This window comes from Gobius niger, assembly GCF_951799975.1.
Source record: "Gobius niger genome assembly, chromosome: 1".
Taxonomy (NCBI): Eukaryota; Metazoa; Chordata; class Actinopteri; order Gobiiformes; family Gobiidae; genus Gobius; species Gobius niger.
Genome location: NC_136852.1, coordinates 22,830,355 through 22,894,104, shown reverse-complemented (window position 1 = coordinate 22,894,104; position 63,750 = coordinate 22,830,355). Strand labels below are relative to the sequence as shown.

The 63,750-nt window shown below is 41.5% G+C and overlaps 3 protein-coding genes across 4 annotated transcripts; 1 reads left to right on the top strand and 2 right to left on the bottom strand.

Annotated features, from left to right (window-relative positions):
• Window positions 1-23,437: 23,437 nt before the first annotated feature.
• Window positions 23,438-30,190, bottom strand: zbtb44 (zinc finger and BTB domain containing 44). 2 transcript variants are annotated; one of them, XM_079560534.1, is made up of 6 exons: window positions 29,898-30,190; window positions 26,814-27,903; window positions 26,276-26,360; window positions 25,836-25,987; window positions 25,015-25,315; window positions 23,438-24,011 (listed from the first exon to the last, which is right to left on the bottom strand). In XM_079560534.1, the coding sequence occupies exons 2-6, from the start codon at window positions 27,868-27,870 to the stop codon at window positions 23,567-23,569; spliced, it is 2,040 nt and encodes a 679-aa protein (XP_079416660.1). In that variant the 5' UTR covers window positions 27,871-27,903; window positions 29,898-30,190; the 3' UTR covers window positions 23,438-23,566. The 2 variants fall into 2 exon arrangements, with proteins under 2 accessions (XP_079416660.1, XP_079416661.1); XM_079560535.1 differs by having other exon boundaries at window positions 23,862-24,011; window positions 25,232-25,315.
• Window positions 30,191-30,973: 783 nt separating this feature from the next.
• On the bottom strand, window positions 30,974-41,314 carry LOC306980192 (A disintegrin and metalloproteinase with thrombospondin motifs 8-like). Its single transcript, XM_079579458.1, has 9 exons — window positions 40,342-41,314; window positions 39,088-39,327; window positions 35,525-35,657; window positions 35,280-35,447; window positions 34,095-34,387; window positions 33,246-33,432; window positions 33,006-33,181; window positions 32,757-32,932; window positions 30,974-32,673 (listed from the first exon to the last, which is right to left on the bottom strand). Exons 1-9 carry the CDS (start codon window positions 41,029-41,031, stop codon window positions 31,935-31,937), a joined length of 2,802 nt encoding a protein of 933 aa, XP_079435584.1. The 5' UTR covers window positions 41,032-41,314; the 3' UTR covers window positions 30,974-31,934.
• A 1,344-nt stretch (window positions 41,315-42,658) lies between these two features.
• LOC306977510 (A disintegrin and metalloproteinase with thrombospondin motifs 15-like) lies at window positions 42,659-52,016 on the top strand. The gene is made up of 8 exons (XM_079575851.1): window positions 42,659-43,702; window positions 44,343-44,475; window positions 45,751-45,918; window positions 48,071-48,354; window positions 48,809-48,986; window positions 49,090-49,265; window positions 50,168-50,343; window positions 50,435-52,016. Exons 1-8 carry the CDS (start codon window positions 42,833-42,835, stop codon window positions 51,207-51,209), a joined length of 2,760 nt encoding a protein of 919 aa, XP_079431977.1. The 5' UTR covers window positions 42,659-42,832; the 3' UTR covers window positions 51,210-52,016.
• Window positions 52,017-63,750: the final 11,734 nt, after the last annotated feature.

The following is a 63,750-nucleotide window of genomic DNA, read 5'->3' as shown; positions in this document are numbered from 1 at the left end:
CTTTTTACAAGCTGCCAACACAGTCAAACTATAAGTAAAGTACAGTAATAGGAGAAAGAGATCAATGGAAGAGGTGTTCAAAGGAGGAATGGCTGCTACATAATCATTCACAAAGTGTCCTTAAATAACATTGTATATATTTGCAATAATAAACTAAGCAAAATGGTAAACAACGGTTCTTGAGTTGTCAACTGTACTATGTAGTTGAAGTGTTTGAATACAGAGTACCAATGACAACTCAAGAACCTTTGACTTCAATGGACTGTTTAAATATTGCATTCAGTGTTTCTCCATAGATTTCTATGGGAAATTGTAACTTCCTCCTTCCTCCTTTCCTCAATCGCCATTTTTCTTCTAGTATTTTACTAATTTGTCGACAAGGATTTGTCGATTTCCTAATCGGATTTATTAATCTTTAAACTACAAAAATACAATAAAAACAAGGCAAAATGTGAATAATTAAAAAAGTTGTTCAAAGACCTAATTATCATGTATCTATTTATTTGAAAGTAGGATATTGTTATGCATTTATTGTTACTTATCAATATGTAATAATGTTGAGCAAGTTAGTTAAACATTTTAATATATTCTATATTAGGATTACAGCTCTAAAATGTAATATGTTTGTATTACATATTACTGTTTCAAATGTATCTGAGCTACACTACTTTGATTTACTTTTGAGATACTTTTAGCAAAATATAAACTCAATATAGAAATAATGCCACGGGCAAAAGTGCAGTAATGATTTCCTTTTCCTTCTCTTTCCCCCATTTTCTCGTGTTTTGTTTGGAAAACATTAACTGTAGATTGCAGATCTTATACCAGTGTCCAACTTGATATGTTGCTGCATTTTATTTGGGGGGAGTTTGGCATTTTTTTGTTCATACATTTAAATGCACTTGTAACTCGAGTTACTTTAAATGTAATGACTAATATAGTCCTGCAAGTAATATGTTATAGTCCTTAGTTTCTGAAAAAAGTAGTTCTAATACGTTACACCCTTGAAATCAAAGCCAAACCAAAATCATTATTTTTTTCCTCGTCGGGTACAAAACATGAATCTATAAACATAGTACTTGAACTAATGTCGGGGTCACTGAGAACAAGTAAAGTTATCCATCACAATAGCCTTGATACAATAGGTGAATATGGCAGGAGCACACCAGGCACAGCGTCATGAGATCAACTCCACTCCCTTTTTCAATTTAATTGTTCAAAAAGACAAAAGACTAAAAAGGAAAGAATGAAGAAAAAAAAAAACGGTATCACTTTATTTTACAGTACCTTGATACATTGTGTTAATTTGTGTTAGTACTTACACGAGACCCTTAGGGTTAGGGCTTAAGGTTAGGTTTAGGGTTAGAGTTATGTCTTATTACATTATGTACCTACACACTACAAATACATAATACTCCATTGTGTATCAAGGGTAGTGTAAAATAAAGTGTCACCAAAAAAACAACAACAAAAAACAAACAAACAATAAAGCATTTTCTTTTTAAAGCAATCAATGTTGCTTGTGAAGGATTTGAGCAAGACACTTGTCTCATCCAATTGTTATCACTAGAGGGCACCAAATCACACACGGACCAGTCGATTGCTTCCACTTTTGTTTACCTAATCTACTTTTTTACAACTATTATAAGCAAAACTCCTTTTTTGCATTTCAATCTGCACCTTTACAGGTTTTTGCAACTTCTTTAAAAACAAGTGTATATTTAGACACAAATTGAAGTTTATAAATGAAAATATTCATCAGTCTAATACTGATTCAAATGGCAAATGGCAGAGGTATTAGAGAAGATAAGATAGGACTTAGTCATAGTGCAGGTGGTTGATAAAGTGACGCTGATACAAAGGTGGTTTTGCATAGAAGTTATGGCACATGAATTACTTTACAGTGGTGTTGTACAGTCTGACAGCCACTGTAAAGTGACACGCAGCCTTCTTCCTTCTTGCACTGAGACTTAGTCTTCCACTCAACTCCTGTTGAAAAAGCACATTGTGTCTTGTGTGGTTGCATGATATGCTGTGGTGCAGTGGGTTGTTATCAATTAATGACAGGGAGATAACCTGGATGCAGTGCTGCTCCTCAACGGACATCTGCAGGGAAGAGGAAGGAAGCACCTGGTCGACTACCTACTACAGCAGGGGTCTCCAACCTTTTTTACCCGTGAGCTACTTTTGCATAACTAGACCCTCAGAGAGCTACTTATGCTTCGAACTATTTCACTTTTTAGTAGTTCACTCTGGAGAATTAGCCAAAATATAAACATTGATTTGAAATGTGTCCTTGTACTTTACTTTATATGCCAAATCGGTTAGTAGATTTTGCTCAAAATGTTCTTCACAAAAAATAAAATAAAACAGTGACTTTCAAGCACGTGTAGAAATGTAGAAAGCCTTGGGCGAGCTACCAAGAAACTAAGGTCTGGAGAGCTACTGGTTGGAGATCCCTGGAGATAATTTCAGAAAGCAAGATCTTACTCTTAGCTGTTGGATGGACTCTTAGGCTTGGGGTCTCTATGCTTGTGGTAAATAAATGTGAATATAGTAATTACATAGAGTGACCTCTAGTGGATCTCCTCTAACATTGCGCTATGTGCAGCTTGTTCACTAGATGGCAGTAAAACTCAAGCAAAACTCCTGAGACTCGCTCCTAGACGTTTAATCAAAAACAATGACGTCTGAATCAAACATATTTGTCTAAATCAACTAATGCCAGGATGTAGACAAGACAGGTGTGAGAGGGTCTGACGTACAGGCGACGTAAACAGGTGTCTTATGAAGTTTGTGACGAGAGCTGTCTCACACCACCTGATAACTCTGCAGAACGCCGAAGGCCTAGTAAATAAAAGGCATCCTGTCCATTGAACCATTTGAAAGAATAATGCACAACAGGGAAAAAAATACCTATTTACAGTAAGGACAAACTGTTCCCTCTAGTGGTCAGGAACAGCAATACAAGCACAAGGGAAAGTCCATCAGAGAATTGCCAAAAAGTGAAAAAAAGAAGAAAAAAAAAAAACTCCAGCAGTTCTGTACAGAGATGTGGCTCTTCAGTTCATTTTGACAATGATGTGGTTTAATTTAATATCAAGGAAAAAGCAACAATATATATTTCAACCATCAAAATTCAAAATATTTTGGTTACAATATCAGGGAAGTACAAACCCAGCAAAATAATTTCTCATTAATAGAAGAAAACATCATAAAACAGTGTTACAACATGTCACAAAGTTCATGTCCAGTTAAAAAAACATTATTTAAAAAAAAGCATTTTCCAGCTAATAGCCAGCGTCTAAAAGCACCTTGGGTATTCACATTTTATTGCTCTAATTCACCACTCTCAGGGGGAAATATTTTAACTTTTGGACTCCACTATTTATCAGCCTGACAGCTTTAGTGGCGGCTTTACTTTTCTGTTCGGAAAATGTTGTCCTGAGTCGAGGTTAGGTGAATTCAGGCTAAACACTTATCATTCTGGTAGAAATAGAGCCACAGCAGTAGCAGCATGGACGTCGCCGCCGTAAACCTCCAAAACCAGCTGAGTAGACTGGGCTCTGGGTATTCTTCCCACTCCAATCTGAAATCAAGACGTCACCAACGTACAGCTGCATCTCTTATCATAACTGTACAAGCCTCATGTCCTACATCAGTGTTCAGTGGATTACTTACTTAAATTAATCTAAATGAATGAAATGTTTCAAATATTTCATGTAATATCAGACATAGTGCATAGATTTTGTTTCACTATTGGATAACTGTCCCATGGTTGCTGTCCCATTGCCAAATTGTTCTTCTGTTCGATTGAATCATCAATATTTGGAACATAGGCTACTTCATAAATGTTACTTACTAAATGTGCATGTTAGGTGATTAATCGGTGTATTTTGTGTTTTCTGTCAAGAGTCAATAAATCAATCCCGAGGTTTTACTATTTTTTGTGTCTGCTCTTTTGCACACACAGGGCTTACTGCAGGAATAGGCCGTTCATTCACTGTTGGAAATTATAGCCCTCTGCTTCGTCACACTCCAGAGAAATGCTTTGAATTCTTTGGCGCGTCTGGAAGATATATTTTGCTGAGTGGGTAATATAAATGTTTATATAAGGAGCGCATGCACACAGCTTCAACACCACTTTGGCGTCAGGTGGAACAGTCACATGACCCGCTCCCCCGGAGAAGACTTTATTATTTCCACACTCAATCTCCAGGACGATCTATGAAAAGCTTCGCATCATCTTGCACCACTGGTCCAATCTGATCTCATTTTGAGAGGCGCTTTTGCCTTATATGGCAATGGAGGGGACACGGAGTCAGCAGTTCTCAGTTCAGGGTATAAGCGAAACTTACCATGATTCTGGGGATAAACGTCTTTTGTTTAGCGCAGCTTTGATTCATTCACATTTATATTTATATAATATCCACTGGGTTAATTAAGGTGTACTTTATTGTCAACAAATTTGTCCTATAAGTGTTTTGATTGTCCTACTCCTGAAGTTTAGATCTGGACAAGAGTACAGAGGCAATTTACCTGATTGGTCCCATACCTGTAAAGTCCAGATAGTGCAGTCCTGGTTTAGACCAGCTCTATACAAGACTTGGCTTAGGCCCATGCATAGACCTGCTTTAGTTCCAGATTAACCATCCTTGTTTAGCACCAATGCGCAGTGTTTAAACTGAAATCCAAAACTCTATTGGTCGCTTCACTTCCCAGCCATGGCTGCCCTGGGCATGACTGACAGAGATGTGGCTGCCATTTGTTTAGATTTCTGCAATTCTGGTTTTATTTGTTTCAATAAATCATCTCCAAATGGATTTAATCGCTGCTTTGAGGCTTTTAAATGGAGCAAACAGAAGGACATATATATTTCCCATCAAACTCAGGAATGATTATGACCTGAAGAGTTTTAAAAGGACAAGCTTCTGTGTTTAGTCCCTCTTTCATCAAGACTTAGATTCATTCCCTCCGCACACAGTAAACATGTACCTGGAAACGCCATTTTCTGAGATTCCCTGGCCTCGACCGATAAAGAGTATATTCTATACTCTATTGGTCCGCCACAAAGTGTGATTTAAATCTATGGGCATGGGGCGGTGACGAGATGAAGTCTCGCTGATCAATCAACGGGTGACATTTAGAGTAAAATGGAAATGTACTTAAGGGCAATCAGTGGAGGCGACTTCGGAGACAGCCAGAGGACTCCGGCATTAACGCTGTGACACATTACAGCCGCGCATTTGCCACATGGAACAAATCAAACGCTATTTTCAGCACTTTATAAACAAGGCCCTTCGCAATGTGCAGCACTGAAAGGACACACCGAGATGGAAATATGAGGTAAAGCAGATTGTCTCTATCAAACTGCTGGAGTCAAGGTGATGGCAAATAAAACAAAAACACTGATGAGGATATATTCATTACGCACCGCACAGGGGCGCGAGTTCTTCAGCACATCGCATACAAGATGACAGCTACAGAAACGGAATAATCAATTAGGCAAATCACATCGAATCACATCATTTAGAATGTGCAATATCCTTTACAAGCACAAGTATCCTGTTTCCTGTTGTGTTTCAACCCCGCTAACCTAATGGCCGCGCAAACAGGGTCAACAGACTCTCCCATACAAGATTTCTTTACAAAGGCGTTTGTGGTTTATGCTCAAGACTCTGTTGTCATCATCTGTAACTGTGGATGCACATACAGGACTGCAGTTAAGGTCAGACGTCTCTTTCCCTGCTCTCTCTGCTTCCACAAAACACTGAGCCCTTAAAGTCATCAAAATAATTACGGTGAAGAGTGAAGTGTTGCAAAAAAAAAAAAAAAAATCCTGATACAAATATGTTTCACTCATAGAACACCCAATATGTTGAGCACCAGTTTTGGGCCAGTGTTTTCAACAAAGGAGATCCAGATGTTTTTCCTGGGCACAGCTTGTGAGTAACTGTATTCCGGTAAAGTTACTTCATTTCAGAGTATTTAGAATCAGAGGCAGTAGTAGTGGGTCTTGCTCAGTTACTATTACTCAAGTACATATAGTATCTTTTTGAAGAAATTGTACTTTATCATACGGTACTTCTACTTGAGTGAAATTATAATAAAGTATCTGTACCTACTTGAATACAAATGATTGGTACTTTTCCCACTGTGAGTTAATGTATAAGCGGCAAATGCTATAAAATATCATCTTGTGCACCTTGTTCTTTAGAATTATTTTGTTTTTCTGTATTTTCATGCCATTATCTGGGAATTTTATTTGTAAATGTCACGATTTCCACAGGATTTTAGGTTTAATACGTTATTGAAAATAAATTTGACTTTTTTTCGCACTCAGCTAATCAGCTACTATCAGTACTCAAGCAACATTTCAAGTACTTTTTTAACTTTTACTTGAGTAAATATATGGGCCATTACTTTTTTTTAAGTGATAGATATTACATAGACATAAAGTAATGGACATATTAGAAATGAAGTGCATATTTAACTAACAGAACTTAATAAAAGGAGCATGATCATTTGTGATCATGTGTTGTCATTGACACCATGAAACCCCCCTTTTCTCTTATTCCTCCTTTTTTTTTATCTTGTACTTGAGTAAAATTATTTTAAAGCAACATTACCCTAACTTGAGTAAATATTGTGGCTACTCAAACCACCTCCTAAAATTAAAGCAATACATTGGAGTACTCCATCATTAAAGCAGTACTAAGTAACTCTTGCCCCAGTGGCCATAAGCGCAACTGCAGGTGTCGTAGCAAGTTGCGATCAAAACATTTTCCACTCAAACCTGGCTGTAAATACTGTTAAAGTGAAGCTAGCCCGCAGTTAGCTTTGCCCGTTAGCATGTTAGCTTCTTCTTCGTGATTCTATTAGTGTGTATTGGTGACTCCGGTCCAGTGGCAGTGAAGTTGCAACTGTGGTTTTCTGTCCAGAGACACCAGGGGGAAATGAGAGACCCCCAATCATCCCATTAACACTTGTATTACCCCCAGAGGGACTACGAAGAGGATTTATTAAGGTAAACAAGTTACTTAGTATAGCTTTAAATGTCAGTTTCACATTCATAACAAACTTCAGTATTTACTAACTAAATACAATTTCAGTGTATTCTCCCCAACAGTGCCTGAGCATGAATGGGCACGGCACCTGCTTAATGACCTAAACACTAGTTAACAGCACACTTTTTTCACAAGCACAATCTGTTCTGTTCTCTCACCCTATAAACATACAAGTCCTCAATTACTTCCCTAGCCACATGCCATTATCACTCTCACTCAGCCTAATTAGGGGATTAGGAAAAAACCAAGCAGAAGTTTACATTTGCCCCATGTCTGGATCACTCTGTGCCCTATCAGCGGTGTCTGAAGGTAAGACAATGTGCCAGCGGGCCCAGAGGTCAGGATGTGGTACAAGCCCACGTCACGCTGGAGTCAGACCCACGTCAAGAGTCCCGGGAATGTGAGTGAGGGCACAGTGTCTGAGAGGGCATAGGACCAGACAGTCTAAATATCTATAAGTACAGTCAGCTGTGTTTTCAAATACTGCTACGGTGAACATTAATGTGGATGGTGTCAGTATGATGATGACTTCAATGTTTAACTACCAGTGGCACTGAAAAATGAAACATTACAAATATGCTATGCTTTTGCTATACATTTGGACATTTCACTTTCAGGCTGAGGGCAGTGGCACAAGCAGCATTGGTGCAGAGGGCCACCCAAAGTTAAGTGTAATTTGGACCCTCCATTACAACCTCTTTATCCAGGGACTATTTCCATCATGCTGTGGAAAAGAGCTGGAGTTTTACTAATGAGCTGATCACAAGATCTCAGTTGGACTCACCAGAGCCTCACCAGCAGATTGCCCCGGGCCTCTGCAGGATTCTGACAACTTTAATCTGCCTTTATCACCTGGGACAGCATCTCCTCATATACCGCTGTCAAAGAGAAGAAGGCACATCTCAATTTGACTTTACAAAAGGAAAGGAAAAGAAAAAACACAAGCGATTTGTTTATAATAAAGAAATCACGATCTACAGAATGTCTTAAATAATAAGTAGCGATTTTAATGTGATTTTTTTGTTGAAATACGCGTATGCGTTTTTATTTGTCCCATCTGTGCATAGTTTTAGTTTTATAGTGGCATAGTTTTAATATTTAAGCGTTTCAAGCTTGCCACCTTCACAACTTAAGGTCAAATGAAGTTAAGCACACTACCGATATAATAATTGCTGGAACACTCAGATGCTATTAAAGCTAATAGTGATTTGTCAGCAGAACACTCGATGTGCAGTGTTGGTTTGATGCTGTACAGAGGGCCAGAAGACTGAATCAAATGCAGAAAGCAGTGACATATGAAGTGAGGCGTGCAGATTGAAAAAGAATCTGTCCAAAGTGAATTGATGTACAACGTGTGGTCTGTTCAGTGGACCCCAGCCACGGGCACTGAAGCCTGGGCTGGACAAGCTCATTTCCAGATGTCCTGGGACGTGACTTATGTAAGGTGAGGTGCGCTCGCAGCGGGACAGGTCCTGCTGCCGGCACTGCGACTGAAGTTCAAATGTTGATCCAGTCTCTTTTATCAGGATCATTAACCCTGTCCATTCATCTCTGAGCTCAAGCTCAGATAAGTGCAGCATTTATGTCTGTGTGCACACGTCTGTTTGCTTTCCAGGCTGACCTCATGAATGAAAACATATTGAGAGTCATAATGACAGTATTTCATAACTTTTTGGCAGAGAGAAGCTGAGCCTGACAACCTCAATTCATTTGTTGTGCAAACGCACAGAGAGGTGGGCCTGTCAATGGACGTCTCTCTCCAGAAACTGACAGAAAGGATTAAATCACTCCATTATGTACAATGTCTTCCCTCAAGCCACAGGAGCGTTTGGTTTACTCACCTGTGTGGACCTGCGCGCACTGCTAAACAGGTGCCTCTGTGGGCCCGGACTGCAGTGGGCAGGAGCTGTTTACTTAAACAACAGTAGCAGAAGGTGTGACTGTTTGACTTCTCACTGTACACATGACATCAGTCTGCTCGCTACTTTGGTGAAATGAGCCATGTGTGAAAGTAAACTTTGGAAAGTTCACGGACAAAAAGCAAAGAACAGCATCTTCTTTAAAGATTCTGTCCAGTCATGCTTCAGCACATCGAATGTCCAAATGTATTATATCATTCTTATCCTCTGTAATTGTGGTTTACTGTTGTTCTCACTGCATTTCACTATGACAACAGCATATGTATTCAGTCACACAACGTAGCTCTGCAAAATTAGTATTAGTGAAATAAAACCAAAACTGATGATGTTTGATTGTTTGGTCTCATCACAATCAGCGACCATAATCTAATTTGAGGCAAATTAATCTCCAGAGTGTAGGTAATGAAGCCTATTCTTACAACGTGTTCTCAGTGAAGAAATACAAGCTGATCGTGTATCACAATGACAGAATCTCTCCTTTATATTGGCCAAGATGAAGTCAAAATCCAATTGGGTGGGTTCCTGGGCAGGGCGTCCCTTTTTGTAACAACCTACTAAATGCCACAATGAAAAACCATAATGAAAATGCAAGGTATATTAATTAAACTTTCATTTTCATGCTGGATTAGCTCATTATTTACACCTTTTTGCATAGTCAGTTCTAGCTCAATATATCACTGTTCTCAAGTATTCTTTGTCAGTCTTAATATGTGAAGATTACATAAAATGTGCATTGCTTTTAATTGTTCTGTTTTCTGACTGTGCTTTCTTAATATATTCAACATACCTGAACGGGTGGCCACTGGTCAGCTTTATTCAAACAGCTCCTCTATCTCCTCACTGTCTTTTCTATGAGCGGGCTGTTTCTAATCCAAGGCCATTCCTGACGTCAGCTCTCCTGGAGGAGAACCTAAGTGCATTCCTGGGATGAGCCGGACCACTCTCCAACACGGATCACCCAGGACAACAAGCAGACCTCTCCGCCGGCGTCCCATGATATCCATCAACCACAGGCTGCCCCATTCTTCAACTCTGTAGCCAAATAAAGAAGATAAAAGATTTTATTTTTTTTGATCCAGCACAAATGTGTGAGTTTGTTGCAAAGACACAGTGACCCTTCAGTATGCCAGGTTTGGGGGAAAAAAATAGCTATGATAATAATGAGTCGCATCTGCTGAGACCTCGAAACCCATCAGCGGCCAATAAATTGTTTGGAGGGATCGTATAAAAGGCAATCTTGAACTACACTAGTACTAAAACCTAGGGACTAAATCCAAACTAAGCCTGGGCTAAAGATTCAACCAAAAGCTCTCACTAAAACAGCATTCAATAGACAGATTATACCTTTTCAATTTAAAAGGGCTGGATCATAGTATTATATACAGCTTAAAGGTGCTGGATGCAAGTTGGCCATTTTATACTCACTACTGCCACCTCTGGCCATATGTGTAACTGCACCTTCTATATTAAGCTCGTGCATGGCGGCAATTCGGACCTGAAGTAACAACTTTATGCGTGACAGTGCAGGATTTTAGAGGCAGTTGTGGTGAACAGGTCTGGGCTCATTCTACACATTAGGACATGGCTGGAAGATGTAGGGGGAGGAAAATACATAGTTTTAACATTTTTAAACTCCCTATAGTCCTTTTAAAGGCACACTGCCTAACATTTTGGATAATACTGTTGCCAGCAAATGAAATACAAAACATGCTCCTAATGACTGGCTATTAAATGCAAGGCAGTTTAAAGGAACAGTTCACCGTGTTTACATACTGAGATATGTTCTTACCTAAGCTTAGACGAGTTGATGCGTACCTGTCTGGTCTTGTTGTGCGTGACTGGGCGTGTGCTCAGTCATGCACAACAGCCAAAGATGTTGTTAGCATTTGGCCTCTCCCAGTGTATCCCTATAGCTCCAACAAGGGGTGAAGTTGGGAGCTACCCCACATGCACGCACAAAGACCAGACAGGTACGCATCAACTCGTCTAAGCTCAGGTAAGAACATATCACGGTATGGAAGAACTGTGTTGTTAGCATTTGGCCTCTTAAAGTATATTCCTATAGCTCCAGACGGGGTGAAGTTAGAAGCGGTCACTCAACATACATGGATGGAACAAACATTTCATAGGAAATAATATTTTAAAGTTATGGTATGGAAGATTTTGCTTTGTAAATATTTCATAAGTATGTCCCCAGATATGAGGTCACCTTGTTCAAATGAAATGTTTGTTGTACTGAATAATGAAGAGTGGCATGTACAGTCAAACTCTCACATTATTCAACTCAGCCAAGTTCAGTTGTCGTTGCAATGATAAACCACCAGGAGCGCATCCCACTGGCATTATCTTTAACAGTTAAAAAGGAAAAAAAGAGTGTCTTACATAGGTTTAATATGAAAACAATTCTTTATAGATGTGTTTGATCGCCAAATATCGTGCCTGGAACTCACTAATTTAAGTTTAACTAGTTTCTGTTTCTTGCGCCTTTCTCCCTCGACTCACAGCGAGTGGGCTGTGTTTACAGTTTTTACAGAGAAAATTAAATGCACCTCTCCCATTGTCACAGCCCAGCAAACCTCTTGAACCTCTTCCACATGGCTTTGGGGAGTGCTTAACTTTAATTGTGCTCATTATGAGACCAGTAAATAGGCCAGTAAATACCTCCTGAAGGCCCTTTTGACAACAGCCCATCAAATCGGAGAGTCTTGAACACAACAAAGTTGGCCAAGGTTAAATGATCATCTTAAAAACAGGCTTCATTTACCGCTGAAGCGAAGGAATCAGATTTGTTATAAAATGCGTGCAAGTATTGTTTGAGTATAAAAGGAAAAGATTAACCAAATAAACCAATCTGTTATCATTCTGTACCAAACAGACTCCAGGGGCTAAAAACAAAAACAAACATACATAAAGAATAAGAAAAGGGAAACATCCACTCCCTTATAGGTCTTTGCCAACCCAATATCATTAGTGCTGTTGCACACTTAAACTACCAAGTTCAGATAACAGCTTAAGAAACAAAGGAAAACTGCAGTTCTACATGGCCATCATCAAGTCCATCCTCACCTCCTCCATCACCGTGTGGTATCCCGGCGCTACAGACCGGGACAAGCATCGACTGCAGCGCATTGTGTGTGCTGCTGAGAAGGTGACTGGCTGGTGGCGCAGCGGTTAGCGCCTCCGCTTCACAGCTTCACAGCTTCACAGCTAGAAGGTCCAGGGTTTGATTCCCACCAGGACAGGGCCTTTCTGTGCGGAGTTTGCATGTTCTCCCCTTGCCTGCGTAGCTTCCCCTACCACTGAAAACATGTCATTGAAGGATGGGTTAAATGCGGAAGACAAATTTCCCTACAGGGAAAATAAAGTATACAAACAAACAAAACCTGTTCACCTCCAGGAACCGGAGGCATGTGGGTTGGATCACAGTTGACCCTTCTCACCCAGGACACAGACTATTCACCCCTCTCCCCTTAGGCAGGAGGCTACGGTCCACTCAGACCCGAACCTCCCGCCACAATAATAGTTTTGTCCCCTCCGCCATCAAACTCATGAACAAAAACAAGACCCAGTAACTCAGTTGCAGACTCATGGGTGCAATCTGCTCTATTGCGCTATGTGGTTTGACCACACTCATATTTGCTGCTAACAACTCAATGCACCTGTACATCTGTAAATACACTCACGCTGTTGTTCTATGTCAAATTGTTGTTGTCTTTAGTTTAAATGTAATCCTCTTATGCATGCCATTATAGTCTTATAGTTGAAATATTTCATAGCTTATTATTTATCTGCGTTGTGTGTTATATGTTTTAAGTACCATGGCAATTAAAAACAATTTTGATTCTGATGAAATAATGCAATCAATTAGAAAATCGAGATCAATCATTATTCTTTTTACCATATCATTCTGCATTGATGACTTAGATAAAATAGATTAGGATACATTTCATCAGATGTGACCATGGCTAAGCTCAATCAGTGGTTGCTGAGCATTACATGAATGTAAAACCATTATAGGAACATCCAAACCACAGGTTGGTGTTGCTGACACTGTGGTCGTAGTAAGACATCACAATGACTCCCAAAGAGAGCAGCTCATTTGCAGATTTGGGCCCCCAGTCACTCGCGCAGATTGGCTCCACTCACCGGGCGCTGACACCACGACTACTGGAAAATGTCACAGGTGTCACAGGCATTTTACTGTCACTGCTGTCAGGTCGGCGTTTCCACAACTTCCCACAAATGAAATGGAAATATGTCGCCATGAAAGAATGGAAAATATCCTGCTCCTGATGAATCACTAGTCTTTAAAAATCCCTTGAGTGTGCTCCCATGTATTGGTCCTATTTGCCTGATATAAATTTCAACTTTGTCTCGAAATAAAACCGTCACAATGTCTAACGAAGGAAAAAGTGAAGGCAGGCTTTTAACTGTCTGGGGCACGTGCCTAGTGTCACAAATCTGTCTGGAGAAAGAGGCCGTCCCGTTGGCAGGGCATCGCACTTGTAACCAGGTGGAATCACTCAACGCTCCAGCAGCATGTAAACACGTCGCACAAAATGAATGAAACAACCATGCCAAGAAGCGAGAAAAGAGGCCAACGGCAGGATAAGCTCCACCAGACAGCACCTTGAAGACGTCTGCTGAGATTATAGAGGGAGATTCAAGCCCTTCGTTTGACGTCAAAATCACCATCACAAAAAGATAGTCTCCTTAGCGACGGCAGGAAAACAATCGATTACAAATGTGATCTTGAGAAAGGGCCAAAGCAAGAGAGGTTCTTCATCCCAGTTTTTTTTTTTTTTGCTAGAGGAATAACACATTCCTGGAAGTCATTCGGAATAGCTGAGTGGTGAGTTGTCAGTTTCTGCCCCTTCGCCCCCTTCGAAGACACCGCCGAAGCGATCCCAGAAAAATGCAAACAGCTTATTTTTGGGGAGTTATAGTTCCTACTATTTGATACACCTTTATATGGAGAAAGGTGACCAGCAGTGATGGATTAACTTCCAGGTTTATCAATTGCTGGGAAAATGGGAGGCGTGATTAAGCAGTAGTAACTTATTAAAAACTACATTTTTTTCTGTAATATTGTGTTTTGTTTTTTTTATGTCTATGAACAAGACCTGCATCAGCTAATAATTCATAAAGATAATGTCGGGATATATAAAACTACCATAAAGTGCCGAAGTTTGTATTGCTTATTAGCCTCCAGCCTATTTCCACGACCTTATGCAACTCCTGTTTCCACTTCACACTCTCGCAAATGTGTTGTTTTTCAAAAGTATATATTTTTCCAGCTCTGGATCAAAACTTTATTGGGTTTAGTCCATTTATATTTGACATTTATCTTAACTTAATTTAGCTTTCTGAAACATGAGCACTAAAATTGTCCACTGCTGGCTCCAACAACAAAAATGGATTTCTTGGATCTCGGATATTGGAAAAAACATCCAAACAATAAATGAATTACATTCAGGTTTTGATCTGTGACCAAAAACATATGATTAGTTCTGAAATGGACAAAACTTGCAGCGTGTTCTGATTCATACTCTCCAAAACACAGACTTTTAAGAGACACTCAAGTCAGATATTGGGTAAACAATTTAAGAATGCACAAAGGTCCGTTCTTATAGAGTCCAACCTAAGAGTTCATTACCGAGAGAACAGTGGCCATGAGAGCTGAGAGACAATGAGCCAATAGTGACTGTATGAACTCAAATTAAATCAACTTTATATCAAAGAGGTTTGACATCACTAATGGCAGTACTGTAGTGAATAAATATGACTTCTGTTGTTTCCCCACAGGCCTCAGCAAATCATTATCCTGCAACAGCCAGATGCAAGTTTTTCTTCTACCCCCTCAGACACTGATCGGGGAGTCGCAAGAAGATTGTTTCAAAATACTATGATTTTCAAAAAAGCAAAAATCTTTACATGTATTACTATTTTGACAAGGCAACTTTATTTAAACCGTGCATTTCGTACACAAGGCAACTCAATGCGCCTTTAAAACAGTAGTAAATTTATCAAATAACAATATAAACAATTAAATCAAATATCATTAGACATGATTTTGTGCCCCAAAATGAGTACCATTTTGGATTAGTAATGCCAACATTACATTACATAATACAAATCTGCATTATGGGGTCACAACCTGCTCAAAGACATCTCTTTGAGCAGTAATGATAACCGCTGACAACACAAAAGTGTGACCAACAAAACACCAGGATGGATAAGTGAGCACATAAAGAATAGGATTGGTTCTATATCAGTACAAAGAAGGGAATCAACTGATACTGTATGTTGAGTTAGTGGAAAATCTCGGAATGACACAAACTGTAAAAAGCATTAGTGTGTGTGCTGTGACTTCATGCAGCCTGACGTGGAAATGAATGAAAAAAGAGGTCAGTTTAACTGCCTCCAGTAATTATGATGTGTTCTGTGTCTTCTTCAGGTAAGTGACGCACATGCACTTCATCTTAACGCATTAATGGGATCCACTGCAGAGAGGAACAGGCAATAAAATCACTTCTTGTAAATGTTTGTATGAAGTAAGTGAATTTGCAGATCTGAATACACTGTACCTGGTTTTACAATGCAGAGGAAGGCAGTTAACTATTGAGTTCATCACTTCTTCGAGATAGTTATTGTTTTTTTAATATTAAGTCCAGACAGCAGAGACATGACAAAAGCTTATTCAGTCTTCTACTATAGTGTTGTATCTTCTTCTTCTTCTTCTTCTTCTTCTTCTTCTTCTTCTTCTTCTTCTTCTTCTTCTTCTTCTTCTTCTTCTTCTTCTTCTTCTTCTTCAGCAAAGCCACCTCTTGCACAATACTCTAAATTCTTCCAGCAGACGCCGAAGTACCGTAATCTCTGAGAGAAGCTGACGCCAAGCGATGCTGAACACACTGTAATTTCACCAGCTGGACCAATACCTGACATTAGTGCCGTTATTCTGCTCAATGATGTCAGGCAGAGAACAGTGATGCTCCTGCATAGTGCTCAAGTGAACGAGCAGACGCAGCATGGTGTCAACCAAGATGTCACAGCAGTTACAGTAGCAGGATCAGGTGACATTCAAAAGCAGAAGAATTCAAATACAGCACTCTTTTTTCTGCAAAGTATTACTTTTAATAATCATGACTTGGAATCAGAGCAATTGCTGCTGCACATGGGACTAACTACCAGCTGAGATACCAGTCTGCACCAGCAGCCTCTAGAAACCTACACCATCATTCACTCACAAACACAGAAGAGGGTTGGGTGAAGTGCTTTGCCCAAGAACACAACAGCAGCCAGCAGGATTGCATCATTGCAGCATTGGTTGGAGGTGAGATTAACCCTTTCCATTAAAAGATAACTACCAACACCACCTGAACCACTTTGTTGATTTTTACAACGTTTGTCAAAACAATGAAGCCTTGAAGCCATTATGAGACATATAAAGAGGTAAAGTTGCCAAACAGCTGCACATTTTTAAATTCCACTTCATCCAAACAAAAGCAGTGATGGCTGAGGATAGCCGATGACTTTGATGATGAGGAAGACAAATGGTGCATAGAAATCCAAAAACCAAGAGTCAGTTTGACGGAGCAAGCCTATTCCAGAGACACCTCACTAGAATCTTAATAGGCCTAATGAGGAAAACAAAGATTGTTACCAAAATTGTAACCACAAACCCAGCTCAGTCCTACCCCTTGAAATACATCTCAAGCAGGATTCGATTTAATGCCCTCAGAGTTTCAATGATGAAGCGACTGCGTTCGAAAATTATTCACGACAGACAATTTGTCTCTATTGCTGGGTTGCAGGTGACATCACAGCATTCTAAAGGCCTACACTATTACATAGATGAAAAATTATTGGTCTTGTACAGAGAGATCATGGACCCAATGACTGATATTAATGATATATTTTTTAATTAATATATTTTCTTTTTAGTTACGACTTGTGGAAGTGTAGGAATAGGCCACGTTTTTTACATACTGAGATATGTTCTAAGGCTGTGTCCGAAAGAATAAAACTGTAACCTCTAAGTCCTAACACTAGCAACTAATCCTTAACCTTTCATGGGGTCAACTGTTTGATCTCCATGTGGTTAGTGAACGAGAGCTTCAGAGCTATTTTGCACAATCCGACCGTCCTTACCCAGGAAAGGGGAAGTGGCATCACCAACAGCTGCTGTTCTTCTTCTTCAAAGTTACTGGTGCAGTGCAGGCCAAACAAAAGCGGTACAGTTGCAAATTAGCCATGTGGCTTAAGTTTCTACTAAATGAAAAAAAAAAGCACAAACTGTATTCATTTAAGCCGTTTCCTGCCTCTTTAACACACTGACATGTGACTGAGCTGTGGTGACGACAACATGGATTTTGTCACTTTTATAAAGTTTGGCTAGGGCAGAATCTTATTTTTTTCCATTATTTTTATTATTAAATGTGCACCTGTCAATCAACAGTGGTTGCGCATGAATCACTCAGAGGTGGGGCCGAGGGGGGTGGGGGGATTGTAAGGGACCTGCCTTCAATCACGTAAACACAGCGCAGACGGCATTTTGCCTCTCCACTATAGCTCCAAAACATGTCAAGATAGAAGCTACCAAGCTCTTCCACGTTTTCCCTATTTAAATATGGTTATAGGGGAAGCACTACAAAGTAAAGTATAATTACACAAAATTAAACAATGTGGATTTTCTAAGCGGATAAAAGGGGGAACTATATTGTAAGGCGTAATAATACCAGGAGTAGTTCAAAATCTGCGCAGTAATATCTTCACTTTACTGTGCGGATGCCAAACTAAGATTAAGATGGTTTTCCGTTTCTCGATCTGTATATGTATGTGTGTATCGTATATATATATATATATATATATATATATATATATATATATATATATATATAAACGGAACGTGCACAAACAAGAACTAACACATTACGCCAATCAGACACTATGGGGGTCTAACTTCACACAATGTTATTGATGCAGAGATTCTTATGTGTGTAAAGCACACATGGGACTGTTTCTCTCAAACATTGGAAGCCAAGTGCCAACTACTGCAGATGACAAAAGTAAAACAGAGCCTGTGAAGATCAACTCCAAAAGTCTTTTTTACAAACTATAAATCTGTTTAGCTACAGCAGAAGTGTGGCACAACCTCCAGTTGTTTTAGACTGTATGATGAATGACATAGCTACTGTCCAAATTATTGATCTTTTCATGGAAATCAAAAGCCTGCTGGAGAAAGATAAGTAGGAAATGCAGGCTGCACACAGTAAAATGACCATGGCATGCATTACTGACCTTATTAGGTAACCCATTGGACTGCTTCATTGTGCTTTTGAAAAGAAACATGTCAACTTGCATAATTAATCACATGATGGAGTTGGAGGGACATGACTTGTTTTTGCAGTGCGACAGAATTGACAGATCATTTGTTTTGAAAAGTTTGCTTCTGTGGATCGACTGAGAGCCTACACGGAAAATGGAGTTTAATGCGTATTGGTGCATCAGTGACTCTAGAAAGCAAAAGTGTAGACAAACACAAACTGTTTTGTTGTTGTTGCTTCTAATTATTTGCTGCAACTTCACAAGCCTTCGAAAGGAGCTCTTGGCTTAAAGTCTTCAGACAGAAGCTTATGAATTCAACATCATAGGGCAGATTTTTTAAAATAACAAGTGCCGACTCTCTGACAGTGAAGGACATGTCATAGAGTCTCCAAGGACTGGATGTTCCTTGTGAGTGGTGATGCCCTCCAAAATATTGCTGATAGATTGTGGAAAGATATTAAACCCAATTAGGCACTTATAACTGAGTCCTGACCAGTTGACGATGGGGTGACTTTTATCACTGCTATTAGATGTTCTTATTGTTCACAGATAGCAGAGTTGCACCAGTGGTCAAGTCATCACAGTCCATACTTTAGAGACTGCTGTCAGCACTGTCTGTGACGCTTGGAAAAGTTGGGACTGGAAGTGTGTGCAGCTTGAGCTGCCAAAAGGGCCAGTAACATTACCCAGGTCCTCGGGTCAATTCTTCAAATACTGACTTTTAATGCCTGTGTATTATTTTCAGTGAATACAAAAGGCCTAATGAATCTGGCAAGGACGTGATTTGTGGAATATTCCATTGAATCTGACCCCTTCCGTTGATTGGGAGTGTATGACATGCGTATTAGTCATGCGCTGTGTTTTATTTTTCCTGGCAGCTCGGGCCCAGCGTAGCACTATCACTCTCCTCCTCGCAAACGGCTGTATCTAGTTTGTCTAAAATCCCCTCCAGGCAGTGCATCCCAACAGACAAGCCCCAAATGTAAACAAGCCATAAATGCACACCCACAAACTCATTTTTGGAGCTGTGTTAAAAGTTTACAGGGAACAAGTAAGAGCTTGACATTATGCAACTGAGCCATATAATATATAATAATAATAATAAACTAGAAATGCAATGGCTGCGCCATTGCGATTGACTGCGGAAATGCGGGAAGCGAATGCAGAAATTGCATAAACTTTTCAAATTGCATAATCAAATTTGCATAAACTGGTAAAATGCATAAAATGTCATGTTGCATAAACGGTATAAACTGCAAAAAGTGGTAAAATGCATGAATGGGATAATTTGCATAAATTATGTAAATTGCATAAACGCTTTAAAATGCATAAATCCTAAATGGCATAAACTCTTACGTTGCATAAACGGTTTAAAATGCATTAACTGGTTAAATCCCATAAAGTGGTTACTTTGCATAAATTGTTAATATTGCATAAACTTTTTATATTCCATAAACTGGTCAAACTGTTGAAATGGCCTCAGTGCTTGATTGGCAGAAGCTGCACAAATGGCTGAAAGTCCTGGAGTCGCCCCATTGGCTGGATTCACCCCATACACACCAATGCGACAGGTCCACATACACACCAATGCAAACATTTCAAACTCTCGTATAAAAAAACTGGAAAACTGCAGAAGGCCAATTTTTTCTCAAAACCCACAAGTTGCATAAGCTGAACATGCACAAAGTGGAGAAATTGCAGAAAATGCAGAAAAAAGTGCAGAAAACCATGGATTTGCGGCAGCCCCATTATAAGTCAATGGGAAAAATCTCCGACATTTCGGCTGATTGCGGAAAAACCGCAAGTTGCAGAAGTCCCAAAAGTAATAGCACCCTTCTCCTCAACATGCGGAACATTTTGATGCATAACTTGCATAAATTGCACAAAGCATGAAGGTGCTGAAAGCTCTAGAAAATCGGGAAAAAGATGGAAGAGGAATAATAATAAAGAACATGAAAACCAATAATTGACTGCGGAAGAATTCCGCAGTCAATCAAAAAGAAGATGATATATAGTAATAGAATAGAATAGGCTTTTTTTCCCCAGATGTTGGTTGGTCATTTTGCAAGGTATAACAGCTCATGAAATGTGTTGCCAACAAATCTTAACTTGCCCTTTGACATGAATGATGGCAGAATACTAAGGATTGGAGCCCAAGGGTCTCACAGCTAGAACTTGATGATGTGTTTATTCTTACGTAAACAATCAGTTTAGAAAAATCATTATCCACTTTGTCTTTTATTTACATATTATACTTTTACAAAACATGTCTTTATCTGTAACAACAGGACAGCAAAGCCTGAACACTAGTAAAGATTAAGAACCACCAAAAACTCTCATAGTCTGAACAGCCAGCTGTGATGTACATGATCTGAAGTTAAAACATTCAACACCGAACAGAAGCTCTTTTTAAGTGCAGCCTGCAATGCAATCTGGACTCTATTTGTGTCATAGCAGGTAGTAGTCAGGTGGCCAACAGTTTGAGCAATATGCATTAGATACTATGATTGTTTTATTAACTGCAGACAGTCACAAGTGAAGACAACCATGGCCCCCGTACTATTCACATTACAAGAATATCCAAATATGCCATAAAACAGCAACAGAGTACAAAAGTCACCAAAATATAGATTGTATGTGTCATTAAAGTGGGCTACTCTCTTCTTATATTTTATATGGACTGGAAAAACATACACAACATCGAGTGTACATTAAAAAGGCATGTCCCAGACAGGATCAATATAGTTTAAACATTGCACAGAAAAAAAAGAAAAGAGGCAGAGCATGCTGACACTTAATTTGGATTTAAGGATTTTCCTTAACGAAGAGAGCCTTCGACATTGGCAACTGAGGACATGCTCTCCACTGAACAACTTGTATATGAACATGCAACAACCAAAAAAAAAACACAGAAACTAAACAAACCAGTCTGAGAGACTGTTTCACAGATTACACATGGGTTTTAAATTCACCTCAGTCACATTTAAAACAAAAGTACATTCTTCTTTTATAAGACATGATTCACTATATCAAAGACCAAATAGCGACTTCAATAACAACACCTGTTCATTTATTGCACACCATTGGTTCACAAAAATATTTTGGGCACTTTTGAGTTTCATCAAACAGCAGCATTTCATTATAAAAAGTTGTTTTAAAACATACACAACAGATGAGCAGAATGACGTACAAATGGAAAATAGACAGTTAATATTTAAAAATGTAGACGCTGTGCAACTCGAGTTTCAGGTCCGTTTACTAAGGCTTGCCTCTGAATGCACAACATCATACAGTGTTGTAGGGTTGACACATTGAACCCTTCTGAATTGTGTGGACCACTGGGTTTGATTATCTTTTTTTTTTCATGTGCAATAACTGATTGCCTCGGCAAATCCCCAACAAGAGAACATTTGGTCCTTCAGATAAAAGCTTGATTGTTACCCAGTAACAGGGCAAATGGCACACCAGTTTGGAAAGTAAAATGTCGACTGGCACAAGGTGACACCTTAGAGATTTGTACTGGTCAGTGTATGTTTGACACTTCATTACAATACTTTACATTCAACCCTGTGTCTATCATTCTGCAGTTAAACATGTAGCAGGACTTTCAGGGAGAAGACAAATTTCACTGAACAGACCTCTGTTCACGACATAGGCACAATGACTGCAGCCATATTGGCACTAAATGTGTAGTAGTTCATTTGACAAGAGTCTAAGTGATCACAAGTGTAGTGATGTATTAATAATAAGTTCTTTTATCATTTTGTATGAAGAGTCACAGTACTACTAATATGCACCTCTGCTTTAAAAGCAATACAGATACAAAGCATCACTAAGCAAAGAAATAATAAGGGCCATATAATGGCCTATATCTATTAGCATCTGCTACTGCTACTACTGCAGATGCATAACACAAAGCAGTCATGATTTGTGAAAACTAAGTCAAAGTAAAACAAATGTATATCGAAAAGTACAAATTATTTGGGCATTATAAACTCAGACAATCATTTTGACAGCATGGCACATGCTATAGTGCGGCCTGTTGAAAATGAGGGGCACAGCTTAAAGATGAAATGGTAAGCATTTAAGCATTACATAGAAAAAAGTGCTACATTAGCTATTATTAAAAGCCCAATGTGTGATCGACATGTCATTTTTTTCCTCTAATCTTTCAAAAACATTAAAACAAAAGCAGCGGTAACAATAGCTGGAGACAAGTTAATGTTAGAAAGATACTGCACACAGACATGAATACTTTGTCCTTATAGTTTCAAGTTTTAAACATTTACGCAAGTATGAAACACACTATTGATAAAAGATATGCACATACACACATCTGACAAATCATACTTCACAACACACAGCATCCCAATAGTAAACTACAGTACAAGCTATTGCAGAATAGATAATATAGACATATAACAATTTGCCTATAGAGATGGCACTGAAGGAATACCACAGTCTCAGCCCATACAGACAAGCATCACCACTACGAATACAAAGGTTCCTACAGCTCAGTTTGTCTCTGGTGGACATCTTCTGACACTTTTCACGGTGAAATGAGGCATCAGGCACTTTCCAAAAATAGGGGCGGGGGTGAAATTTAAGTAATCAAGAAAACGGGTAAGATAACTGCTGCATTCTTCATGTCATATGGGAGTACGGGTAATTGGTAATGAGCATGAACAATCTTTTTAAATACCTCTTTAAAATGATGGCAACATTATTCTCGAGAGTAGTACATGCCAACAAATCAGGGGAAGGAGAAATGTCACTTCATGGTATTTTTGTGGTGATGCCATGTTGTGTTCAGGATCCAGAAAATGTAATATGACATGCACGTCCACATAGTCTCAAAGGGCGCAGAATGCAAAAAGGCAAGATTGAAATAACATAAAAAACTCTGCACAACTAATCAGGTCCCCAATGTGTTTATTACTACTTAGACAAAACCTCACGTTGTGCTGGAAGAATACAAAGGATATCAGTTTATTGATTTAGAGTAAATTTCTTTGGCCACCGCAGTTTTTTTTGTTAATTCATAGGGACTGTCGCATTGTGTGGGAGGTATTGTGAGGGCGAGAAAAAGGGTGTGGTAGTGGCCAACACTTTATGTGCAACAGGTAGTGCGGCTCTAACTAGCTGTGCAGACTTTTCCTATGCTCATTTTGACATCCAAACAATCCTTCTTTTTTTTTTTACTCTCAACCATGTTCTCCCATATGACATGAGCACAGATGAAGAAGACTTGAATCACTCAGCCAGCTCTTTCGCCTGTTCGAGCTGTTCCTCCTCCATCGCCTCGGGGGAACTGTCTCCCAAACTGTGCTTGGCCTTGACCCCCTCCGTCATGCCCACTGTGTCACTGTCGGCCATCTGGGGGGAGGCTTGGGCTTCCAGGCGGTCTGCGGACCCCTCAGGAGAGAGGAAGCCCGTGGAGCTCTCGCAGTGGTGGGTGGAGGAGGAGACCTGTGAAATGACAGGCAGCTGGACTGAGGAGGAAGATGATGGGGCAGTCCCAGAGCAGGAGCTGCCTGTGTATGAGGAGTGGGTGGAAGGGCGTGGGTACGGCGCGGGGGCAGAGGGGCCTGGGTACGAGGCGGGGGCTGAAGGGTGGGACTCCTCCAGGTCATATTGCACTCCCAACACCTCCTCCTCCTCCTGCACCTGGCTCAGGTAGTCGGGCACGAGGAAATCACTGCAAAAACGAACACAGGGGGAAGCAGCATGAGGCTAAAAAGAAAGAACACACACTAGAGACACATAACCTTATATTTCTACAACACAAAGGGGAAACTATGGTGCTTTTGTAATAGAATTTAAAAAAAAGGTAACTTTGCCATTACTGTCAAGACATAGCACATTGTTATTGAAAAATGTGTAAAATAAGCATCTTTATTCATTGCACAAGATAATTTGTTCAAGAAATGAAATGTTTTTGATGTTCAAAATGGTTGTTTCAACAAGCAGTCTTTAAACAGTGTGAACAGAGGCTTCATTTCTATAATAAATAGATGAGGAAGACTCTCGAGTGGATAAGACAGCAGTCGATCCAACAAAGCCTTCTGCAAATCAGCAATTTCTAAAAAAAGCACAGTGTCGTTAACAAGTCTCTTTATGTGAGGGCTGTGGATAGGACCAAGAGACGGAGAAGGCTGCCAAAGAATTTTCCACACTGTTATGATCTCAGGCGGAGACCTTCTACTATAAAACTTTTGAAGAGTCAATGGCCCATTTGAGTCCTCCGACCTGTGAGGGCTTGAGTTGATTAAGAAGTGGAAAAGTCTGAGAAAGAAAAACACACTTGACTTCATAAAGACACTGTGTTCTGGCTTTCACGAGCAAAACAATCCACTAATTGGTTCAGAGAAATTTCTTGGAAGAAACAAACAAGATATTTTTATGTCGTATACAGTGTATAATGTGTTTAGCCGTTGATGAGGAAAATAACAAAAAGCAGCAGGAATTATCACAGAAATATTTTGGCTGCACCACTGGTTTTCAGATTACATAGTAATTTATTAAAAACCAAAGGTCCTTCATTTAAGTCTACCTGATCTACACTGTTCCCCACTGTAGAAAGCTGCTGAATTTCTAATGAAGAAATTGTAAATGATATCTTTTATTATTAAATCTTAAACAGTCTAGTTTCCAGGTGAGATCTGAGTGAACAATGGGGTCAGTACCCACAGACTCCTCACCTGCTCTGGAAGTAGTTTGCTAGTTCGGAAGCTTCATGGTTCAGACTCCTCAGGTGTACAATTAAATTGCCAGAGTTGGTGAACATGGCGCCGCATGTTTTGCACTCGTAAATCCGTGGCTTGCGGATTATGTGACGGGAGACCCTCATGTGGTGCTTATATTCACCGAAGGACGTGAATGTGGCGCTACAAATCTGGCACCGGAAACAGCGTTTACCTTCGTGCTTCAGTCGGTGCATCTTTAGGGAGTAGGCCCGTGTGAACTTTTTCCCACAGCGGTCACACTGGAAAGGTTTAATGCCTGGAGGAAGGACAGAAAGAATGATTATCTGTAATTTTGCATCTCAGTTTGTGTTTGTGCTACGACCCAGGGACACATAACTGCCACTACAGCTGCACTGTTTCCAGATGAATGCTCCTAGAATCATCCCTAAGCTGTGCACAAGGCGCAGGAAAGTCCTTCGTCATATCAAATGGACTATGCATTTAATTAATGGATTGACTGATTTTTATTTATCTATGTTTTTAGTAATGCTAAACACAATGCTTTATCGTTTTCCAAGGAATCACATTTCCATATGTAAAATGTATTACAGTCAGCACAAGGTTTATCCATTTTTGTTTCCAGATTTAATACTGGTTTACTCTATAATGGTGAATATTCTCTCTGTGTTTCATGGTGTCCTAAGAAGAATTATTGATGGAATATTTGTGAATGAGATTTTTAACCCAAAATCCCAACTGCTGTTGTTCGTGTTACAGACAATTAAAACACGGTATTTACATGTTAATATGTAAACATGCTGATGTGATTTACTTACCGGAATGTATGAGCATATGCTGTTTAAGGTTTTGAATTCGAGTAAATCGGACTCCACACGTAGGACACTGAAATGGCCGGTCAGGACCATTAGTACCAGGTCTGGCCGAGGGACTGATATAAAGGTGGTATGGATACTGAATACCCTCCAGTCTGAAACAAAGATCACACAGCTCTTTACTACATTTTTTCCAAACAAACATCACGACAGAAGCCACACAACACTGAGGAATAATCTACTTTTCTGTACGCAGCTGCGTCAGTGAAACCGTCATCAATTTTCAGTTATTAAGGTGGAGAGGCAAGTACTTAAAGTAATATATTTAATTTGCCAATTGAATGACGTGTGAATTTATAATGGGGATGTAGCTGTGACGCACTTTTGTGGTTTATGTTTATATCTTTTTAATTACATTGCTGCAAGTTACGACAAAACAGCACCTTTCATCATCTTCAGTGTGTCCTCCAGCATTGGAGCCACTCTGCATTGAGGGCAGAGCTTCTGACACTCCCTCATCCATGGAGCCTGTGGGAAGGGGAAAAAAACACAGTCTCAACAAAATGCCGTTGTGTTGGAAGGGGGTTATACAAATACAGTTCATTAGACTTAAGTCCATTTTCAAGGAAACCATTTAGCTTGCTTTATGTGTTTAGGAAAAAATGACTGATGTTTCCATGTTTGTATTTATGGCAGGGAACAGAATGCTTTTAAGCTGCTGTGAGGGCCTCAACAATAAAACTTTCCATCTCAGTCTTTGCAAAGTCTCTAAAGCAGGGTGAGGCACATCTGCACAAGGTCCAGCTCAAATTGTCTCAGGGAAAAGAATGGATTCTTAGATACTGCCATATTGATGTGACAAATCTGAGGTGAGTCGCACATCAACCAGTCACAAGTATAAAATATGCATTTACATTTGTAGCCCTACATGGCCCACTATTTTCATACTATGACAGAATGGTGCACAACACCAGCTCTCACCTATGGAGGATGACTGTGGACTGATCAGGAGCTCCTCTTGGACCTGCTCACTGCCAGGGACGGTCTGCTGGTCGCTCAGAGAGCTCTGGGAGGCACTGACTGGCTGGGAGGATGCCTCCTGCACCTCCTCATCACTCAGACGCTCAACCTTCACCCTCACGTCATCTTCCTCCGGAGGTACAGGGGGCGACACTGTTTTTGAGCTTTCACATGACAGAAAGTCACTAAGACGTCTCCCAACCTCTGATGTCCCAGCAGCCTGCTGCTCCAGACAGCGAGGGCTCTCTGACAGTTTGGATTTGTCCGAGTGAAACCTGCGGTCAATGCCAAAGGGAAAAGTCCATGGGAAAGCCAATGACGACTCGACGGGCTGAGCCGCATTGTCTGAGAACGAGGGTGATGGGTTTGTGATCTGAGGAGATGTGGCCATCATTTGTGTGGTGCATTTGAGAGGGCTCTCAGGGGATGCCATTGTAACAAAGGTCTTGCGTTTACGTCGTGATTCACGGCACACTGGTACATTCCTCTCCATGACACTGCAGTCTGAAGACACAGGTGACACGCTGCCATCCAGCGGAGTGAGCGCACAGTGAGAAGAGGCGCTCTCAGGGACTGACTCACGCTGCTTATCGGCACTGTGGCTGTTGTTATTGGTGCTGCTTGGACCCCACAGAATGCTGGACTTCATGAACTCAGAGCAGGTACTGGCCACTGCAAACATCTGCATGTAGCTTGCAGCTGCCAGTACATCGATAATGTTCTCTGTGCTGATGGAGAGAGTGGATGTGTAGGCGTATTCCAGGAGGGGAGCAAAGCCACTCACTGTGACATGATGAAGGTCCAACACAAACTTGTCTTCCTCCTCTGATCGTCCCACCAGTTTAGAGCGGAAAAAGTCGCTGCAGCAGGCCAGCACCACCTTGTGTGCCAGAAAGAGCTTGTCCTGAACCCGAATGGTGACATCACATAAGTGCCCTTCACTGCGCAAAGCATTGAGCTTGTCCAACATCTCCTGACTGTGGGAGACTGAGGTGTGAGTGAAGGTCTTGGCCCCCATGCTGCGGTCCGGAAGGTACAGGAGAAATTAGTTCTGCAGAGAATAAGTGAAATATTACAGCAATTGAAAAGATCAGAAACCACACTCCCAGAACAAGACACTCCTGTACCTATGGCTTTTTTTTGCTAATTGAGTAAAATCCACCTCTCTTTATACAGTATGTTTTATAAGCAAATAATATTTGTGGGGGGAAAAAACTAAAACAATTTATTTTAAACCCCAAAGATACCTTGGAAGTCTGCAAGTTGTAAAACATACTAATTTGTTTCATGCACGTGAAGAATTGGCATGTGGGGAAGGTTTGGTGAGAGCAACAAGTTTACAATTCAACTTCCTCCGTCTGTCAGTGTTTGAGAATTAACCACAGACGTTTTGTCTTTTAAGACAATGAACAATGTAGAGCCATATCAATATTTCCAGAGCTGCTGCATGTTTTGCAGTAAACTGTGAAATTAATTTATGCAATGGGTAACATGCTGCAAAAACAAAAACACAAACATTAATACTGTGAGTGTGATTTATTTTGCTCCAGAAAAACTTTACCAATGACTGCCTACAGTTATATGGTTATAATGTTGTAATACAAAGATGGTAGAGGTGAAGACATGGCAGTGGATAGAGTGAACCAAGGACAGTTCCAAGTTATGTAAGGCCAATCAAAGCAGATGCACCGCGATAGAGTCCAGATCTGCAAGGAGGCCAGAGCGCCACAGGATGCTCAGCAGCTGTCTGTGAGACATGTGGATTCTCTGAGGCATGAGATTTTCCATCAAACAAAAGCTGAAGGGAAGGGGCTCGCAAGGGGAGAGCAGCTTTGCTGCGCGCAGTGAAGGAAAATGCTCCAGGCTGTGGCCATGCTGAGCTTAGCCTGGGCAGTGGAAGACTACAACACCATTAGGGCTAATTGGAACAGCCCTTTTAAAGCAGCAAGCTCTTATGGCAGAAACATATTTTCATAATAACAAAAAATGTATAGGCATATATGGAAAGTGGCACGCAAACGTTTTGGCACCCAGGCCTGTACAGTATATGATACACATGGCTTCTATGGGCTATTATAAACTTTAAAGGCCCTATACCTTTTTATCATCGCAAACAATGAAATAGGAAAATAAAGAAAATTAAATGTTAATTGTGGTCCAAACTCATTTATAACTTTTCCAATATACTTGTAGGGTGTTTATAGGTACATTTCACAACTTTAGATGCTAGAAAGTTTATGAAATTGACCCAAATGCTATATAATTAGATGCACTGATTTCCCCACTAATGTTTGAGTTTACAGTCCACCAAAGGAGGACAAAACAGGTATAGTGCCTTTAAATTCTCTGTGTAGGATGTTTGTGAACCGTTCAAGTGTACAGAAGAGCATCATCAACTGGAAGGTTGTAAGTTTGATTGTAGCTTCTAACGGTTCAAATTGTCATTGTGTTCTTGAGCAAGACACTTCACAAACTGTGTTGAATGAATAAGCTTACTGCCATGCGTTATCAACACAATCAAACAGATTTTCAATATTTAAATCAGCTGAGCTAAAATGTTTCCAACTTACCTTTAGAGGCATGTGGGTTTAGCCCACTATTTTACTATTAAAAAAAACAACACAATTGCAACTAACTCTTTAAGTCCATAAATTGTAGCCTCCTAAATGCCCAGATCACTGCAGTGATTGCCATTTAAATGTTAAATCCCTTTGGAAAATGCTCTGGCCTGCCCATTGCCTAAAAGTAGCCACAGACTGTAGGCTATTTATTATTGCTGTTCCGAGTTACGCTATGAACAAACAGCACATTATAGACTATAATGTAACAAAATATACGGTTTCATGACTGTCTTTTATTTTGAACCCACGTTTCCGCACAAACTTGGCAACATTGACGCAGCAAATGACGCACAAAGCTAATACCGTTAGCCAGCAGTCGAGTCTCTCTTCTGGATAACCATTTACCTTTGCCAGTCCTGTGACAATAACACAGCCCGTTTTAAGTCTACTAGCTGCTGTTAAAGCGCCCACATAAGACATTTACCTTCTTGAATCGGGTCCGTACAGACGGAGCGGCCTGGGGATGCTGAGCGGACACAAAGCAGCGGTAGTCGGAGACAGCGCTGCTCCCTGCCGCCTTCCCTGCGCTTCTCGGCCCCTTGTCAGCCTTCCAGCCGCCAAACGCCACCGCCGAACACCAACTCTCATGAATTCACATCACATTAAGTGGGCATTAGGCGACGTAGAGAGGCTGTTTCCATCTCTTTGTGCTCCGTCTTGTCTCTGCGCCTTATCCCCACTATGCAACGCGCGTCTCCAGCTGTACTGTAGCTTACTGTAAGCAACAGGAAGTCTCAACAATATCCTTTTGTCAGTGTAAATTACCAAGTTCACTTATTCCCGATTGTTTCACTACAGTCATTTTTTCTTCTTCATGGAATTTGGAGAGTTTGTTGTATTTCTCTATGGTTAAAGTTTGCATATTATGATAAAGAGGTTAAACAATGTCCCGCTCTAAACTTTAATCTTAGCCAGTTTAAAGCCTTAAAATGATGGAGACTCCTGCTCCAAGGCTTGCTGTAGCTGTGGTTTCCCAAAATAGTGGATTATAATTAAAAGAAAGTGCTGGATTTATTATCATTATATTTACTCTTTGGGGGAAATAGACAATTCTTTTATTCGTGTTGCTTGAATCTAGCCTTTAATAAACAGGATAACACTGTGGTGGGCCACGCGTAGGATAATAGCCTACAGTATAGTGTTGAATTGCGTTAGATCACATGCTGTGGTGTGTTTATAGCGGCCTTATTTATGGTGTAAAAAGTAATTTGACAGTGGGAGGACCGTATTTAACTTGTTAAAAGGTTCCAGTCTGTTAAACAGGCAATGGAGTCTGACTCTCCCTCAAAGTTATTGCCTTGAAAGAATGTCCTGTTTTCCTTAAGGGTTCTCTGTAATCTTAATGAAGCTGAAGTCAAAGTATAGCTGACAAGTTACGCATCATCTGATTAAGTATAAGTAGGTATAGCGACAGACAGAAGAGGATCACATTCAATGACAGACTGAAATAAGTACATGTGTTTATTTGAACATTTGTTTTATATAGAAAAATCTCAGCAGCATGTGCCAGTTTAATTACATCTCCAAAGTAAAAACTTAAAAAAAATAAATAGCTCAAAGAAGAAGCAGTACATTAACAATAGTTGAGTCCTTCACTGAAGGGATATAGGCCTAATGCTCTTTCTCATTCCATTTTTAATATAAAGCAACATGTCTATGAACTGAAGACTCAAATATACAAACGACTGTGAGCATTTGCTGATGCACCAATACAACATCTGTAAAATCACAAATGACACTGTTTTACACAGTGGATTATTACTCAATGCTTTGAAATGTTTTGTTGCATTACAACCGGCTAGATTTCATCTGGATGCACCATAAAAGAGAAATAAGGGCAAAAGCAATATCTCTGTCTTGGGTTCCTCCGGTCTGGACTGACCCCTGAGACATTACACACTGTCTAACTACACCATAGTCAAAATTGTAAGCACAAATACAGGATGTCTCTGTTATTATGTAATAAATAAAACATAAAGAACAAATAGAATATACTGCAGTCCCCCCATTATTGGACAACCTAGCTATTCTTTATTTAGCATATAATTATGACATTGAAGCATCACATTGTGATTGTGGTGAACAAAACAAACCTAAACTAAGAGCTTATTTCCCGGAGACTTTTCAATTTAACCAAACTATAATAAGTTATGTGAAAGACTCCATGAAGCCTTACAGGCTAGAGTGCTGTGGAGGAAACTGGGAGGTATATTTACACTGTGCTGTGTTTGACAGCACCCGTTTAAACAAGTTTATTATTGCATATGAGATTGAGAGCTTTACGGTGCAGGGAAAAACACACAGCACTTTCTTTGAGTTACATAGCATTATATAAGTACATCTTGAGGTAGATTTTACTCAATAGTGGTTGTCAAATGTCAACAAAAACAAAATACTTCGCCCAATAGTCGATAACCACCAGCTGATAAGTGCAGTACGGGCAAAAAGGGGCATGTTGTGTTCATAAGCATTCGAGGTTGAAGCAGTCTCCCGACACTGGCTCTGGGATCTTGTTTGGGTCACACTTGTCGGGTTCAACAGTTTTCCCAGTGTAGTCTATACAGACCACACTGCGGCGCCGCTCGCCCTGACCACAAGTCCGAGAACAGGAGGACCAGGGGCCCATCTGCCACATGGGGCAGGGCAGGTCACCACAGGGCTTTATATCTGCAGGCTTCAGCTCTTTGTCGCAGTGGCCTGAGAGGAAACCTGCACTGTCCCTACATTCAACGCTCCTCCTTGACCAACCAGAGCCGCAACTCTTTGAGCACTCTGACCACTCCCCCAGAACCCACTCGGGAATGCCAAAGGGGTGTATCATGTGAACAGACAAGCCTTTCTTCTCTTTAGATTTGTTCAAAGTTGCGTCTCTCGGGATATAAAAGGAGTATTTGACCTTAGGAGGGTTGTCGTCGCCCCCTGTAGCCAGCAACTGGACTGTGATGGTCTCCTTGAGCTGCCTGAAGCTCTGGATCCTCTCCAGAGTGGTGGAGGAGCCGCTGTACTTGAGCACAGCCCCCTGCACAGGGATGTCCTGCTCCACTGTGGATACAGAGAAGTTCCCATTCAGGATGTACCCCCCACTCTCTCTCTTCACAGCCAGATAGTTTCCATCATGCTTCAGGCCTCTGTGGCTGCGCTGTTTGATGTCAATATTGGTGGCACCAATGGGAATAGTGACGATATCATTGTAGCCAAATCTGGAAGATAAAAGCAAGGGCATTCACTGCAACTGTAAAATGTTGTGTTCATGTCTGTGGCAGTTTATAAAGAGCCTACTTACATTGCTTTGTTGTATGAGCCGGTGATTTTCCTGCATGACAGCCCATCTCCTCCACAGATGCCACACTTGTCCACTCTTTTGTTGGAGCCTATTACCTGGTCACAGCCTGCCTTCACACACTGCCCCTGGACGCACACAGAGGTGGTGTCCGGACCACAGGGCGTCCCATCCACCACCTGCAGGCCTTTCTGTTAAACTTTTGCATGATCTTCTGCCATTATTACGAGTATTGTGTTAAATCTGACATACCTTAGATTCGAACACCTTAAACTCGCTGCTCCCTTTGGCCCGACAGAACAGCTTACACCTGTCTCTGGGAGACACGCCCGCATATTTGGGTATCCACTGTTTGACATTGCCATTGAAGTCGAGATAGTTAGGACTGTTGTACTTCTCACACTGCTCTTCTCGGAAACTTTTTCCATCTGAGAAACATCACACAATTAGAATCACAAAGCTCTTTCCAAACAGTAAAGGTCGAGGGCTCACCTCCGCTGTTCTCGCAGGGCTGTATGTTGCAGGACTGGTAGCGGACCCTTTGGCCTTCACAGTACTTGCCTCCGTTTTGTGGGATAGGGTCTGTGCACTCCCTGAAGGAGAACTCCACCCCCCCTCCACATGTCCTGGAGCACTGCTGCCAGGCCCCCCAGGCACCCCATCCGCCATCCACCACCACCTGAGACACAAAAGTCATACAGGCCCCATCAGAGCACTGGGAAGGGAAGAGAACTAAGGGCGTCTCAGCTGTGAACTCTAAACCGCAGTCTGCTCTGGCACCCAGGCCTCAGTGCGCTGGCGTGCTGCTGCTACAGGCAGGCTAAATGTGTGTTGAAGTTCGGCACGCGCCTGCCGTCTGCCTCTGCCCACATTCCTGCCACATGTGTCAGTCACCCAGAGTGGAGGCGGCCATGATGGGGCATTCTCACACAAACTGGAGGCGTTTTGTGAGCTGCTATGGTGTCCTTTCCAAAGGCTTTATGAGTTTGGAGTGCAGAGTGATCCAACTGCCAGCATGTCTGGATCCATGTGGGATCATACCACACGGAGAAGACATCAAGGCAAGTTTAAAGGAACCCTGAGCCTCACCCATAAAGACAAACCGTATGAAGCAAAACCCCTTTTATGCATGTACAACATTTTATTGAGCTTCTCTACCGTTTTCAAATCACATGGACATTCATAAACAGTGTACAAAATGTCTTGCCCAAGTCCGCACCAAATGCACTCGGCATATTGGGAGTCGGTTTCAAGTGAATTACCTGCCCTAACTTCCTCACTACCATTCTATAAAATGGAATTCATTTTCAAGGTGTTAAGTAAAAAGAGGAGCAGTCTTACCGCCGGTTGCATCACCTCTTCAGTTGGTGTGCACACTCCATTCAAACATGTCCCATTCTCATTGCACTTGGTGCCATCAGCCCAGGGCAGGCTGCCATTCCTGGTGGTGCACTGAGTCGTCCCATCTTCCTGACACCACAGCTGACTACAGAAGTCGCTTTCGGACATGTTGGGGCAAAGAGAAAACTCCTCTCCAAATATCTGCTGGCACTGCTGGTCCAGATTGTATTTGACTCCTGGCAGCTCTTGGGGCAAAGCCATTGTGTTCTCAGGTAGGTCCAGTAAACAGTCTCCTTTAGGCACACATACAATAGTGTTAATGTTTGACTGAACTGTGATTCTTTTTGGTTTCATTTACTAAAATTATTAATTCAAGTAAAAAATTTAGACTCCGTCACCCGACTGAGCTAAGATATGGACTCAACCAGCTAAGTTAAGCGAGTACTACCAGTCTGTGTATTGCCAACCTCACTATGAAAAACCACCGACATTCAACTTTTACGACAAGTGTAAATATACGTGTCTTTCTGGGGAAAATTAAGAAATGATTCAGTGAAACGCTACAAACATTTTCATATGCCAACAAACTCGTAACTTCTGACAACCTCTATAAAACTGACTGTACTCATAGTTCTTTTAACAAGCTTTTATTACATTCAATAATAAGCCCTGTGTCTGGAGCTGACAGTGACGTGTGCAGATCACAATGAACTTTTTCAGCTGCATGAGTTTTCTTTAGAGACATTTTCCAACTGATAGAGAGCATATTTTGCTGACACCAGCTGTTGCTTTTGGCTTTGACAGAGAATCACAGGAAGATAAGCTCCACAGTATATGACTCAGTGGAAAGGAAGTTCACTGGGACACAATACAGATGAAAATATAGATCTTTAAACACAATAGCAACCACGTAGGGAAGGTGTGGAATAGGAGGGCATGAGATGTAGTCAGCAGAGATGCAGTTAAAGCAAGCGGCTTGGTATCAAGATTATAATGTTTATAATGATTACTTTAAAAAAAAAAAAACATTTTAATCTACACTTCCACCTCGGGTAATGGGAATGAAAAGCATCAGCGGATGTATTGACATTCTATATTCAATGGCTTTTTATTTTTACTTCACCAAATAGGAAATCAAAGAGCTTAAGGCTTTTATTCATGCACATAAGTCAGTGTTGCTCTTACCATGCCCACTGTCAAAGAACTCGGTGATGTGTAGAGCACTGCAGGGGGACCACGGAGAGGTCTTGTTGAGGCTCACAAACAGAGGAGTCATCAGATAATGTCCTCCTAATTCCCCAAAGAGCCTCTCACATGTCTTAGAGTCATCATGGGGCATGCTCAGCACATGTCCTGCACACAAAAAAATAAGATAAACATTAATGTACAGACTGTGCATACAATAGTAGATACAGTCAGTTAAAATGTACCAAGTTCATGCGCTGCAGTGAAGGCAGCCTGGAGCCCACTATCTTCAATGACAGAGCAGCTCCTTTTCGGGTCACACATCGTCCCAATATCAGCCACACCCAGAGTGTCACAGCTGTTGTGCCCACAAATGTCCTGCAAAACCAGAAGATAGAAGAAGACATTTTGTCAGTATACAACTTTATATTTTCTGATATGGTTACTGTACAAAAGCTTCCTAATAGACTGCTGTTTCCATGACTCATCCTCAGATAGGCAGGAGAGATGATTAATACATTTATGTTTATGAATCTTTTTCAGCCTTATACGGTCGAATTTAATGTAAATCATGTGTATGTAAACAATGCCTGTGTCTGTTACAGAAACGACTTAATTGTTGATAAGCTTAAAAACAGGTGGTGAGTTCTTTTGAGATACAATAAATAAAGTTGTCTAAAGGCAGCTCTGAGCAGCTGTTACATGAATCAAGTCTCTTTGGTTTGTTTTGTCATTTTGCTCCACGAGTACACGCTCCTTGTTTCCACTCAAAACAAATAAATATCCACAGTTTTCCAGAGAGTTGTGTTGTGGTGAAGTGAACATTGTGGTGCATCTGAAATGTTTCCGCGTTCTGAGAGTAGAAAGCCTGGCGGTGTGGGCTGTAGACGGATGTCCACAGCCTGGAAAACCACAGTGATGTGAATCCCATCTGGAGCAGCAGCTGTAGCCCAGCCCGGCCCAGCGTGGGTCTGGACACCTTGTTCTAAACAGCATCCTCCGCTCTCAGGCAAGATCCACCAAATCCTTATCTAAACCCTGTCTGCGGAGGAGCTGGTCTCAGATCTGTGTCTCAGACATGCCACAGATATGGCTGGAGTAACTAAAATGTTGTAATATCTGTGTTTGACTTTAATCTTTTTAGGAAACCCAAGAGTCTGATGTAGCAAGTCGCCCTTAGGTGATGTAGTTGGGCATCATACAGTACGCTGCCAGACTTACAGATGCGTATACAAATAGACAACTGCTTCAGACAGAGTTAAACTTTAAATTGTGGGATCAGTTTATGCTGGATGCAATTCCTGATTAAGCCTTTACCAGGTTTAGTACTAAATGATGACTTTTTTTTTTCTCCAAAGACAAGCTTGAGAGTGATTTAAATGCCCCAACTAATAAGCCATAACATTTGCCTCCGCAGACAAAGAAGAAAGCCAAACACAACGAATAACAAAGTGACAACAAAAATGTGCCATCAATCAGTTTAGTGCATGTTACAGTAAGGCAGATTTGATTTCACAACAGTCAGTAGTGGTAGCAGCCTTGACCTTTTCGAGTGGCTTCCTTATGTCAGGCCTGATTTGTGGAGGCCCTAAAGTTAGCTCGTCCGCCAGGAGTCGTCTGCCCTCTGCGTTTTCAAAGCATATCTCCGCGGAAATGGAAAAACAAACACACGGAGGAAAATTTGGTGAATAATGGCTTCCTGATTGAAGGCTGTGCTACAACAAACTTGAGACAGGACAGTCATATGGTCAATTAATCATTTCCCCAGACGGGCCAACCCGCCTTCCTGAGTAACGGTGAAGAGGGATAAATGCCAAAGTTGTCGTCACTACAGCTGTGACTTGGGCACTCAGCAATAAAATGTAATAATATGGAGTGCTAATTTAGTATTATATGCTAACACCTTGTCAACAAGTACAGACCCATTGGAAAAGATTGTGTTCAGAGCTCAGATTCTGACCTTAAATGTAGGTGTGCATTTTGTGTTTGCTATTTCATAAACCTTACCTATCTAAATATGAGGTAAACCTGATCAAATTTAGATAAACCCGATCAACCTGATTTATTCACAACATAAAAATAACACTATAATTTTGGCTCTTTCACTGATCCGCTCAAAAATAACCCCCACACTTTCGGCTTGCCAGATTCTAAAGCTAAAACCAGTATACAGTGCATCTAAAAGGACTCTCTCTGATTTAAATATCTGTTATCTGAACCCCCTGCACTTGTACCGAATCAAGTCCTGATCAGCACTACTGCAGGCCTCTATTAGGCAACAGCTTTCAAATGAGTCGACACGTCCACAACCTTGTACTTGTGTCCTCATTATGCAGCACAAGGCAACCTTGATTTGTGGTACTATACTGCATTTTTCAAACCAATGCATGCCAATTAAACTTCCTAACTTTATTTCTATTGTGGCCATTATAAGCACTCAGCTGCACTGTTATGCATGTTGTTAGCTACATAGGAGGATTGTCCAATTCTAAACCGGAACCACTGCTGAGAATAGTGTCCGGAAGAGCGTCTGACCGAAACAACATGTAAATCACTGTACAAAATTAGATGTTTTGCTCTAACGGAGAGTGCACGCTACATCCTTTATCATTCACCTGGTTTTTGTTCAATCTCAGCTCTCACATTATGTACAGTTCCTGTAAATGAATGTAGAAGAAATTTTAAAATTACAGCATACTATTTTCAGATAATCCCAAAAAAGCAAGTTAAAAGCACCTGCTCTAATGTCCATTGAGTTTGATGTAATGGTTTTGTGGTCGAGCCTGCTGCCTCCCAAAGCCACAGTGGACTCCACAGCTGAGAGCATAGGCTTCATGAGTCACACCGGCTGTGTGAATGGACAACATGATACACCACCACATTCTGGCAGCCAGCGCCGTCCATTCTAAAAACACACTGTAAACGCTGCGCTGCCAAAACCATTTACATGACTATGGTTTAAAAGGGCAGAGCTTTCAATAGGAGAGTTAGAATACAAGCTCCAGTAATAATACTAATACTAATACTAATACTAATACTAATACTAATAATAATAATTAATAATAATAATAATAATAATAATAATAATAATAATAATAATAATAATAATATTATTATTATAATAATTAAAAAAAAAAAAAATAATAATAATAATAATAAGAAGAAGAAGAAGAAGAAGAAGAAGAAGAAGAAGAAGAAGATGAAGATGATGATGATGATGAAGAAGAAGAAGAAGAAGAGGATGATGAAGAGGATGAAGAAGATGATGAAGAAGAGGAAGAAGATGAAGAGGAAGAAGTGAAAGAAGATGAAGAAGAAGAAGAAGAAGAGGAAGAGGAAGATGGGAAAGAAGAGGGAGAAGAAGAGAAAGAAGATGAAGAAGAAGAGGAAGAAGGGAAAGAAGATGAAGAGGAAGAAGATGAACAAGAAGATGAAGAAGAAGAAGAAGAAGAAGAAGAAGAAGAAGAGAAAGAAGATGAAGATAAAGAGGAAGAAGAGAAAGAAGATGAAGAGGAAGAAGAAGAAGATGAAGAAGAAGATGAAGGAGACGATTCTTGTTATTAGTTGATCTACCTTTTTGCCTTGAATTTTGTTTTAAATTTAGTGTCTCTCTATCTTTATTTGAAATACTGAAGCAGGACATTTCAAACATGTAAATATCTATTTATGGATAGAACTTCATCATCTGTTTGGTTCTAAGTTGGTGAATGAGGGATGTTTTTTTGCCATGGCCAGTGGCCACATGCCATGACATTGAGTTGAGAATGAGCCATGTCTTTCTAAAGGATCCTTTGATGGATTTACGCACCTCTCTGGTGAACAGCATGGCAGTATCGTAGTGCTCGGGGTGCCTCTGACTGGGGGTGTTGAAGAGCTGTTGCCAGGAGCAGAAGTTCCTCAGAGTCATGCCCCCGTTGCTGGACACGGCTGGCCCCACCTCCTCATCCTCCACCACCAGCATCTTCACCACCACCATGTTCACCTGGTTCTTTATACTGGGGTGCTTGTACAGCTGGGCCGCCATGGACATCAGTGTCAGGATGTAGTGCTGTGGGGGGCACATTGGATAGTGTTAAGAGTTGCAAATGATTGGTAAAAAGGAAATGACATTTGGGCCAATGATTATTTATATTTTTGCAAGTTGAAAGTTTAAAAATGTGGCCATTAGAGTGCTCTTTTCATGGCATTAAGGAGACACGCTATCGTGTCCATAATCACTGGATTCTTAAAAACATCCAGACAACACGTTCGTGTAACAATCTGTCAGTAAACAATGGCATGTAGTAAAAAAAAATATAGCAAAAATAATCCTGTAGTATGAAATGCTTGATTTGCTTTAAGATTCCACTTTGAGATTAGTCTGCAATATTGCGCAAAGCCTTTCCAAATGAATGGCTTAAGACATTGCATTATACCATTTGGATGTGTACATTCCTTTTAATAAGCTGTTTTCGGTATACCTGCTGGTTTCATCTAGACATAAACTGTAGACAGTCTTAAGCCAAAAGCAAAGCACGAGACAATTTAAACGTTTATGGATTTGTTATATGTAAATCCCCTTTGATCCTGAGCCTTTATCTGGGCTGAGTGGATGATGCTGAGCAGTCAGTGCCAAACTGTGACCAACTCCAGTGGAATGTGCTCGAGCATTGCTTACATTTCTATTGCCTGACCTCGTTCTCTCTCTCCGCCTGTGGAAAACATGGAGCCCTCTGGTTCATTTTTATTGCCAAAACATGTTTTATGAACCAGGACAGATTCAGTAACATTCCTCCTGACTGTACACATGAGGTGGAGTGACAAAAATACTATACTTATTCATTTTTGAAAGCATTTCACTGTGTATTTATGTTGATCAATAAAGAATATTATTTTTCAACAGGGGTTTCATGAGCTCAGAGTTGAAATGAAAACTACTGCACAGAATATCAAAGCTATTTCAAATTAAAATATATAATATTTTACAAGGCACACATGTGTAGTTATGTGCCATATGGCTATTTTCCTGTTTTCTTTTTCTCATTCATTAGGGTTATTTGTTGGAAGGAAGGAATTGCCTGACCTTTATTTCATCTCCATAGAAATGGGCCATGCTCGCGTCTGCCACGACCAGGGTCTCAATAAAACGAGGCGCGGAAACAAAGCGCCTCCTGCGCATCTGGCCGCTGTGTGCGTCACTGCTCCTGTGCGTCAAAGTTTCCTCAGCTCGCCTCCTCTCCTCCGTCTCCACCATGGAGCGGTCAAAGCGCACGGCCGCCACACCAGAGTTGGGGGCGAGCGCTCTCCTCTTGATGACATGGCTTTGCTCCGTGGAGTGGATGCTGTTTCGCTGCTTCGGCTCGATGAAGTACTCCTTCCCGTGCGTAATGAAGGAGCCGTAGATGCCCGAGCACAAGCTGACAGCAACCACTGAGCTCTGGTCGCGGTCCACGTTCCCAGAGTAGAAGCAGCTCCTCAGGTGGCCCTCGCTCTCCTCTGTCCGGTTGATGGTGCTGTCCAAGTCACGGTGGCCCGATCTAAGCCGTTGAATGCTGAAGTAGGGCGAGAGGAAGCTGGTGTCTGGGGTGAGGTTCAGAGTAAGGTCCTCGCCAAACGCACTGAGTACGAACCTGGGCTGCTCCTCACTACGTTTCCAGAAGCGGCTGCTGAGTCTGGGGTTGATCCGATGAGGTACAACATCCTCAGACTCAAAGTGAATTGCGTTGGTTACACACAGACAGCAAATGAAGAGCAGGCGCACGGCGGAATACATCTTTTTTTTTTAGGCAATATAGACAGTGATTTTGTTTCTCAGCTGCATTCAGTCTTAAATAAAGTTCAAGTGTCCTGATCTTAGCAGGTATACGGTCCAGTCTTGGGCAAACTGTGTCTAATCCTCTCCAGTCTGCGTCCTGTTGCACCTCTCACCGCTGCAGTCTGGACGCATCAGGCCTATTTATACTTTCTGCTCTTCCCTGGACACGAGGGGGTTTATTTTTGATATCCTCCGTTGCTGGAAATTCTCCTCCCACTCGTGCTTCATGAGAACCAGCCGCCACTCCCCCCTTAACGACCGCGCTCCTATTCTTAACCCAGCGCCAGGACGCGCAACCCATTACTATAGTATACACATAGCTGGAAGTCCAGTTATTTCTGACGCGAAGGAGGGTCTGGGGGAACGGCAGCACCCCCATAGAGTCTGTAAAAAAAAAACTGCATGAGAAAGGCCACCTCTGTGAACAAAAGAGCAATAAGATAATGCGTCAGCTCCATCAAGTTTAACTGAAAAGAGATACATGTCAAGAAGCCTCACTGCAATTAGGCTATAGGCCATTATGTTCATTCTTTTGGGATGACTGCAAAAAGCGCACCCGGTTGGATCCTATAAACCACACAGTTACACCAGCCACCACGTGAGAGTGATCGTCAAAGCTTCACCATTTAAAACACAACAAAAAGAACAACTTTTTTTTGTTTAAGCACATGGAAAATATACAGAATCGTGCGAAAGAGATTGGCACGTAATAAGTCTCATAACAGAATAGCTTTATAGGGTCATGGGGAGGGAATCCAACCGCCCTGTGCTTATGCATTGCACTCATGGTTTAGCCCCTGTGCATTTTTCTAATTTATTTGTTGACTCCTTTTCCAAAACACAGCCCCGCGAATCACTTAAAAATTATAACCACTTTGCAGAGAAGGAACAACGAGGCTGCTCTTTCTAGCTGCGCCCACCAGGGGTCACCAAAAGTTAAATTATAAAGTGTAGTCACAAAAAGACATTGTGTTTGCATTGAGTCTTGTAAGCAAAAGGGGGCGCCCATAGCCTGCGCTCATATCACCAGACTACCTAGGAGACACATTCATGACTGTTAAATTGTATTTTATCCATTTCAGGAAAGTGTTTTAGATATGTAGGATTGTGATAGCAGAATGCACATCTCTTGCAGCTACATTTAGTCTGAAATCTGAACTAAACATGATCAAATTGCAACTAATTACAACTGATTGCTTTTTTAAAATGTCAAATCATTTTGCACAGGCCTATTGAGGCACATGCCTTGTCCCATTACTATCCTGGTTAAATAAATAAATAAATAAATAAATACATAAATTAGTTCTATACAACAGGACAAACCAACAGTGCCCAGTTAGATGGAACTGTGTTACTGAGACGGGTAATAAAACACACACGGAATGGATTTTGATAAAATCTTGAATGAATCTGTCCCCGTGTAAAACCTGGCTTGACTCTGTTATGCTCTGAAAATACGGTGGGTGCCCTCAGTAGCCTACAATTGAGAACTTCTCCGAGAGCGCACTGTTGTGGTCACGTGCTCTGCGTCCAGCGGGTGAAGTGCAGGTCTGTGGGTTGAGCGCGTTAGAGGGCTGTGCAATGGGAGGGGAGATGCTTTGTCACAGAGTCTGGAGCTACAATGATGTTTGGAGAGCTGCAAGAGATTGTGGTCTGAATACAGACCGTCACACGACCAGAGAAGAAAAGACCCGTTTGAGTCCTGTTCGGGAGGAGCATGATGGGACCCTTGGCTTGAGGACATTCGGAGTGCAGGGAGATGGCTCTTTTGCTCACCGCTTTGCTGTTGCTCTACACCGGAATTACGCAGTGCGTGGAACAGGACACATGCACACCTGTGCGCGTGGATCCTCTGAAGTTTGAGCATCTGCGGCGCGTGAGTGCGCAGCAGGTGCTTCTGAGGCTGAGCGCTTTTAATGAAGACTTTTACCTGGATTTGGAGCCGGACTCCAGCTTTGTGACCCTTGAGAGTGGCGCAGAGGTTGCGCATTGCTTTTACGCGGGACGCGTAAATACAGATGTGGATTCTTTTGCTGCACTGAGCCTCTGCGGGGGGCTGCGCGGGAGCTTCTCTGTGGGGGGCATGGAGTATTTTATCAGTCGTGGCACTGCTCCAGGTCCTGAGGCAGGATTCGGCACGCACATCATCCAGCGACGCGCACGTGCTACGCTCCCAGGAGGAAACCCTAGCAGGTGCGGGGTTCCGCCTCACGCCCACCTGAACGTGTCCCTAGATCGATACAAAAACTTGCGGGACCTGGAAGAGGTCAGCGAGCGCGTACTGAACAGAATGGGGCGGAATAAGCGCTTTGCATCAGTCCCACGATACGTGGAGGTGCTTGTCGTGGCGGATGAATCTATGGCCACATTCCATGGAGACGACCTTAAGCACTACGTCCTGACACTGATGTCTGTGGCGGCCCGTCTATATAAACACTCAAGCATTTTGAACTCAATCAACTTGGTGGTGGTGGGCTTCACGGTCCTGGGTGACACTGACAAGGGGCCCAAGGTCTCCAGCAATGCGGCCCTTACTCTGCGCAATTTCTGTTCCTGGCAGAAAAAGCTCAACAAGCACAGCGACAAGCACCCAGAGTACTGGGACACTGCTATACTGTTCACCAAGCAGGTAGGGCACAGATGTAGCCTACTTTTGTAATGACCCCAAGTGTGTGGACTCCTGCAGAGTCGTGTCCTGCACGTTCATCACCTGATGTCCCCCTCTCCCGCAGCAGTGCACAGCCAGTGCATGGTGACCCCAGGGCCTGGAAAGACTCATATTTATTTACACTTAGGAATTACACGTATAGGAAACTCCGGGCAGTCCTGCTTGGAGCACAATGTGCACAGCTGCATGGAAAAGTCGAGCAATAGGTTACAGAGTTGACATGGTTGGCATTCTTACACATTTGCCATTTTGCTTGACTGAATTTCTTTAAAATTATTATAATAAAAATAATGGCAGTAAAATATGAATAATGGCATTATAAGACACTTTGTAGACACATTTACAGTGAGACAATCCCAGCTGTCATTACCCATTTTAGTTTTTTTTTGTTTTTCATCTCAAATGATATGATACAAGGAAGTGTCATTTGACTTTCTCACCAATGGCCCAAACCACACAGAGAGTTTGTGGTTGACATTGCTGCTTTCATCTTTAAAAAGATGGCTTACAGGCATTACAGACCAACCACTTTCATGCAGACATGAGAAAAAATGAAAATCTGATTGCAAATAAACGTAATGTGTAATACTGTATATTTTAGGACCTGTGCGGCTCCACTACCTGTGATACTCTGGGGATGGCAGATGTGGGTACCATGTGTGACCCAAAGAGGAGCTGCTCTGTCATCGAAGACGACGGACTGCCTTCAGCTTTCACTACTGCACATGAGCTGGGTATGAAAATGGGCTTGAGTTTCTCAATGGTGCGATAAAGCAGAGACTGAGGTTACACTTCAGTCTAAAGGCTCACAAAGAACTCACATAACCAGACAGTGTAGCATCAAAATGTGGTTATAAATCTCATTCTGTGACTATATCCACCTGTTAAGCTACAGACCTATAAAAAACACCAAGGTAAACAAAGTCTAAGTAACATGTGGCCACTAAGTTTAGGAAGTTAAGTATAATGTCTTCCTTGAGTTTGCTGCAGACACTGAAACATACGCAGCCACAGGGACTTCAGTCTCATGACGTAATTCAAATAACAAATATGTACTCTTATCAAGAAACACTGTCTATGACTCCTATTAGAGACTAAGCAGGCCAAGGTAAACAGAGACACAGGATAAGTATTGCATTTTCAGCATTTCCCATGAGTCTGGTGTTGATTGAAACAAGAGACTCAGGCAGCCAGCTTTACCTTTAAACAGACCAGATTTCTACAATTAGAGTGATTGGCAGTCAAAAACAATGTCTACAAATGTACAAGTATGTGTGGTCGGCTGGTTTATATCTACGATCCAATCTATAAGTAACTATTGAAGCCCCTTGAGAGGCATTACTTTACTCGTATACATTAACAAATTGCACAATTTCCTCTTTACAAATATCCTGTCTTATGATTGTGCTGGAGGAAAACCGCAGACTGTGTTTGCCTCTCCTCCACATAGAAGAAGAAAGTGACATGGTTTCCGCCAAATTCCCTTTAGGTGTGGTTTAGAAAAATATATCTGTAAATTGCCAATTCTATGAAGGCTTTTAGATCATTCCACACAAATGTTGATCTTTTTCATCCCTATTCAATCATTGCATAGTAGTTACATAACTAAGGGCTCACTCAAGAGATGATGGTTGAGAGTTTAGCACAAAGGTTCCACTAACAACCTGTACAATAGGGTCAGCCTTTGGGGCCATGATTCTCCCGAAATTGACTGTCATGGTCAAATCAAAGTCAAAAGCAAACAAAGCAAAACCTAAAGAACAAACCAGGTTTAAATCTCTAGTGAAGCAAGATATATCCAGGACTAATTCTGACCTGACTCATAACAAAACACAGGACATCCACCAGGTCAAACTCCAACGAAAACAGCTGAGACAGGAATTGGAATTTGCTCTCATTTAAATCATTCCAGACCTTGGAAATGCAGAAGCCCCTTCAATTATAGGACGGCACTGCATGATCCAAAACCATTAAGCATCACCAGTCTCACTGGATCCTCTTTATTTCAGGCCATGTCTTCAACATGCCCCACGACAATGTAAAAGCCTGTGAGGAGGTGTTTGGCAAACTAAAGGACAACCACATGATGTCACCCACGCTGATTCAGATAGACAGGAGCCGGCCCTGGTCTGTGTGCAGCGCTGCCATCATCACCGAGTTCCTGGACAGAGGTCACGGTCAGTAAACACTTCCCGTTCATCATGGCCCATAATTCATTGCAGGCCTCATGCTCTCAGCTGCTTGCGATCAGACAGCACCTACAAGTGTGAGGCCCAGCCAGTGTCGATAATAGTGATGTTATTCTTCAATGATCAGATACAAGGAAAGCTCATCGTGATGCATTTCTATATTTGTATTGAGCCAATTGACTTCCATACAGACATGAACAAATGATGACGACACAAAGTATAATAATGATAAAAGTGACATCAAATCGTAAACATAAACACATTTGCTAATAGTTAGAGCAGGTATATATTTGCTCAAACAAAGCAAAAAGTCAGTATTGAGCGTCCGTAAACTCTCGTCTTTGAAGGATCCGTCCCACCCTGGACAGAAACTGTTCACACCCGTCCCTTAGACAGACCCATGGTAAATGCACCCTTTGACCTCACAGGGCTCCAGTATCCTCTTGGGTGTAAATAATCTGGTAACTGTTTATGTTGTGTCATCCTTTTGAAGGGCTCTGTTTTGGCCATGTCTGCTTGGGGACCCAGACAATAAATTCGCCAGGGCGTGTCTCGGCGTTCATGATCCTGTTGCCTCTTTATAAAAATGTCCATAGCCGCACAAATCCCACCCAAAACGAAACAGTGGAATGGAAAAGTTGACTTCAAAGGCACTTCTAACATGATTTAAATTACTTGAAAGAGGAACAGTGGAAAGTCCATTTGGAGATACCAAAGGAAGCACGGCAGCAGATAAATTCTTTACAGCTTCATTAAAAAGATGTATGTGTATCTACCAGACTTTCTAAAGAAGGGGAAAGTGGGGGCTCACCTTTAACCCAAGCTGCCACTCAATGAAAAAAACATCCCTACAACATCCTCCATAGACCACTTCTACTCTCTCCACTCACTTAAGTGTGCCAGTATAAATCATGTGGCTTTAATCTCCTGTCCATTCTATGCCAAGTGCGTCTGTGTTTAAACTTCTTGCACCATCGCTAAGTGGACTAGAATCAAAACACGACAATTTATCGCCGACCTAGTTGCTGCAGACGTTCGTGGCTAAATTTACCGGTCGTTTATTTCATCTAAACATTACCAGGTGGCTGCTGTGTCAGATTGTATTCATCTTTTTACAATATATGGTCTGTAAGACACAACTTTACAGTCGCGCCACCGCTTTTTGGTGTTTGCACACTCTCCCAGCGTCTGGGTGTGTTTTATCCCGATGCTCTGGTTTTCCCCATTTAACCAAAACATTAACAGTATGTTGAGTACAAATTCCACACGGGACAATAATGTAAACAAATACAAAGCACAAACACAGTTTGAATGGTGAAGTCACCAGTATAAAGGAGGAGGTGAACTGAGGACAGTGCCAGTACAACAAGTGTCTGTAAAATGAAATGCTGGGGGAATGCTTAAGTGACACAACACTTATAAATGTAAGTCCACAATAAACTGTACCACAAGAGGATTTAAGACAAGCAACATGCAGCAAGATTGGCAATAATTATCAGGGTGGGAGTTAAATATACGTACGATTCTGACAGTTCAGCCAGTAAAGAAAAGTGGGTGCACTTTTTACAGAGCTATAAAAGTGAGAGGTATGGCAACAAAGCAATGTAGATTAACTCTATATTAAACCAGCACAATAAACATTAAAGTGTTCTCACTCACTACCGGAATCCCAGTGCTAACCCGTAGTTAAAGCTCAGAGACTGAATTCTCGAGGGACTGAGCTGAGGTATGGTGTGGACACAAGCTGAGGTCTTTGTACTGCGTGCTGGAATGATGTGTGTCCAGTAGTTAGGAAAGTCTTACATACAGTAACATATCCGTCGTGTTAAGGTGAATGTCTTACCCATACAACCTTTGGGTCAGTGGGAATATCTCAACTAACTGAGTGTCTGCAGACTTTCCCAAGAGTTACGCACTAATAGACAAATTTGGCTCTCACCGTGGTAGAAAATCCTTTCCGAATCCAGATGATGTTCCATATCCACATCCAAAAACAATTTGTACCTTGGCTTATTGCTCAACGTCTTTGGAAATGTATAAATCTTTTGCATAGCTTCGTCTTGTACTGATTCCGTGTATTGGTTTTCTTTTTGATGCTATGGTTACACTCAAACTTGATCTGCGTATTACATTTCTTTAGGTGACTGTCTATTGGACCAGCCTCAAAGACAGTTATCTCTCCCTGACCACCTCCCAGGGGCGACCTACAGCCTGCACCGCCAGTGTGAGCTGGCCTTTGGGCCGGGCTCAAAACCATGCCCGTACATGCACCCCTGCTCTAAACTGTGGTGCACTGGGAAGGCCAGGGGGCAGCTGGTGTGCCAAACCAGGCACTTCCCCTGGGCAGACGGCACCAGCTGTGGCACTGGGAAGATCTGCGACAGAGGAGCCTGCATCGAAAAGAACAACACCATGCACATAAAGGTGAGTTGGGTGGTGGTGCTCATTTACTGGGATGCAGCATGGTTACACTCAAGACTCCAAAGTCATTTTACTGGATGAGACCTCCACCTTTACCTATGATGTACGAAGAGTAACAACAACAAAAATGTTCTTGGGTCAGTCAATATCCTATCATTGCTTTCTGTGGTAAATTAATTCTTCACCCGCCTTGAGTGTGGCGAAGACTTTCAAGAGCAGCACTATGGGGACCAATTTCCAGGTCTTGAGCTTGGATTGGTCAGGACTAATTAAAGGGAAGATTTAGCCACGTGCATGATAAGGGTTGATGAGAGAAATGGAGAGCTTTGAGGAAATCCACGGGGTGAACATGCAAACACAATTTAAGATTTTACCACAATAAATGCTTAGGCAACATTTCAAAAACTGTGACAAAGAATCAAGACCCATAGCTGTATTTTTTTTTTTTTTTGCGCAGGTGGATGGACAGTGGGGAAAGTGGGGTCCTTTCGGGGACTGTTCCAGAAGCTGCGGCGGTGGTGTGCAACTGGCTAAAAGAGAGTGCAACAACCCCGTCCCTGAAAATGGAGGAAAATACTGCTACGGACTGCGGATCAAATATCGCTCCTGCAACCTCAGCCCTTGTCCCGATTCAGGTTAGAACAAAGTCATGATAACTCACGTTCGTATGTGGAATATCATAAAGCAGAAGGATTCAACTTCAGCTGACTCTTTTTTTTTTTTTTTTTCTCTCTGCAGGCAAGACTTTCCGCGAGGAGCAGTGTGAAGCGTTCAATGGATTAAATCTGAACACTAACAGACTGGGCTCCTCCGTGGTGTGGGTTCCCAAATACTCTGGCGTCTCTCCCAAGGACAAATGTAAGCTCATCTGCCGCGCAAATGGGACTGGATACTTCTACGTGCTGGCTCCAAAGGTACACAGCCATTTCAGTATCAGCTGTCAACAATTATTACACATATATCCCCATGAATGTAATGAGTGGTGTTGTAAGAGATGCAGAATCAGTGAGTTGAGGGAAGATTCTTATTATTCTTATTAAGCCACATCTAACTATTGCCCTGTGTGAATACTGTGGAAAAGCATCAACCCATTTCATTCATGAACGTTCATACATGTGTTTTTTCCTCTTCCAGTCTAAAAAAATGCTTGTATTATGTGATCATGTTTGCTAACTGCAGCCAACAAAAGCTGATGTTGCAACTGTGCAACATCAACTACTTCATTTTCAAGTTGAACATGTTCTTGGCAAAGTAATCCAAGTTCAAGCCCAGCCTGCATATAGTGCTCTGTTTTTGATGGAAGTGGCGTATTGGTGGTCGGTTTGTTCTGTTAATTGAAAGCTGTTGCATAAATAGCATTGTCAGCTTCTATTAAACGGTGAGGCGGAGCACACCTACGGCTCATATGCAGCATTGAACTGAAAAAGGGTAGAAACTGTTGTACCAACTAACTCGAAGTGAAAACGTTGTCACCAAACACCTCATCACAGGAACGGTCCAATGAGAGAATTTCAAGTAGTGGTCAAAATAGCTCACTGTTATCCACAAAGCAATAAGTGATGTACACAGTGAGCGGCGACGTGTTGGTGGCAGTGGAGGCAGGACAGATGGAGTGGCATGAGGAGAACATGCCGGCACCACATCACATCACACCTGGGGCTTGTCACTAACCTCTTATGCAGAGAATACAAGCAGCAGGGCCGTAGGGGTATGGCCACAGGTTCAGACCAAGAAAACAGAGTCAATGAATGTACAGAAAGTGCAGGAAAAATAGCCATCATTAGTTTCAGTGTGATCTTTGACTTGTTCATTGCAGGTGGTGGATGGGACCCCCTGCTCCCCAGACACCACAGCTGTGTGCGTCCAGGGGAGGTGCATCAAGGCAGGCTGTGACACGAGACTGGACTCTACCAAGAAGTTTGACAAATGCGGAGTGTGTGGAGGGGACAACCAGGGCTGCAAGAAGGTCTCAGGAATGTTCACTAAACCTGTGTAAGTCAACGTTATTTGAGCTAGAAACATCTCATGTCATGCTCTGCTGTGTTTGTGAGACAGCTGATGTCCTGCTTGTCATTCCTTTTAGTCACGGCTACAACTTTGTGGTCATGCTGCCTGTGGGAGCTGCCAACATCGATGTGCGTCAGCGTGGATACAGAGGCATGATCAGTGATGAGAACTACCTGGCAGTGAAGAACCGCCAGGGGCAGTACCTGCTAAATGGGAACTATGTGGTGTCAGCTGTGGAGCGGGACCTGCTGGTGAAGGGCAGTCTGCTGCGCTACAGTGGAACCTCCACCTCAGTGGAGGTACTTCAGGCCATCAGACCTCTGCAGGAGTCCATCACTGTGGAGGTGCTCTCTGTGGGCAAGATGACCCCGCCCCGAGTGAGGTACTCCTACTACATCTCCAAGGAGAGCAAAGAGGAGAAGACGCTACGCAAAGAGGAGAAGAGCCTCACATTGCACAATAGCGTCCTGGACAATAACAAAGTTGAGGCCAAAAAGCATGTCTTGGATAAGACACCCATGAGTCACTGGGTGTCAGGGAGCTGGGACAAGTGCTCCGTCTCATGTGGGACAGGTCTGCAGAAACGCTTGGTGCAGTGTCAGAGCATCCAGGGCCGCCCTGCAGCGGACTGCCACAGTGCAGAGAGGCCCACAGCAGTGAGAACCTGTGGAGACCCTTGTCCCATGTGGGATGTGGGGGCATGGTCCCCCTGCTCTAAGACCTGCGGACGAGGGTTTAAGAGACGCGTAGTCCGCTGCATCACTGACAACGGCTTAAACCTACCCAGAGAGCACTGCGCTGGGCGGAGGAAGCCTCAGGAACTGGACCTGTGTCACATGAAGCCCTGTTAGACTAAACACAAATGAACTCATGCTCATGAGCAGGAAACTCACAGATGTGTGTATCCATCTTCTGCTGCACAGACTCTGGAGGCAGCAGCATCTGCCTCAACAGTGTCAAACCAGGTTTGACTTGCGGTCTACCTCCACCTGCACAGACAAAGTAAAGACTGGGCTGTAACAGACTAAAGACACATGTATTTGCATAATGCCGCAGAGCAGACAGATGTCGTCAATCTTAACCTGGTCGCCCTGAGCCAGGCCTGCGCGGAGAGTGTCTCATTTCAGTGAAATGTGAAACACTGAACTACATCTGCAGAAAGAACATTAAAGATCTTAAGAAACCTGTCTACCAGTACTGTTCACAGGAATTTAATATTAATCCATATCTCTCCCAATAGAAAAAAGACCCCATACAAAATAGTTTTATTACGGACTCACATTATCGGTAACTTAGACATGTCTGTGGCTGGACATATAGACTTGAGCAAAAGTGAGTTCTGTTTTATTAGCGTTCATCGAATAGAAATGAAATTTGACTCTAAAGCACTAAAGCTGTGCCATCATCATTTTAGGGTCAAACATGCTGATTTAACTCATCCCACCCTAGTCAGTAAAATCAGGTTCACATCTTCAGAATATTGAGCACCAGAGAAATTGACAGTTGTCATTCAACAATGCAAACTCATGGACTGCATCACTAATATCTTAAGGTTTCTGTCAACAAGGACCACTGCAGTAATGATCAAACTAGCAGTATGTTGATATGTTCTTCTGTTCTGTTCTTCTCAGTGCTTTGGTTACACTTGAGGGACCATATGTACGTATATACCACTTAAAGATGGTAGTGTATCTTGTACAGATAATATTGTTTATCAGATTTCATTTGTATACTGTGTATACAGACAATTAGCTGTAATAAAGTATAATATACATGTGTAAAGTGTGCAGGCCTTTTGTATGAGATGTGTCAATGTCACTGCCTTTGCTGGTCCCAAATGAAGCCTGATCCAGTTCAGCTCATGTTTATCCACCGAGGGATTGTGCTGAGTCAGTTCTGTGTTCAGACCTGGGCACAGTGTCATCATTTAAACTGTCTGACCCACATCCACAGCAACAATCACAGGCAAAGTCCAATAACATACTGTAGTTAAACTATGCACCTTCAAAAACATTTATGAGAAACAACAAACATATCGTTCTGTCCAATCAACTTCCTATAACAAATGTGAGCAACAACAAATCCTTCTGCTTTGGGGAACTAATAAGCAATGTTTCTAATGTACTATATGCAATATTGCTTTAACAATAACCCTGATTAAGCAGGTTTTGTGAAAGTACAACACAAACTCAGCATGTCTGAGCGCAATAAATAAGAGCAGAGCAGATGGTCTGATTAAACCCTGGACTGGGGTCGGAGCCAGTGCGCTCTTCATGTTGCTCCAGGTATCTGCTCTTGTAGATGTTCAAATTAAAAATTCGAGACTCTCTGAATTCCACAAGAGCTTAAAGTGACCAAAGAGTGAAGCAGATGTTTCACTTTGTGGATGCAGTAATTGAGATGACTTTCATGCTTTATTTGTCATTCTATTATTAGACAGCTACAGCATTATCAGTAACACCTGTTCTTAACAAGCACGGTACTCACAATACAGTAGCTACATTTGGCTAGCTTTATCTGTAACTGTTACGGCTGAGACGTCATTTTGAACTTTATTAATCCATTATGGAAAATGCTTTGTCTCAGTAGCTCAGTAATACAATAATTCTATCTTAAAGCAGAAATAAGTAAGTCATGCCCCTGCTACTGCAGGTGTCGTAGCATGTTGCAGTTTTTTACTCATTAATTGTCTGTGAGAGTAAATACTACGCGGACAGAAAAGACAAAAGGAGAGAGGGATATTGTACATCTAATTACACAATGGAGATAGTTTTTTTCACTGAAACTTGGCTGTAAATACAGTTTGAGTGGCGCTAGCCCGCAGCTAGCTTTGCCCGTTAGCCTGTTAGCTTCTTCTTCTTGATTCTATTAGTGTGTATTGGTGACTTCGACCCAGTAAAGGAAAGCTGCAAGTGTGGTTTTCTGGCCAGAGACACCAGGGAGAGATGAAAGACCCCCCAATCATCCCATTAACACTTGTATTACCCCAGAGGGACAACGCAAAGGATTTATTAAGGTAAACAAGTTACTTAGTATTGCTTTAAGAATGCAAATGTAAACACTAGAATATTAAGAAATCAACAATAAAATAATGTATGTAAAATCTGCATTTGTACCATAAGATTTCTATAATCACCACCAACACACATCTCATGTCTGTTGCTTTCGTAAATGAAGCTTTCGATGGTGAAAACCAAGCTGTCCTTTTTATATTGGTACAAAAGCACCTGCATGGGTTCACTTAAACCAACCCGGCATAAGTTCCCTATAGCTTCCCATACACAGCGCAGCGCATTGAAGAGCTCTCCTTTTTGGAGTTTATCTTAAGCTTTTACCAGTAACCGCTGAGGTGTTAGAGGCCACTTTTGTCCCGGAAATCACATTATCTGCCTGACACAAGAGCCCAGCAGTTGACAGGCTCCGCTGCCAAAGCCCCAGTCTTGGCCCTCCTGAACCCTGAGCCTGTGTGTCCATTCACGGGGGCAGCTCACGTGGATAATCAGCATAAAGGGTTAATGTGTGCCTCCATGAGAACCAGCCAGTCTTTAAGAGTCTTTCTTTACATGGACTGAAGCCTAAAGTCAGACTGACCAGCGTTACAGAATGAAATTCATGTGGAGGGCTGTAAACAACTGTCTCTGAGGCCAGTGGACAAAACAAGTGTCAAGAGCTGAGTGAGACCATCAGGGTTTATAAAGAGGGGCTTCGAGGAGGACACGCCAGAGTTCAACAGTTAGTGAAATTAACACACTGAACTATAGAGTTCTATATAAGTGCTGGAAATACATTGTTAAAATGCCATCTCCAAGTGTGTGTTGTTTGGAATACGGGTCAGTGTTTACTCAATACTCGCTAATGTGGCAAAGTTATGAAGACAAGTTATTATAAACTGTAAAACATTGACATAACAAGATGCTTAGAAGTTAAACATTACAGTATGTCCCGATAACACTGACAGCAGTGACTGTGACTAATGCAAAGCAGCAGTTAAAATGCAGACCTTGTGTAAATGATGAGACGAATCCAGTGAAGTGTAATTTGAGAGACAGGACAGAAAAGCAGTGGGGAGAGACATTCATCAAATTGGAGGAGCCGGGACTCAAACCCATGACGCTGAGGACAGTGCATCGTTCCACCATATGAGCAGCAGCCTTAACCGTCAGCTACACATTCAGTCATGTTTTTGTTACTCTTTTCAGAACAGGTAATAACTCTACCGAAAACCTAAAGCACCGTCTGATAAATCGAGATAGATAGACATTTCTTGCTACAGACGCCCGATGATTTGTGAGTCTTCTTTTCTCTTCTATGGGGCCAAAATTGGTGACTGAATTCCCACAAGTTTGCAAAGTTTGTAGTGACACATAACAGTGCACAGGAGTTAAAGATAACCCATAGCCACCAGGCAAACTCTTCTATATTCTAGGAGAAGAATTCTTAGACATTCAGGGAGCTGAATAAGCACAGTGTTACAGACTGCTGCATCTCTGTCAGAACAGCTATGACTGCAGAGCGTAACCACTACACTTAAAACTGAGGACCAGAGTTACTTTAAAATTGCAATATATTCTATATTAGTAGTTACAGTTTTAAAAATGTAATCTGTTTGCATTACATAATTATTGCTGCTTCAAAAATGCAGCTGTACTTTGAGTTACTTCTGAGTTACTTTTGGCAAACTGTAAACTGATAATAGTAATAATGGCACCAAGCAAAAGTGCAGTCAAAGATTTAATTTTCCTTAGCTTTCCCCCATTCTCTTGCATTTTGTTTTGATGACATTAGTTATATGCAACTCTAGATCTTATACATCAACTTCCAACAGGATTTGGTGCTGCATTTTTTTTGTTGGAAGTTTGACATTTTTTCGGTCTATACATTTAAATGAACTTATAACTCGAGTTACTTGTAATGACTAATACATTACCATATTTTGTTTAAGCCCTTAACCCCTATCTTAACCGAGCACATTGTCTCCGGTTTGACGCAATTCTAAAAGCTCCTTGACTGGAACTTACAGTATAGGCCAGTGTTGCGTTTTTTCATTGCTTTTGGTTTTCAATTATTAGGCCCGAGCCGGATGCAGTCTCGGCAAGGGACTATTGTTTTTGCGTGGTTTCTTCTTCTTATTATTATTTTTTCCCCGGAAATGATCGCGTTTTTGACCGGCTGAACGTGGGCGAAAACTCACCAAAATTGGCGGAGGCATTGGGGCAGCGCAAAAATTTATGATAATGGTAAATGGTAAATGGTAAATGGTCTCAACTTATATAGCGCTTTTCCACCTACATTAGGCACTCAAAGCGCTTTACAGCAAGGATCCACTCACCCATTCATACACCAATGTACGCAGACACCAATGTACGCAGATAATGGACGAATTGGCCACGCCCACAACAAAATGGCTCCACAGCGCCCCCTGGAAGCGGACCCCAATTTTTTAAAAAAAGGTGCGTTTTTGGGCGTAGGCCAGAATCCTTGGGCACAGTGAGAGGGGACATCAGGACAACCCCAAAACTCAATTGGAGCGCCACGCCCGCACGCACAGGGAGGCGGCCATTTTGCCTTGAAACCCGGAAATCGTCTGGACTAATTTTACGTTTTAACGAGCTAGTCCCTGGTTTTTCGTCAGAATTAGATCACATTTGTCACAGTACGTCTAGACATATTGAAATTCAAAAATGTGTTTTTCAAAACTGTTTCACCTTCTACTCGTAACGTAGATTTCGCCTTGTTTCGAAGAAAGCTCACGCTCACAGGCATAAGCCCACAGAGCTCATATTCATGTCACTAATGCGCCACCTGAAACTGAACCGAATGCAGCCACTAATGTGTAGCCTGATCCCAGGATAGCGCCCCCTAGCCATACCTTGAAAACTGCACTTTTGAATTTTTTTTCATACAATGATGCCAGTATGTTCTCTTTTGCAAACCAAAAAATACATTACAGTCATGTCATATTTATTATTGTTTTTACATTTCAAAACGGACGAAAACATGACAATCATAAAGAGGAAGAAGCACAGATGAGTTCTGCACTGCTTATTAGTGTTGAGAGAAACGTGACATAAATCCAATACATTATCCTTATTACTACTTCCCTTTACATATAAACGTGCCGCTGCAAACAAGTCTGTGTCTATATGCGAGCAAGTGATGATCCGTGTAAGTTCAGGAAACACTGGGACAAAGAAAATCCACTGAACAAGCCAAGTCACTGCTCCAGCTTTGTCCACATTGTGAACCACCGTTAACATTCTGGCCCACACTGACAGCAAGATAACCCAAAGACACATAGGTCCCTTCACCCTTTCAGTCTTCTCGTCTGGACCGCCACAGAAGAGGAGGCGAAATAAATGAGGGGTAAATTGGGGTATTTCCAGCGCCTACATAGATTTAAGTTGCCATGGAGACTTTGCAAAATAAGGGCCGGGCTTTAGTTAACTGCTCTCCTAATGTTTCAGCAATCACGTTCGAGTAATGAAAAGCAGCATTGAAAAGAGGGGGGGCAGACTGTCGCCAGTGCCAGTGGGTTTTATAGACTTCTTCATGTAGTAGTCTTTTTTTTTTTTTTTTATCTGTTTATACACTTTAAACAGGGCGACTGATGGGAGTGAATCAATGTGTTTTTTTTACCAAGTGACAGCTCAAGTCTATTAAAATGACACTGGGGAATTTGTACATCTCCACAAACATCTTTTAAGTGTAAGTTAAGGGGATAAAAAAGCATATTAACCTCTCAACTCCCACCTGAACCGAGCACATTTTCTCCAGTTTGGTATTACCCAAATCTAAAAGCTTGTAGAAAAAATAGGCAAAAAAGCCACAAAAGAGCAACAAAAACGTGACATAAGAGCAACAAAAACTTGATAAAAAAGCCACAAAAGAGGACCAAAAAAATCAACAAAAGAGCAACAAAAACTACTGGCCAGTAAGCTTTTAGATTTGGGTAAAGCTAAACTGGAGAAAATGCGCTCGGTTCAGGGGTTAAGAGGTTAAGGCCCATGGATGCAACAAAAAATATTTTGCCTTCTCCATTTAGGGGCTGGCTGTACATACAAACGTACAAACATACAAACATAAATAAAGCTTACAGCCTGGACTTGAAGTAGGCCTCTGTTCCCGTTAAAATGTAGTTTTTTGTGCAAAAAAACAAACAAAAACAAAACATTTCTATGTATATAAGCGTTAACGTAGCATGCATTTTCCTCCCTATGTTATTATTCTGCCGCAAAACGCTACAAAAGTTACACATTTGCTTTGAACACCAGAACAATTACTAATATAACTTATCAGCATTTTCTGATGGCCCATGACATAGTGCGGGTAGCAAACCGGGGACCGTCTTGTTGTGAGGCAAGAACGCTAACAATTGACCAATTAATTATTTATTAATAGAAACTAGTTTAAAATATAAATGGACTCATGTGATGCACCCAATGGGGTTACTGTCAGTTGTTTGGCTTTTTTTTTTGCTTCACTGCTCCATAAAATATATACAAATAAAACACCTCGCACTGCACCATATGCCGCTGTAAAACTCCTCAGTGCTTCAAAGTGTTTGAAAGGGGGAAAAGGCAGACAGTGAAGTGTGACTGGTGTAAAAGGCGTGGAGAGACACAGCGTGGTTTTAATTCCTACATGCTGAGTTTGCTTTATGAGTTTAGGCCACCATTCAGTCTGTGTTGAGACTTTTGGCACATCACAATGAGTTGAAATGGAGAAATTATTTAATGAAATGCCTGAAATCACAAACAATGTAGAGACAAATATTAGAGACAAAGTGAGCGTGTTTACATGCACTCGGGCATCAAGGTTATTAATGGGGATTTTAAGCTTTCTTGTTTTGTCTGGCTCACGTCTGGTTTAAGTTTTCTGGATAAACCAATATCCAGGTTATAAGAAACCCGGATATTCCCACAGTTTCCAGGATACTGTATCAAATCAACACAGTATGTATCTTGGTTTTTGATGCACTTTTGAAACAGATATGGCAGGAGCAAAAACTGTCCTACAGCGTTTCTATCTTGTATCTTGTATCTTGTATCGTCTGAAAATTAACAAAACATTGAAGTAACCTTAAAAACAACCACTTTTTTGCTCCATGGCATCTTTGGTGGAAGTCAGCGCAGCTTTAAGCTCAAACCAATTTTTGTTTTATTATTTTAATTCTCATGTCTGGTCGCTGAAGCTGGGAAAGAACTCTACTGTTTAAAGTGCTTCTTTGGATAGTTCTTTTCCCTGTGCTAGAGAAATGTCCATGCGCTAGCAACATTGCTAAACTATTTAGCTCCTTACCTTATCTGTCACTAGCTCCGCCCCTCTCTGGAGCCTAAATATCCAGGACACTGTAGTTGCTCATATAAACAGGGACATGAGTGGTTTCTCAGACGCATGTAAACATCATATCCAGAATATTGCCATAACCAGATTAAGCCTATTAACCAGTTTACTCGAGAGCATGTGAACACACTCAATATATTAAGTCTCTTGTGCCACTGAAAGTACAAACTCTACTATTTCATTATTTAGCTTTGTATATTATTCAGTCAACATGAACGTCTATGCACTTTGTAAGCAAGCACTAATCTATCAGCATATTTATGTATCAAATGATTACACAGTCATTCCCCTCTGTGTTCTGCCAGCCTGGCTCTGTGCAGATGGCTGGTTTTGATCTCTCAGTGCAGCCTATCTGAATCTCACGCTTGAATCACGTTACATATGACATAATGAGTGCGTACAGTTCGGTCATGCCCATAGCGTTAAATGTGTGTTTGTCACAGTACAATAACATGACAAAGAAAGGAGGCCGTGGTCAGACCTCAGCAGTACAGGACTTACAGCATGTTATGGCAGCTGCGTTAGCCCTAAGTCTGTTTCCAATGTGACAGGAGCGGATCAAAGACAGCCACTTATGAGATGGAGAGAGTGACAGAGTTTGATCGGATATCGGGTTTCACGGACAAGAACGCAGTGAGATGAGGGTCAAGGCACAGCATCAATCACTGACATCTTTAAAGCGGGCTCTGTACTTCATGTTCTAAATAGCAGGACTGAGCAGAGATTTATAGTGCTCAATATAATGCTATGAATGCAATATTAAAATGGAATCGTTTATCATCGGAGATTTGGACTTCTAAGATGGGGATCAGTAGCTTAGGGGTAAGGCAGGTCATCTACTAAATGGCAGATTTCAATCCAAATGCTGTTGGGTCGCTGACAGGTGGGCAGAGAAGACGCTGTTGCACCATCATCCAGACACAGAGGAATGCTTGAATAATGGATTCCAGTTCAAAAGTTTAATTTTGCAGACACACAGTCTTTGAGTTTTTGTATTTAAATTCATCCATAGTAATTTTCCAAAAACATTGCCAACTGTAATTCTCTGGTGTGACGTTTGATCAAAAACGGGACCTGGAATCACTGAGTGTGTCGTCGATTGTAATGCTGACTTATTTGTCTGTCAGACGATATGAAGAAGGAAGCTGTGGGCTACTCAGCATCTGGATCCAATCCAGTATTATCAACAAATTGCGGATCAAAGCTATATAATCAAAGTGTGACTCTTATGTCATAGACAGTGCCGGTAAAGGCAGACATGGTATATGAAGCATGTAAGAGGAATGTAAAACACACTTAACCAAAGGCAGCAGGGATGTTGAAATGTGGCCAGAGAGTTTACCCCCGAGTCAGGGATTTGTGGTTATTGGTGGATTTCGACAAGCCACAAAGAAATCCTTCCAGGCTTTTCCTGAATTAGATTGGTGGCGCTGTTTAAAAGCAGGCACTTACTTTGTCAAAGTGCAGGACTGCTTTGTGTTTGGGTTAGTTGTGCACAAGTTGGAAGTAAGTTGTAAATACATGGGAAGAATAACAGCTTACTCTTTGCCCCCATAGTCTTTGGTCACACTGTAACAGATTCTACAACAGTATCCACTACTTGTGTATTCATTTCAGCAGACAATAATGTCTATAACTGTAAACAGAACAAACTCAACCCCTTTGATCCAAGGCCCATTGAAAGATTTGAAGTGCTGTGTAATCTCTATTACAAAGATGAAAGAAGCAGCAGCACACTTCTAAACGTCTAAATAGATCAGTGGTTCTCAACCTTTTGGTGGCGCGACCCCCATTATAACAGGTATAGGGGTTCGTGACCCCCGCCCGGGTCACACCGTGAGAAATAGGAATATTAGCCTACATAATTCTGAAAAAGCAAAGAAAAAAAAAACAAATGGCTGAAATAAATTCATCAAATTCTGAACAAATAATGTCACCTGCACCGGCTACCACCAGGTGAGGACCGCACCCCCCCGTCTGCTTTTCCCCCACATGGCCGGGCTCTGAGTGAGTGACAGGCGACTCATGGTAAAATAGTAAACACGTGCTACAATAAAATATTAGATTATATGCTAATAAAAATATGTATATTTAAATGATCTGGCGACCCCCAAAAATTTGTCTCGCGACCCCCTTGGGGGTCCCGACCCCCAGGTTGAGAACCACTGAAATAGATCACAAACAATCATTATTGAAATTGCATGGAGAAAATAGCAATGTTTCGGGGTCAAGATCCTGATGGTCTTATTGTTGTATTGTGTGTTCAACAAGTCATCTCTGTTAAATATTGTCCATCAAACCAACAAACGTTGTAGGTATAGAGTTGATGGTTGTAATATGAGAATACAAGCAGACTGAATGATGACAGCTGAGGATTTTGTTTTCATAACCTTCATGGTTCACGATCACGACTAATCCAAGCTCCAACCAGCGTTGACAGAGAAAGATGCACGTGCATCACTTTTCTTTATTCTTCTTTATTAAGATGGGATTAGCCCCCTGCACTGTGCCTTTTCACTGCAAACACTGGGATCTGCAAAAAACTCATTTCACCATTCTGCTGGAAGCGTCGAGCGTGCACAACTATACAGCATGAAGTCATGGCTGTCAGTGCAAAACTCCCTTTAGCCTTATTGAAAACCTCAGCACAATTTATCACACCACCTCTGTCTGTTGTCCACACTGTCTTTGCTCTAATTGGCAATGAGACGGGGTCATGATCCTTCATACTTTTTTTCTTTTTATTCTCAAACTTGTCAAAGCGAGCAGAATTGACAAAGCCAATCCAAGCCGAGAACATGGGACAGGCTGTAAGAATTTGGGGTGTGGAAGTAATCTCGAGTTACCCCCCACCTCATCATTCCAGTGCGATCTGCCATCTATCACTGTCAAACAAAATGTAGCGTTGTTCCAAATAGTTGAGTCTGACAGAGCCCATTTAACCATGATAGCATGTGCTGTTTTTTTTATAGATAGCCTCACTAAAAGCTGCACTATAGAAATAAATCTAAAGTCATACTATCGCTCTTTACAACAGGCCAGTATTGCTACAACTGTCTGCAGACACTCTTGCTCAGTAAATCATATCCACAGATAACCTTATACCTACAGTAATGGAGCCTAATATGAGCTATGTTTGAGAGGACAGCTGTTATTTATTTTCATTCCAGTGTTTTTAGATGCAGTGTGCATGTTCTCCCATATATTTCCCAGCGTGAATGAGCAATAAGGCCTTAAAATTGGAGTGTTATTTTTCTTCATCGCACATGAAGTCGTCCACTGTTGCATTGGGATCTAAATTATACCCCTGCACTGCAATGGCCAGAAACATTAGATCAACATGACATAAGTGTGTGTTTTCTTGAACGCTGACATACCCTTGAAGCAGAACTATAATCTCACCAAGTCTGAAAGTACCAGAGTAAGTTCGTTGGCTGTAGATTTCTAAATAAATCTTGATCAAATCTATCTCATGTCTCAATTCCCACCCAATGGAGCTGTTTAGGTGACAGATCTACAGTCAGTTCTGTGGCAGCAAGTGTTGATATAGAGTATGTGATTCATTTGAATGCAATATCACCCAGCCCTACTCTCTCTCATACCCAAGAAAATGTTTTAATGGTTACTTTTTTCACTTTATTCCCGTCACTTTAATCAACTCTGCCATGACATAGCAGTATTGACCTGTGGCGTGGCTCAAAAAATATATATTTTCTGTCTTAAGAAATAGTTTATTCTCTAACCAAGTCCAATACAAATATTTTTGAATGCCACAAATCTGTATACAATCAGAAAATAATGATTCACAGACCACTGAGATGTATTAACTGTGTCACATGATACGTGAGAGAAAAGGTATGACTAAGTGCAAAGTAGTATTGGCCAATATTTCTGTGGTCATTTTGAAACAACCAGAGCTGGCACATCGACCCGACCAGGATTGAGAAAACTCTTCCATCTTTGGATAGAGTAATGATTTCCTCACTTCACACAGTTAGAAATCCTACCACAGAATAGACCGTGAGAAACATTTTGGCTGAACATTTTCACAGGTAATGTTTATGATTTATCGGTCAATCAATGTACCCTCAGCTATGGTCACGAGACCTGGGTAATGACCAATAAGGACAAGATCATGGATACAGGTGGCCGAAATGAGTTTCCTTTGCAGGGTGGCTGGCGCACCCTAGGGTGAGGAGCTCAGTCACCTGGGAGGAGCTCAGAGTAGAGTGGCTGCTTCTTCACGTCGAGAGGAGCCAGCCATTTTAGTGCAGCAGATAAAATAATTTTTCACTACAATACGTCAGTTGGTGAAACATGCATGAAATTTGGCATTTATCTTCTCCGTAAGTCAACAGGCTTAAGTTAAAGTTAACAGGCAAAAGTGAAAGAATTTGTGTAATATTTCATAGAGCATACTATAAACAAAGATAGAGTCCAATATGGCCCACGCAAAGCTCAAAAATGTGGGATTCAGTAGGCAGTTCATTGAATGTAATAGGTTTTCTTGGAATGACTGACTGAAACTACCAGGCTACACATGTCTATGCACAATTCAGGTGGTGGTTTATTACATGTATAACTGAATATTACATATACTTTTTTTTGTGGAACTTTTTATTTACATTTTTACAGAACAAACAGAACATTATCTGAGACGAGTGATAAATAATAATAATAATAAAAGAAAGAGAAAAATGATAAAGTATTTTCCACAAACATGGTACAATATACAGCAATAATACAAAAAAGAAAAAAAAAAGAAATGCCTCATGCTAGAGCAGGTATTTTTTTTCTGTTTTTTTTTCTGCTGTCTAATAGCCCCTTATCAATTCATGGTAAAAAATAGTTCTAAGAAAGGGGAAAGCCGTGCCAAGGGTAGCAGGCTACACATGACTTACTCATGTACTTACCCGGAAGATGCACAGATCACACAGGACTTAAATGGCACAGAATGAATGATCGCGCAAGGTGTTGTTAGTTGTTGTTAGTTGTATCACATACATCAATGTACACATCAAACAATTTTTTTTCACCTTGAAATTTTCC

Bases quoted from the DNA above. Each gene is read 5' to 3' on its own strand.
- LOC306977510 (XM_079575851.1), top strand. From the start codon at position 42,833: ATGGCTCTTTTGCTCACCGCTTTGCTGTTGCTCTACACCGGAATTACG. The intron at 44,476-45,750 runs GTATGAAAATGG...TCTTTATTTCAG, and splicing joins CACTACTGCACATGAGCTGG to GCCATGTCTTCAACATGCCC. The intron at 50,344-50,434 runs GTAAGTCAACGT...CATTCCTTTTAG, and splicing joins GGAATGTTCACTAAACCTGT to TCACGGCTACAACTTTGTGG.
- LOC306980192 (XM_079579458.1), bottom strand. From the start codon at position 41,031: ATGTATTCCGCCGTGCGCCTGCTCTTCATTTGCTGTCTGTGTGTAACC. The intron at 35,658-39,087 runs GTGCGTAAATCC...CTGGTTTTGCAG, and splicing joins CCATGCTGTTCACCAGAGAG to GACATTTGTGGGCACAACAG. The intron at 32,933-33,005 runs GTATGTCAGATT...AAAGGCCTGCAG, and splicing joins TTAAGGTGTTCGAATCTAAG to GTGGTGGATGGGACGCCCTG.
- zbtb44 (XM_079560534.1), bottom strand. From the start codon at position 27,870: ATGGGGGCCAAGACCTTCACTCACACCTCAGTCTCCCACAGTCAGGAG. The intron at 26,361-26,813 runs GTGAGAGCTGGT...CCCTTCCCACAG, and splicing joins TCCACAGTCATCCTCCATAG to GCTCCATGGATGAGGGAGTG. The intron at 25,988-26,275 runs GTGCTGTTTTGT...TCTTTGTTTCAG, and splicing joins CACACTGAAGATGATGAAAG to ACTGGAGGGTATTCAGTATC.